The sequence below is a fragment of the Vipera ursinii genome (genome assembly GCF_947247035.1).
Source record: "Vipera ursinii genome assembly, chromosome: 7".
NCBI lineage: Eukaryota > Metazoa > Chordata > Lepidosauria > Squamata > Viperidae > Vipera > Vipera ursinii.
Genome location: NC_139521.1, coordinates 47,239,824 through 47,292,473, shown reverse-complemented (window position 1 = coordinate 47,292,473; position 52,650 = coordinate 47,239,824). Strand labels below are relative to the sequence as shown.

The following is a 52,650-nucleotide window of genomic DNA, read 5'->3' as shown; positions in this document are numbered from 1 at the left end:
GCTCCCGTAAGTAACCCGGACCCATGCCATTTAGGGCTTTATAGGTCATAACCAGCACCTTGAATCTTACCCGGAGGACAACCGGAAGCCATGCAGCTCACGGAGTAGAGGTGTTACATGGGAGTATCGGGAAGCCCCCATCACCACTCGCGCGGCTGCATTCTGCACGAGCTGGAGCCTCCGAGTAGTCCTCAAGGGCAGCCCCATGTAGAGAGCATTGTAGTAGTCCAAACGGGAGGTCACGAGTGCATGAGTGACTGTGCGCAAGGCATCCCGGTCTAGATAGGGCCGCAACTGACGCACCAGGCGAACCTGAGCGAAGGCCCCCCTAGTACTGTTCAATATCTTCATAAATGACTTAGATGAGGGAATTGAAGGGGAACTCATCAAATCTGCAAATGACATTAATTAGCTAATTTTTTATGGCCTAGGCCCAGAAAGGACTTCTGGAAGCGGCATCCACACAGAGAACTGGTTGTTCACATATTTGAATCTCACCACTGGCCAACACCCCAGAAGACAAGCTCAGGATCCAAAAAGATCTTGACAGACTTGAACAATGGGCCCTATTCAACAAAATGAACTTTAATGTGGAGAAAAGCAAAGTTTTACATTTAGGCAGGAAAAACCAAAGGTATAAGTACAGATTAGGTGAGATCTGGCTCAAAAACAGTAACTGAGAGGGACCTTGGAGTTCTAGTGGACGATCACTGGAATATAAGCCAGCAGTGTGCAGCTGCTGCCAAAAAAGCTAATACAATCCTGCATTGTATAAACGGGCATAGAATCAAGATCATGCAAAGTATTAATACCACTTTATAAAACCCTAGTAAGACCACACCTGGTATACTGCAGCCAATTTTGGTCACTATACTCCAAAAAAGATTTTGAGACTTTGGAAAAAATTCAGAGAAGAGCAACTAAGATGATCTAAGACCTGGAGACTAAAACATGAAGAATGGCTGCAGGAACTGGATTTGGCTAGTCTAAAGAAAAGAAGAAATAGTGACATGATAGCAGTATTCCCGTATTGATGGTCTACCACAGGGGTCGGCAACCTAAAAAAGAAAAAGAGCCACTGGGAACCGGTTCCATCACAAATTAAAAAAAGAGGGAGCCGCGTGCGTGTGTCCATGCACGCGCATGCGCAAAAAGGTTTTTTGCGCATGCGCGGACGCACGCGGCTGCCATTTTTTAAAAAATGAGATGGAACCGGTTCCCGGTTGCCCGATGGCGACGGCCCGTCTGCAAAGCTGCCGCTTTCGGCAGCTTTGCAGACGGGCCGTGGCAGCTTCCGCAAAGAGCGGCGCCCCTGCCCATTCCGAGAGGTGCGCGCGCACCTCTCCGAACGACCGGAGGTGCGCGCGTACCTCCGCGCGAATGGGCAGCGGTGCCGCTCTTTCAGGAAGCCCGCCGCGGCCCGTCTGTGAAGCTGCCGAAAGCGGCAGCTTAGCAAACGGGCTGCGGCAGCTTCCGCAAAGAGCGGCGCCCCTGCCCATTCCGAGAGGTGCGCGCGCACCTCTCCGAACGACCGGAGGTGCGCGCGTACCTCCGCGCGAATGGGCAGCGGTGCCGCTCTTTCAGGAAGCCCGCCGCGGCCCGTCTGTGAAGCTGCCGAAAGCGGCAGCTTAGCAAACGGGCTGCGGCAGCTTCCGCAAAGAGCGGCGCCCCTGCCCATTCCGAGAGGTGCGCGCGCACCTCTCCGAACGACCGGAGTTGCGCGCGCACCTCCCCAAACCTTTGGGGAGGTGCGCGCGTACCTCCGTGCGAAGGGGCAGCGGCGCCGCTCTTTCAGGAAGCTGCCGAAAGCGGCAGCTTCCTGAAAGAGCGGCACCGCTGCCCGTTCGCGCGGAGGTACGCGCGCACCTCCCCAAAAGTTTGGGGAGGTGCGCGCGCACCTCCGGTCGTTCGGAGAGGTGCGCGCGCACCTCTCGGAATGGGCAGGGGCGCCGCTCTTTGCGGAAGCTGCCGCGGCCCGTCTGCTAAGCTGCCGCTTTCGGCAGCTTCACAGACGGGCCGCGGCGGGCTTCCTGAAAGAGCGGCACCGCTGCCCATTCGCGCGGAGGTACGCGCGCACCTCCCCAAAGGTTTGGGGAGGTGCGCGTGCACCTCTCCAAACGGGCGGTGCCACTCTCCATTTGGAGAGGTGCGCGCGCACCACTGCCCGTTGGAAGAGGTGCGCGCGCACCGGGCGGCTGGGAGCCGCAAGAGACGGCTCAAAGAGCCGCATGCGGCTCCGGAGCCGCAGGTTGCCGACCTGTGGGCTACTCAGTCACTTTTCTGAGATGGTATAGGTTCTCCTGCTCGAGCAGGGGGCTGGATTAGAAGACCTCCATGGTTCTAATTCTATTCTATTCTATTCTATTCTATTCTATTCTATTCTATTCTATTCTATTCTATTCTATTCTATTCTATTCTATTCTATTCTATTCTGTTCTAAATTTCTTTGTGATTTTGCCTCAGCATTCCCAAACATTTATTAATTGTATTCAGGGCTTTTTTTCTCATAGAACGCTCAGAACGGAGTTCCGGCACCTTTTTTGGATGGAACCTTGTAGAGTAGGCAAGGCGGGTTGTATGACGTGTGAGTTCTGGCAGCTTTTTCTTTTACAAAAAAAGCACTGATTGTATTCATCCCTACACTATATAGCCTATTAGCTATTCTTATCAGATTCCAAAGAGAAAAAAACTTATGAGAGATTGGTTTCCTTTCTCATTCTCTTCTCTGCTACGAAATATTCACAATACTGCTGGTACAGGTTAGTTCTCTCCAGCTCATCTGCAACCCCAGCCAGCATTAACAGTGATCATAGGGAGGAACTGCATTCCAAAACACTAGAGGACACCAAGTTGGAAAAGGCTGTTTTATACAATAGCCTTTGAAGAGAAATGAAATGTCACTTTCTCTAAGTTTTATCACTCAAAAGTTCTGACATGCCTCTTTGACCTCTCAATGAGACCTGTATTCTGTTGCTTGAAGTTACTGCCTTGCGCTGCCTATGATCAGGAATCAGCTCCTGTGAAGGTCATCCGAATAAGTCCTTCCCAGAGTGAAGAGAACATATCTTTGCAGAACTGAGCTTTTCCAGTCTGAAAGCCAGAGGGACAAAGGTGTAAGGCAAACTCATACCTCTCAAATAGCAAGCTGAGATCAATTCTAAATCACATGTCAACAGAAAAGCAAGACAGCATGATTAGCAGAATTGAAAATCCAAAATGCAAAAGTGAGGGGTGACAAAAACCTTTGAGATACATACTTGCTGTATAAAATCTGATATCCATCTTTTGCCTACATGCTTTTTGTTAGTCCTTGCAATATTAGTGTATCTTTTCTTGTTCTTTTATTAAAGGATATAGTTTTGCATCAGGGCACTAAATCAGACTTTGGGGTTGATGGAAACTATCAAATGAAAGTCATATAAGCTAGCATTAGATCTGACATTCAACAATAAGAGATGATAAAATTCATGTTTTATGTATTTTTCACTGGAGAAAAATGACTTGATTTTAAAAGGAACGTATTGCTTTGAGAAAATGTAAAATAATACACACAGAGTTCTTACTATTTTTTAAATACCTCAGTTTTATATATCATTATCCTCTTTACTTTAATCTCCCTTCTAAGAGAGCTCAAGCTATTTTGTTTTATATGTGAGGCTCCTGTTAAAGAGGTAAAATGAAAAATAAATGAATAGATAAATTCTTTATCTAGCATGAGATAAATTTTTTCTATTTGCCTCCACTTTGCTTTGACTTTAGCAGTTACTGTTTTAAAATAGTGTTTTCAGTCTTCTTCTGATACAAGTCTTGTCATAAGATACAAGTACAATCTACAATGCCTCATTCATAGTCTTGATGATGATGTAGCATGGGCAAACATTTGAGTCCCTACTGACTGGTTGAAGCTGCTGTACTGGTTGAAGCTGCTGTAGATAGGTTGCCTCCCCTCAGATCATTGCCCTCTATAGCAAAGGTCCCCAACCTTTTGAGCACCGGTTGGGACTGGTTCCGTGGAGAAAGTTTTTTCCGTGGACCGGAAGGGGCATGGTTTTGTGTGCTGACAGCATACCGTGGATGGGGCTTTGCTTGTTTGCGTGGACTGGTTTCTGGCATGCTGGTCTACGGACTGGGGGTTTGGTACCCCTGCTCTATGGTTATTTTGGCTTAGGTTGCAGGAGAAACTGGACATTTGGTTTCTGAGAAGAATCCATCTAAGGAGAACATAATGCCTATGCTTGCAAAGTGCCATTCAAAGGTTATGGGATTCCTTACGTACACTGGAATATCAATCATCTGGAAGACAATGCTAATCGTATTGACACATGCTCAGCATTCTTTCAAAATACTTACAGACCTGTATTTTAAAGTGTTGGTAGTTCAGTTTAACTAAGAAAGCAATGTGTTGATGGTCCTGTCCGACAGAAAAATTCATTAAAGATTTCCTGCTGTTCCTGTCAAAAGGGGGTTTTCCATGCTATTTTTTCTACTGTAATTACTTGGGTGGGAGGCATTGCCACTTTGCTTGTTATAACAATATTGCACATATTCCACAGGGCGCATCCAAGTGTTGTTGATGGTGGCCACTTACTACCTGTCCTGTCTTGGCTTGCAATCCTTACCTATTTTAAATATTTAAAAGTTGGGGAGCAAATGACAATAGTGCTGTCGATTTCTTATTCTAGCATAAGTGACAGAAAGATGATAAAACTCTGTCCAGCTATCAGATTACTGGGTGAAGGATAGGCTAGGATGAAGTGGGAGAATACTTCCTCAACTCATGGCACAAGATAAAGTTCCTCTTGCTTTATCCTGCTCCATTCCCTGACACTGGAAGTGGGGAAGCAACACATTGCCAAATCTGTCCTTAATTTGTCCAAGAACAAAATCACTTGCAAAGCTCCTACTGAGGCAGATTAAAGAGGTCTATCAAGGCACTGCAAATTATGTCACTAGATTAATTGACAACTGAAAATGTTGAGGAAGGAATATTAATATCCCTGTGGAGAGCAGCCCACAGTGAGTGAGTGCATCATGTGCACATAGCCACTTAACCCAGTACAAGTAGTCCTTGACTTACAACAGTTCATTTAGTGACCATTCAGTTATGGTGACACTGGAAAGTGACAAGACCATTTTTCAGAGTTACCATCTTTGCAGCCTCTCCATGATCATGTGCTCAAAATTCAGATGCTTGGCAACTGATCATACTTATGACCCTTGCTGTGTCCCAAGGTCATGTGATTACCTTTTGCAACCTTTTGACAAGCAAAGTTAATGGGGAAGCCAGATTCACTTAACAACCCAGGTACTAGCTTATCAACTGCAGTGATTCACTTAACAACTGTGGCTAGAGAAGTTCTAAAATGGGGCAAAACTCACTTAATAAATGTCTCACTTACAACATAAATTTTGGGCTCAGTTGTGATTGGAAGTGGAGGACTACCCCTATACCTCACTGAAATGTGAGAATACAGCATACGAAAGATGAACTTAGGCACATCTCTAGGCTAAAATCCCGATGGCCACTAAATGTAGCAAAGATGCGGGGGGAAAAAATCCTTTGCCGCCGCCGTCCAGTGGCCGCTCAGATTTTTGCTGCCGAGATACAACCTTAGAGAAAGAAATGTAAAAGCCTTGCCAAAAGAGCCGAAAAAGTATCGATTCTCTTCCATTAGTAAACTGAACCGACCTCCAGAAATGTTACTATAATACTCTTCCTCCTCCTCGTGTCCTTTCCTCTATAGCAGCGTTTCCCAACCTTAGGAACTTGAAGATGCGTGGACTTCAACTCCCAGAATTCCCCAGCCAGCTATGCTGGCTGGGGAATTCTGGGAGTTGAAGTCCACGCATCTTCAAGTTCCTAAGGTTGGGAAACGCTGCTCTATAGCAACCGGCGAAGAGAAACTGACGGTCCTTTCACGTTCAGTTCTTCAACACGTAGTATACAATAAATCGGGATGTTCGCCGCCCTACTCTAGCAGTGGCCGCGGCGGCGCTTCTTTATGCAACGGAGAGCGCGGCTCTCGGGCTCCCGTGGCCGACTCAGCGAAAGCGCTTCAGGTGCGCGAGCATGTGCAGAAACGGGAAACCGAGGCCCGGAGTCGCGTAATTCTCTCGGCAGCGAGTGGCAGGCCGGCGGGTGAATGAGGCAAGCGAAAAGGCCAGCCCGCCCGCCCGCTCGCTCTGTCGCACGGGCCCAGCTCCCTCCCCAGTGTCTCCTCCCCCGCGTTGGGCGGCTGCTACTCTCGCCGCTGCTCTTCGCGAGGAGCCCTCCCTCGTCTTTCTCATCCCCGCCCGGAGCTGCTTCTCTCCAGGCGGCCGCTACCGGCTGTTCGCCTGCCTGCCTGCCTGCCTGCCTGCCGCCGCCGTTCGGCCTGCTGCGAGAGGGCGACGCTTCCCTTTGACACATCAAACCAGGTAAAGGGGGAGGAGGGGCAGGCGGAGCAGCTCCCTCGCGGCGTCCCGGTCCGCGCCGTCTGAGGCGACAGCCGGAGCCTTTTTGGCCCAGAGAGAAATGGCAGCGGCTCTCCCGGGGCTGAAGCCGGCCTTGGGCAGCAGCAGCAGCGGCGGCAGCAGAGAAAGGCGAGCCCTCGCTTTAGTTGGGTCCCCCTTTCCGCGGGCCCGTGAATTGAGAAGCAGGGGGAAAAGATTCCGTTAGCAGGAATCGCCGCGGGGAAGAAGAGCCGAGCTCGGTCTGATACCGCCCCCCCCCCCATTTCCCTCTCCGTCCGTTGGCGAGTGTGTGATCTGGGTGACCGGAGCGGCCGGACGAGGTCGGTCTCAGGCTAGGGCTAGGCCAGGGGTCGGCAACCTTGGCTCTTTTATGACTCGCGGACTTCAACTCCCAGAATTCCCGAGCCAGCTATGCTGGCTCGGGAATTCTGGGAGTTGAAGTCCGCGAGTCATAAAAGAGCCAAGGTTGCCGACCCCTGGGCTAGGCGGTCCCACGGGGCTCGTGGAGGGAGAAGAGGGTTATCTCAGACAGGGAGGCGGGAGGGGGAAATCCAGCGTCCCTTGTATGAATCGGTTTACACGAGTGCTGGGGCGTGTATGCGTGTACGTGTGTATGTGGGAGCGATTAAGGAGGGAGAGTGACATCCACTGCCTCTGGAAAGTCTCTTCTTCCCCTCACCCCCACCCCCTCCCGTCGGTCGAACTGTAATTTTCCTTCTCAGTTTAAAAAAAAACACAAACAAAACAACACACAACACGATTGTGCAACTTCGTACAGAAGAATGTGTAGTGAAGGAAAGACGGCGACGGGCAGGCCAATCTGATCGAGCCTAGCTGTGGGTTTCACCCGGCGGAAGGTTGTTGTTGTGTTTTTTGTTTTTTGCCTTGACAGGTTTTTTTTTTGTTGGTTTATTTTGGGGGTGGAAAGGAAGCGGAGTCAATTCGCTCCCCGGCCCTAGCCTCTCTCATCGGGATATTTACGACATTTGCGAAGCCTGAAGGAAGAAACGGAAGAGGTTCGAGGAACGGTCCTTTTAAGCCTCAAAGGGGAAAATCTTTGGAAAATTATCTTCTTTTCCCCTCCCCTCCCCCACCGCACCCCACCCCTCCCCACCCGGTGCAGGCTTGGCTTTGTTGATCGTCTCGGAAGGGGGGGGAAGTGCGAGGGGGTTAAGCCAGGCCCTCGTTGCCGGGAAATGAAGCCGCTTCGGCCGGTCTCGTCAATTGGGATGACATGACTCGCCTCCTAGCTCCCCTCCCTCCCTCCCCTCCCCTCCCCTCCCCAAGCCTTTACTTTCGGTTTCTCGTATTATTTCCCGGATGAGCATTGCATACGCGACTACTTGAAAAAGCCTTGCTTAGACCAGCGTTTCCCAACCTTAGGAACTTGAAGATGCGTGGACTTCAACTCCCAGAATTCCCCAGCCAGCTATGCTGGCTGGGGAATTCTGGGAGTTGAAGTCCACGCATCTTCAAGTTCCTAAGGTTGGGAAACGCTGGCTTAGACCGTCTTCTGGGTATTTGTGACAAGGCTTTCCCTCCCCCCTCCCTGTTAAATTGCAAAACAACAGCATCGGAACCTTTGAGTATGCTTGGCCTAGTAACGTTTTGCGACGTCTTGTAAGACAGGCTACTACACAAGAAAGTTGCAACTTGCATCCCGACCAATTTCTCTTTACTGCTTGGCTCCGTATTGTGGTGGTGTTTTTTTTTTAGTCGCGTTTTGGATTGCTTGGAATATGGGAAAACCGAATGAGATGAACCCCCCACCCCCCCCACCCCCTTCTAGCAGCACTGGTTATAAAAAAAAGGTCAACCCCCCCAAAAAAAGGAAGCAGTTGCTGTTTTGTTTCTGGAAAGAGGGTTTGCCTTTTATGTTTATTTTTTGCATTGCTCATTTGATAAACCTACCCTCTTTATAGAAGCTCAAGGCTCTTGCATGAAGACCTTGCTTCATCTTATCTCAACAACAACCTTATGGAGGTGGTTAATTTTTATCTCTCTACTCAACCTACTTGACAGAGTTATTATCATGGGGAAACATTTGAAAAGTGAGTGTTATGTTCCAAGTAAAGCTGGCTTTTGCAGTCGACTGATGGTGATTTTGTCAATGCTGATGGTGTTCAACTGGGGCTCCATATGTTTCGGGATTGTACCTAAGGCACCCATTAGTATTTGGTACCATCTTTGCTTTATTTCACTACAGTCATTCTATTTCTTTTTTGCAGCTCTCTGTATTTTGTTATCTTCTCCAGTTCTTTCTTTTCTATTCTGCTGTCTCTGGGTAACACCATGTCCACTATCCAGACTTTTCTGTCTTTCAGAATATCAACAGTTGTTTAATCTGGGGTGTTATGTGGCAGGTGCTTGTCTGTTTGAATTTTAAAGTTCCAGAGCTTTGTCTATTATTATTATGGTTTGTCCAATAGTCAGTAGCTTTTAAACTAGATTTGGCATTTTTATCTACCTATCAAATCCTTTCCAAAGACCTGGGATAGGCAGATGTTGTTTGATGGTTTAATTATCATCACAAGATAAAATACACTGTGAGTGATGCTCCACATGTTTTGGGAATACAACCAAGATGCTTATTATTAGTACTATATTAGCTGTCTTTTGCCATTGTCCTTCTACTTCTACTTGCATATTTGTATTTTGTAATATTTCTGGCTCTTTCTCTTCTACTGTCTCCAGATTCTACCATGTTTTTCCAATTCTCCATATGTAAGCCATATTTTCCTTTCTTCTCATTTTAGTGTGTTAGTGTCTCATTTTTTAACATTATTTCATTAATTTGAATATAAATTAAGAGGAGTCAGTATAATTTCATATTGAACCATCCTGTCACTTCTCTTGCTTCATATATCCTGTATGTGCAGGATAGCTGTTTTTAGGGAAGGATTTCTTTTTATCTAGTTCATAAGTATAGCTTTATTTTGTTTTGTAACCTAGCATATGGCATCTGTCTAGCAATTTCATTTGTGAATTTTGAATCAGAGAAGAACCTGATTCTTATGAGAAGTCATAAATAACACTAAACTCACAATCTTAAGGAAATAAAATGCAACATAGTTTAATAGTTTTCACATTAAAAATACTGTAATATGTCTTGCTTGATATATAAATCAAGCAAAGTATAAATATGGAAGGGGACAAAGGTTAAATCTTTTTGGTTTAATTAGAGTGGGTTCTGAATGTTCTTTAACTTTGAATGGATTGTACTTTATCTTTTATTTAGTTTGCGTTAGTAGCAAACCACACCTTTAGTGATATGTAATCTATGTATCATTTTGTTAGTAATACTTGTTAATAGACACAGTATAAATGTCCATGTAAGGCAGACATGTCAAACTTGCAATGTCATATGACATTGTGCAAGGTATCGGGACTGTTTTGCCCTTGTGCGGCTTCTGTGTGATGCATCCAGCCCGTGGGCCAGCAGTTTGACACCCCTGATGTAAGGTGTCTAACCATGACTTTTACTTGATGACAAATGGGGCCAAATAAAATTTGAAAATGGGCATACTAATGTTTCTGGTAAATAAAAAATAATAAAAAAGGCTATATTTTAGCTTTGGCCTTAATAGCGTAGACCTTAGCAGTGCTTTGTAGAAGTGGAAGAAAAAGCTTTAAAAAGAAAACACTCAAGTAAAATATCCCCCAAATGTAATCACTATTATAGTATGGGTTACTCTTACCAGCTTTTCTTCATCCTTTTAAGATAATATTCATTGCATATGATAAAATAAGCTCAAATCTACAAATTATGCCACAGACGCGGTGGCTCAGTGGGTTAGGATGCTGAGCTTGTCAATCAGAAGGTCGGCAGTTTGGCGGGTTGAATCCCGAGTGCCACGTGAGCGCCTGTTACTCGTCCCAGTTTCTGCCAACCTAGCAGTTTGAAAGCACGTAAAAATGCAAGTGGAAAAATAGGGACCACTACGGTGGAAAGGTAACAGTGTTCTGTGCTCCTTTGGCGTCTAGTCATGGTGGCCACATGACCACGGAGACGTCCTCGGACAAGCGCTGGCTCTTCAGCTTTGAAACGGAGATGAGCACCGGCCCCTAGAGTCGGAAACGACTAGCACGCATGTGCGGAGGAACCTTTACCTTTTTAAAATTACAGTTTTAATACTAAAAATGCTTCTTCCTGAATTCAAGTGGACCTTAGGATAGGCATGGAGGGATTGTACTGTAAGAGGTCAGAGGACTACCTCCTCCATAATATAGGCTTGCCCTCTGAAAATAATTACACTGTCATTTCATATGATACTATTCTTTTTTCTCTATATGCGGGCCATATTTTCCTTTCTTCTCATTTTTAGTGTCAGCTTGCTAATTCTAAACAAAAGTTAACTTTGAAAACCCTATGCATATATTTAAGTGTCAATATTGCGGTTGGATCATTATTTGATCAGTCTCCATCTTGGATTGTCACAGTGATAAGGTGTCCATTAGGATGGTACAACTAAAGATAATTACCTCACTTTTAATTTAGTGAAAACTGTTGAGAAATAATCAGAGTATTGATCTCCAGCAGCTCTGACTGAATCTGAGTGAACTTATCACAGAGTCCATTTGCAGACCTATAGATAACCATAATGGTAGAAATCAAATCCTCTTTTTTTTACCACAATTGCATAAATCCAGTTTTACTGTTCTGGATGGTAAAGAGTGTTACAGCAATTAAATAATCTTTTTTGGAGGATGATCCATGAGTTAACCCTGCTGCGCTGTTCTTCCTCGATCTATCCACATTACCAACTGTTTCAAGTAAATTCATCACACTTCCTTTTTTGGAGGAGGGAAGGGGAAGATTTTAAGCAAAGATAAATTACCCGTAGAAGAACTATTTAATGTCATTGCAATTCTGTCTGGAAGAAAGCTTCATGTTTAAATTTATTTTTTGTTTTAAAGATACAGAAGTCCTGACATAAAAAAGTGATTACTGAGAGTTTCCTTTTGCTGGCTATCTTCTTACCAGGGTATTGTAATTATTGTGGGCTGCTTTGGGAGAGTTAGTAATTAGGTACCAATTGGAACATTCCTCTATTTGCCTGCATTCATCTTGCCACTGTCTCTCTGTTGTGCTGGCCACTAGTAATTGCTTGACTCAACTCATCCTCAAAAATACTTAAAAACCACCTGAGTCTGTGAATGATGCAAGATGGACTTCTTCATTTTTCTATGGAATGATCATTTTAATCTGATTTGGAGGCAATTATGGGTGCTCCTTATCTTTATATAGACATAATACATCTACTGTGCTTGACTTCCTACGCATATGACTTGATCAAAGAATTGAAAGTAATCTACAGATTGAGTGCAACATTTTTTTTTCAGTTCCTAGTAGAGGAATGGGTTTTAATTTTGGACAATTTGTATTTTCTCTGATGGATCACTACAGATGCTGAATCATGTTTTGTATCTTTTGGAAGAAGTTATCATTACAGTAATGTACTGACAGCTCTGTATTTCTGTGATTAATTTAGAACAGCAGCCAGATTTTAAGTACTGGATGGTTAGGCAAATGAAAGGACTTTCAATATGAGCAGGGCTTTTTTTCTCATAGAATGCTCAGAACGGAGTTCCGGCACCTTTTTTGGATGGAACCTTGTAGGGTAGGCAAGGCAGGTTGTATGACATGTGTGAGTTCCGGCACCTTTTTCTTTTACAAAAAAAGCACTGAGTATGAGTAAGACAGATATGAAACTAGTACCTTCTAGGAGCGGTATATTTTTTGTGATTGATTGGAGTTTAAATTCCTGGTGGCTTACAGTCTCATTTATAGAAAGTTTGAGCCATTTCTCCTGCTTGCTGGGGTTAGTTATTATTAAGCTGAATTTGAATTCTGGTGATTGAATGGGTAAATGCTTACTCTCCTGACTTGTCTTTAATAATAAATGATTGTTTTTAAAGGACATTCTAGCAATCTCTTTGATTCTGTTCATATTATCCATGGTCTCTCCCTCTTTCTACTTTTCTCAGCTTTCAAGCATATATTTTTTCTGCTCTATCATCTACTTATTGTTCACTGCCTTAAGAAAGCAATTACTCTTTATTTGGTCTGGGATTGAATGTTTCTTTTTTTAGTCTGCAGTACTCGCAGCAACCAAATGTGTGCACACCCATAATTTTCAGTGCAGTTTTCACAGGGATATATTATTAATGGAAGCACTATTACTTTTACCATTCTGATCTTTGTTGTACTTGAATTCTCTCTATGATTTTGTATAAGCTTGTACTGCTTCCATCTCTAGAGTATCTATCATCTTTACTTTTTGACTGTTGACTTTAAGTTCATTAAGTGTGCAGGTCAGTTGCTAATACATTACCTTTTTCTTTTTAACATTAATTCAGATTTTTTACATCTAGTTTTACTTGTGTAATGCATTTTTTAAAATCTTCTTTACTTACAGCTAACCCAATAATGCTTGTCTGTCTATCTTATTTGTTACTGTTTTTACTTCTTACATTGATTTCAGCTGTCATCTCTTGCAGTCCGGGAATTCTTATAATGCATTTCTAGTGAAAGTTAAATATATATGGCAAGATACATACCTTTGTTTTACTAGCTTCACCATTCTGAAACATTCTGTTTCTCCAAACTCATTTTTTCTCTGGTTTGTTTATTATAAAGCTTCCTCAAGAATAATCAGGCATTATGGCATAACCAGTGCTCTTAACACTGTATGTTCTACATTCTGGTGTAATTTACACAAAGATCTTCTTATATTCAATGAAGGAAAGGTGAAGCTGCTTCTTTTATTTTCTTGCTTTTTATTTATCTTATGATAGCCATCTGATCTTATGTCCCTCTGTTTTTTTTAATGGAACCTATAACTTTAGTTGGCATTTTTCCATATATGGCTATGTTAATCTTTGCAAAATCTTGAGCAAACTCTTGCTTGTGTGAGAATTAGTACAATGGTTCAATAAGTTCTACATGGTCTTGTATCTCTTTTCTTCAGTGTAGGTATATTCACTGATCTTATTTCTAGGCTATTGAACTTTGGTTCATATTAGCTGACATAGAGCAGTAACTTCTCCTGCACCTTAATAACAATTAGCAGCTGGCATTTCATCTGCTCTAGATGCTTTCCTATATGAAAACTGGTCTGTTGTGTGTCATCTCTTTTTATAATGAGACTGATTCCTGAGTATATTCTCTTTATTAAAGTTTTTGTAATTATGCAGAATACTATTTCATTTTTAATTGAGATTTTCTTTCCCCACACTTTATTCTTTCTTGCTTGACCTTATAAATATTCATTCATTCATTCATTCATTCATTCATTCATTCATTCATTCATTGTACAACCTGTTTCTTCCCTAGGGGTCTCCTCCTTTGACTTTCTGTATCTAGGGATTTCACATCTCTACCAGAATGTGTCCTAGTTGACTATATTTGACAATTCTATCATTTTATTTTCTATTGGTATTTTCATTTTTATTCTGAAATAATCCATCTGGTAACATCCAGATGCCTTTTTTTTTGAGGATGAGGGTGGCACTGTCTGTCTCGAAGGAGGAAATGGTATGACCCCTTCTATTGTTTGTTTTCTGTTGGTCCGTAGTAGAAAGGTACAGTGATGATTGCAAGAGTAATTTTTTGAGTATGTCTAACCTACTTAAAGCTAATTATCTTTCCCTTTATATTTTAGTTCAACTTATATACTGTATAGTTGCTAGCCACTAAAGAGGTGTAAAATGTTCTGTGCACAGGCTATTCCATGCACAGAACACTGTTTCGAGTAGTCCATACGTATGGATCAGATCAAAGTATATGTTTGGTCCATTCTGAATAGAAGACAATGGTGAAAAGGCAAGACTGTTGGGCATAGCTAAGGGGAAGGAAGAAAGATAGGGGTAGGAGCAATGAGCAAATGCAAGCAGTTAAAAGGAAAGAAGAGGGGGAAAGGATCAGAGGAACTTAGTGGGAATGCCACACTTGAATTCAAGCACAGGGAAGTAAGGGAAATAAGGGTGATTGGAAGACAGATAAGTTGGCATACATGCTGGTATACAGGCTAGAAGGAGAAGAAAGCACTGTGGTACTACTCTTGCCCTGTTTGTCTGAGAGGACTATCAGAACCACAGAAGGGATCCAGTTTCAATTTGTCCAGGTCTTAATATACCTATAATAGCAATAGCACTTAGACTTATATACCACTTCACAGTGCTTTACAGCCCATCTCTAAGTGGTTTACAGAGTCAGCATATTGCCTCCAACAATCTGGGTCCTCATTTTACCAACCTTGGAAGAATGGAAGGCTGAGTCAAACTTGAGCTGGTGAAATGGTCTAGGCCAGGGGTAGGCAACCTTGGCTCTTTTATGACTCGTGGACTTCAACTCCCAGAATTCCTGAGCCAACATAGCTCAGGAATTCTGGGAGTTGAAGTCCACGAGTCATAAAAGAGCCAAGGTTGCCTACCCCTAGTCTAGGCAGACTTCCACACTACAGTGTACTACTCACTGTTTGGATGGAGCTATTCATCCACATTTCTGTAATTGAATTAAACACAAGAGGGAATAGTAGACATCCCTATTTAGACCTTCCTCAGATAAGAGAAAATGAAGAATTGTAATGATTTGTGCTTTCATAGTTTTATATAAAAAATATTTTATGAAAATTATTGCCACATGTAGAGACTTTTCCCCCCAGAAATAGTCTGTTTGCATGAAGACGTTTGGTAAATGCAGAGAGTTTATAGACAGGAAAATCGCATTAGCCCTTTTCTGATTCTTTTTTTTCCTGATTATTGAAGCAATTGTTTTATAAAAGGTATATCTTGAAATACTTTGATTTTCTGTATTATGCAGGAGATTGGGTTCAGTGGCCAAAATGGTCCCTTCCAGCGCTGTGATTATATAATGTGATTGTTTTATTGCCTATTATTATTCTGGTTTGTTGCACAAACAAATGTTCAGAATGGATTTGGCATTTTTATTCACCATCGAGTTCATCCCAAGTTTATTATTATCAAAATGATTTTGCTAATATCACTATATTTTCTTAGTTTTTCCATCATCATCCAGAGACCTTAAATATAGAAGTATAGTTTTCACACACTATAGGAATTATTCTGAATGGTTGTAGCATTCTGTCAGAATGGCTGCTAACATCCTCAGGATCCTGTTGACCAATAGCATTTTATTGGTCATGGACACACAGCAAAAGGAAGACAGGAAAGCTATATTTTTACTGGCATTAACAATAGGAAACAAACATCCTTATAACTGTTTGAACAGTGCATACTTTTAGTATTATTATACATATTTATTTATTTATTTTAATTCTATTTATATCCCGCCCTTCTCCGAAGACTCAGGGCGGCTTACAAGCTTAGCAGTAGCCTTCATTCTATGTATATGCCTGCTTATTAGGGCTTTCACACACACCCCAAGCGGCATTATTACAAAGTCAGCTTAATTGCCCCCAACAATCTGGGTCCTCATTTTACCTACCTCGGAAGGATGGAAGGCTGAGTCAACCTTGAGCCTGGTGGGATGCGAACCTGCACTAATTGCAGGCAGCTGGTGTTACTTAAGGAGGCATTAGCCCACTGCTCCACCAAGGCTCTACATATGCATGTATATGTCTTCTGTATCTGTGTTTCTCTGTATGTGGTTTGAAGTCTTGACTCCTTGCGACTTCTTGGGCAAGTCCATTTATTTTCTTGGCAATATTTTCAGAAATAGTTTGCCATTGTTTTCTTCCTAAGGCAGAGACAGTATGACTGGCCAAAGGTACCCCACTGGCTTTGTGATGGGTTGGATAGGAATTCACTATCTCTTTGTTTCTAGTCTGGGCCTTTTAACCACTATAACAAAGTGGTTCTGTATCCTGTTTCCCACCCTATATATGGATATATGTGTGAAAAGTTAGATTCCCCCCCCCAAATTAGAGTTGCTACTGATGCACTCAGAATATGATGGGATTAATCATAGAGCGCTTTGTTATTTCCTGTATTTCTTGTACATTAATAAAATTGTTTAATATTACAGTTGGCATTAGAGAATTATTGTGACAGAAACTGAATTGAGCCACTTTAGCATTGTATATAAATATATAGCTACAGCAAATGGTTGTTCATAAGCAATGAATATTAATATTTTTAAATTAATTTAAATATTTCTAGGTTATTTTTTGAATTCATCTAGTGCAGGGGTCGGCAACCTCGGCTCTTTTATGACTCATGGACTTCAACTCCCAGAATTCCTGAGCCAGCTATGCTGGCTCAGGAATTCTGGGAGTTGAAGTCCACGAGTCATAAAAGAGCCGAGGTTGCCGACCCCTGATCTAGTGGTTTATAGTTTATTACTTTTGAATAGTAATATAACTTCTGAAGCAATATTAAAAATATTTTAAAGTAGCTGAAAATTTAAATAGATACATATGCTTGTGGATGACATGCAAACTTTAACAAAAGGGTGAGATGGCAAATCAATAATTTTTCAAATGTAGTTACTCCTTATTTAGCTATTGCCTTGGTAGCTCAGTGGTGACAATGCAGTATTGCAGGCTAATTCTGCTTACTGCCAGCAGTTTGATCCTCACTGGCCCAAGGTTGGTTCAGCTTTTCATCCTTCTAAGCGGTGGTGGGATTCAGCCGGTTCGCACTACTTCGGCAGAACCAGTAGCTAATTTTTTGTTGCCCAGGCCCAGAATGGACTTTCGGAAGCGGCATCCACACAGAGAACCAGTTGTTCACATATTTGAATCCCACTACTGCTTCCAAGGTTGGTAAAATGGCCCAGATTGTTGGAGGCAATATGCTGACTCTGTAAACCTCTTACAGAGGGCTGTAAAGCACTATGAAGCAGAATATAAGTCTAACTGCTATTGCTATTTCCTTGTTTAATGATCCTTCGCAGTTAAAGTGGTGATGAAAATGTAACTTTACTTCACTATAACTTTCATAGATGTGTAAAGTGAAGGAAAGTTGAAGTAGGATCATAAGCACAATTGTGGTTTCACTTAACACTCACTTTTCTTAACCAAGTTGCCCATTTCAGTTGTGGCCACGTAACAAGGACTACTTGTAATGCAAATTACACCATTTAGGTATACTCAACATTGTACACCTTTTAGAAGCGTTAGCATATAAAACACTGAATAATCAATGCTTATGTTTTCTCTCAGGATCTCTTATTCCAGTACTGAGAATTTGAGTTTTGGAAATATTCCCCCTGGTTTGTGGACCTCTTATACTTCACAGTGAGCATTGCGGTTCTTGAAAACTTAGCTGTTAGCCTTGCAGTACATCCAAGGAATGTACAATGACATCAGCAGTGGTTCACAATGGAAGTTCAAGCCTGGAATTTGACAGCAATGGAGTACAGATTCAGGTCAGAAAATAGGAGAAATTGTATGGTCTTCATGTAAATTCAAAATGTATTTTGGAAAGAAGATAAATCAAATGATAGTAGTAGTTAAGATATTGGGCTAGGACTGTGAGGGTGTCTTCCCTCACTCATGGGACAATTACTATCACTTAGTCCAGCTAATTTCACAGGCTTCATTCTGCAGAGAAAAAATAGAAGATAGGGTACTCTGTACGCTGCCTTGAATTTCCTGGGGAGAGGTAGAATATAAATCTAAAATACAATTTAATGAAAAACAAAAAATCTTGAATAAATTTAATTATCTCACTGAAATTAAAGAATTCTCTCTTGACCCAACCAACCTTACAGGGTTATTGTGGGGAAAACAGGAGTCAGGAGTGTGTTCACCAATATGAGTTGACCAAAATGTAATATAATGTAAAAATGTTAACAGTATAAATTTGAACCATATTATTTTTTTCTATTCTGATTATTCTTTCACTAATGTACCTGGTCACTTCCAAGTTTATGAAAATAAAATGCTAGTACATGTAAAAATTATATGTTTTTCCAAGACTTGTTACACATCTAATGAGAAATTAATAATGCTTGCATGTTTTGTACACTGATGTATTTTCTCAAATTTATATCCAGATTGATTTGTAAAACTATATTAAAGACATAGATTTGCAAACAGAAAATGTTGCTTGGATTAAGATGGTGAAATTATAACTTATCTTTCTCACTGTTTTCCACAGGAGAATGAACCAGTTTCTGAATATCCAGCAGTGATTGTAGAGCCAGTACCGTGTGCCAAAGTAGAACAAGGATATGCTGCACAGATTTTTGTTTATGATGATGAAACTTACCTGCTACAAGATGTTGCAGAAGAACAAGAAATCGAGACTGAAACTGTGAAAACAGGTAGACCTTTAAATACTTTGCCACAAGTGAGAAACTTATTTGGTCTGTTTAACATTTTAATCACAGATTAAAATTTGCCCTGATCCATTTAATAGGAGCAATAAATAAAAACAAAGAAAACCCTTATGAAATTTAAAACTTAATAATTTCACTGTTATATATGACACACCACATTCCAGCTCAATTATTTCTTGTGTAAGTTTTCAGTTTGTATTCCAAAATATAGATAGCTTTTGCTGAGATAGTTGCTGTTTTTGTTTCACTAATGGCATTTTGCAAAACTAAATATATGGTGAATCCTAATTTATTTGGATGTAAAATTATTTTGGTGTTTTAATATAATGGTTAGTTACTTTGCATTCTTAGGTGGCATGATAGGAAAATATGAAATATTACCTTTTTTTAAACAATACTGGTAGTCCTCAACTTATGACCACATTTGGGACCAGAATTTCTGTTGCTTAGCAAGGCGATTGTAAAGTGAGTCACACCCAGTTTTGCAAACTTTTTTGCCACTGCAGTTGTTAAGTGAATTAAGTGGTTGTTAGGCGAATCCAGTTTCCCCATTTGCTTGTCAGAAGCCAGCTAAGAAGGTTGCAAATGGTGATCATATGACTTCGGGATGCTACAACCTTCAGAAATGCATGCTGGCTGCTGGGTGCCGAAATTTTGAACATGTGGCTGTGGAAGCTGTGACAGTTATAAGTGCAAGGACCAGTCATAAGTCACTTTTTTCAGTGCTGTTGTAACTTGGAACAGTTGCTTAACGAATAGTTCAGGACTACCTGTAAAATGGTAGTCTGCAATTTGATAAAGTAAAGCTGTAATTTCAAGATTTGTTACATCTCTTTTTTTAGTTTTTGCTCTGTGTAAGCAAGCCTTAAAAGAAGGTATTAGTCCATTAAATGTATTGCTTTAAAAATATTGCTACTTATGGTTCAAATAGGCTATGATTAACTGAGTGTTAATCATTCTGCAGGAAGTAATAAATTATAGTTTATAGATGAATAGTAACTAGATTCAGATTGCACACTAAATTGTACAACACACTACAGTAGTCAAAATCAAACATACATGATAATAAAACTTCAATTTAAAATGGCAAAAGGTATCCTTTATATCTGAAAAGATTTCAGTTTGCATCATTTGCACAATTATATCACTGACGTATATGACATCCATTTCTATATAATCCTGATATAATGGACAAACCCTCAATTTAATGGACAATAGTCTCATAAAAGGAGAAGTCTGAACAAAAAAGTTTTCCTTTGCTGAGATCCAATTAAATGGAGGTTCAATAAGCTGAGGTTTTACAGTACACTCACTGAGATTTGTATATGCATCTGTGAATTGGTTAATATTTTATCTTTGATAGCCTCAATAATTTTAGCATGAATAGCTGGTGAGAGCATAAAACATTAAATTAACTATGAACAGTTAAATAAACATTAAATATACTGTGTAATATGACCACACTTGAGCCCCAAATTTCTATTGCTAAGCAAGACAGTTGTTAAGTGAGTTTTACCCCATTTTATGACCTTTCTTGCCACAGATGTTAAGTGAATCATTGCAGTTGTTAAGTTACTAACATGATTGTTATGTGAATCTGGCTTCCCCATTGATTTTGTTAGTCAGAAGGTTGCAAAAGGTGGTCACATGATCCTGGCTCACTGCAACTGTCATAAATACATGCCAGTTGCCAACATCCAAATTTTGATCACGTGACCATGGGAATGCTGCCACGGTTGTTAAGTGTTAAGTGAAAAACTGTTGTCACTTTTTTCAGTACAATTATAACTTTGAGCAGTCACTAAACAGATGGTTGTAAGTCAAGGATTATCTGTAACTACCTCTCCATGGCATATTAAATTGAGGCTATATTGAATTTTTTGCAGAAGAAAGCTCTAATACAATTTATGGAAATTTATTTTTTGTGTTTTTAGTTAAGATATACCAAGAGATTGCTTTATTTATAAAATATTTGTCTGGCTTGTAAAGCAAATACTGCGACTTAATGTGCTGAGATTATATATTGACATTCATGGGATTTGGATCTGTGCTAATACAATATATATATGTAAACGCTTCCGTTAAGTCCTGTCTTTTAGGAACAGACTATGCTTTCAGATTTCAATTAAGTGGGTGATATGCAATTTTTTTTGAAAGATCAAACAAGTGCAGTATTCCTTTTTATAGGTAAAGGTTCCCCTGCACATGCGTGCTAGTTGTTTCCAACTCTAGGGGCCGGTGCTCATCTCCGTTTCAAAGCCGAAGAGCCAGCGCTTGTCCGAGGACGTCTCCGTGGTCATGTGGCCGGCATGACTAGACACCAAAGACGCATGGAACGCTATTACCTTCCCACCATAGTGGTCCCTATTTTTCTACTTGCATTTTTATGTGCTTTCGAACTGCTAGGTTGGCAGAAGCTGGGACGAGTAACAGGCGCTCACTCTGTTAAACGGCACTCGGGATTCGACCCACCAAACTGCCAACCTTCTGATTGACAAACTCAGCATCCTAACCCACTAAGCCACCATGTCCCTGCTTTTTATACATACAATATATTTATATTCCAAAGCCCCAAAAGTGTACTCATTTTAAGGAACTTAATTATGTAATTAAAGCTTAAAGTTCACAAAAAGACAGTTTTGGATTTTAATACACTGAGTTAAAATAAGTGATGGCTCAGCAGTTAAACGTTGAGTTTGTCAGCTAGAAAGCTGACAGCCTGGGTTTAAGATCTGAGTAATGTGTGATAGGGTGAGCTTCTGTTACGTGCCCCAGATCCTGCCCACCTAGCAGTTTGAAAGCATGCAAATGCAAGTAGATAAATAGGTACCACTTTGGTGGGAAGGTAAGAGTTTTCTGTGCGCCTCATTATATAGTCAGGCTTGCCACATGACCATGGAAGTGTCTTCAGATAATGCTTTCTCTTTTGGCTAAGAAATGGAGATGAGCACTGACCCTAGAGACGATCACAACTGGACAGGGGAAACTTTTAAAAAAATTCCTTAGTGTAAGATTTTGTACGCGTAATCTTATTAGATATTCAAGATAGCTTTGGGGCTTCTCAAATATCACTGCTCTGTGTCAAATTGCAGAGTACTTAGGAAATACAGCAAACTGTTTATATGCAAAAAATATTTGAAGGAAGTATCAACAATCCTATGGGATATGAACAGATTTGAGGGCGGCAGTGATGCTGGGCAGTTGGCCTATTTATTATTAAAATGTTAAAAAAGATATCTCACTAAATTTCTAATCTGCATTCATATAAATTTAGTGTTGAGGTAAGTATGGAAGCATCTTTTTCTAAAATAGGCTTTTTAAAAACAATACTTCAGTGTGAAACTGCAGTAATTAGTGTTGTGAGTTATGGGTAGTACTCATTTAGCAACACAATTTGGATTGGCAACTCAATTTCTAGATGGTGTAATCATTAAGCGGAAAATCATATGACCACAACTGTGTTTATGATTTTACTTCAGCTTTCCTTTTTCCTCATCCCAACCTCTAGAATACTCAATCCTACATTGGGGATAATTAATAAGAAAGAAATTAATGTTTGTATTTACATTCATTGGCAAGGAAGGGATTGCAAGAGTAAGCAGGCACACAAAAGCACACACCAAAAGGAATGCTTCCAGAAGCCATTTAGGAGGCAAACGAAAGCAGAAAGTATGAAAGTCATTAAAGTCTTCTCAGTTATAGGAAGCAGTTGCCAGCCAGCAAATTAAACTCACAGATCTGTGCTTGTTAACTTGGTTAGCATCTTTTGGGGAAGAGCTCTCCCCCCCCTGAGAAAAGCAGTTCAGGAAGAGATGGTTTAAGCAACGTTGGTGTTCTGAGTGTGAGTAAAATAAGAAAAAATGTGTCAGACACAGGACAATATATACTTACTGATTGTAATGATGATCGTGTGACTGTGATAGAGATGCTGCAAAGGTCGTGAACACTCGTTGATTGCAATTTTATTTTTTCAGCACCTTTGTACCTTCAAATGATCACTGCACAAAGCATTTAGTAAGCAATGTTTATTTAGCAGTACATCCCCAAAGATTTGTTGCTATTAGAACTTTAATAATAAATAATGTTGACTTTTAAGATTAAGTTTGGGTTTTAGATAGAAGCAACAATTTATATTAATTACAGTATCTTTTAGTTAGTGAAAATCAAGCTTGTATAAAAGATGAGCTAATATTTCAATTAGGAACTTAGAATTTCATCTTGAGATTTTTTGAACAAAATTCTTGTTAATATAAACACTATAAACATTCTTCTCTTCTTTAGTACAGGAATTCTCAAAGTTTGTTTTACATGATCCCTTAGATTTTATTGTGAATACTTTATCATGAATAAAACTAAATAAGTAAATTATATAAAGGTACTGTAATTAAACTACATATCTGACAGATGTGTGATTCCTATTTTAATACTTTGTGCTTTGAGTGAAAATAAATTTTATAGAAGTATTTTTTAGTGAGTTGGATCCAGAGTTCCTTCATAAGATAATTTTTATTGATTTCTCCTTCCTCTTATTTTGTAGAAAAGAGAGATCTCCTAAAATTATAGAGGCAGTAGTACAGGGAAGGTGGTTCAAGATGAGTGACCAAAAATTGTTTCCTACTTTTCTCCAATGAGCTATTTCCATTGTTCCTTTATCAAAGCAAGAAGCCATCTGTTCAAAATAGGGACAAGATGGATCCAACCTACTATACTGCACCATGAACAATGTGTTCAAAGAAATATACATTTGAAATATTTCTCTTAATATCCATGTAAACGATTTATTCAGGTCTGAAACTGAGATAATATATAATGTTATTTTTTAAAAACACAGTTTAAATAAAACATATGGTTTGATGTTTGAAGAACTTCAGATAAAATGCAATTGTTAAAGTTTCCACTAATTCTTCCAGAATTTGTTATTTTCAGGATACCAGAGAAAGGTGTTTTTTATCTGACGATAGCATTAAATATTTGTTTCCTTTTCTGTGTTCTTTATATTGCATCAGAAATCCTCCCTGTGGCACAAATAAAGTTTTCTTTTAACTTTAAAATATTGTTGCCACAGGGAGGTAGAAGACCTTGATGAAACATGGATATTTAAACAATCCTCCTTGATTTACCTTATGGGAGGGGAAAAAACTGCTCTGGAACAACATTGGTATGTATATGTTTTCCTAGTTGTCTATAACCATACATATTTAGTAAAACTATTCTCATTAATAAGAAATTATCAGGTATATTCTAAAACAAGTTTCTTTTTTTTCCAGACTGCTTATACTACTTAAAACTGTTACAAACTGAAAACAAATCCTACTCCAAACTTGCATTTCCTTATGAATGATCTAAATATAAATTTAGCATTCTTCCTCTGGATTTTTCAATTTGTTAAAATTAATTATAATTGTACTTTATGTAAATTATTTTTCTGAATATTAAATTTGATTCCAAATCACAAGTTTTGTAAAATAGCAATATTGTAAGATTACTGTTTTATCATTGATGTTTAATGACAATATTTAAAATGTTTTCCTAGTCTATATACAACTGTGCTTTAAAAATGTGTTAATAAGGAAATGAGGAATCTCTAAATGTATAATTTAATCTGAGTTTTAATTTTTGACAGATCTGACAGGTAGCTTTAACAAGTAATTCTTATTCAGTGGCAATGAAAAAATGATAGTGTTTTAGCAACCTTGCTTTCCTTGTCAGAGCTCAGAAGCTAAGCAGGTCTTGTCTGATTAGCCTTGGATGGTGAACTTTTGGTGAATATTAAGGCTGTAACTTAGACTGGGAAATGAAAAAAAGTATTCTGTTAGAAACCAGTGACAAACCGCTTCTGTATTTTTGCTAAGAAATCCCTGTGGACTTGCCCATGGAGTCACTAAGCTTGATTTGAGAGGAGACACATACAGAAGAGATGTTGCAAAGCACTGAGCTTGAATATGCCTCTCTTTTTCCTATGCTTTAGCAGGGGAAAAAAAGTCAAAAGCTGAACTTGTTGTATCTTGCTTTGTCGTTATGAATGAATAGGAAGCTTGTTTAAAGTAAAACTAGCCAGTAAAATAAGTCAATATGAGTTCTGTAATTGGTTGTTATTTAACACATTGGAATGTTAAACCATGCTTACTGATTTATATTAATGAAAAAGAAATGGCTGAACACCCCCTTCCAACCATCCCAAATTCTAGTTTCTTTCAGCAGTATCTGCAGCAAGTGAGGCCATCACACCAATGCTGCAATTAAGAACCATGTCCAACATCTAACACAAGTAGGTAAATTGTGGCATCACACCAGTGGTGGGATTCAGATTCAGCTGGTTTGCAGAACCTGTAGCTAATTTTTTGTTGCCCAGGCCCAGAATGGACTTCCGGAAGTGGCATCCACACAGAGAACCGGTTGTTCACATATTTGAATCCCACCACTGCATCACACAAATGTGATGTCTTTTGCTACCCTTGTCTGTTTGCAGGCACCCATTGTTCCTTTTGCACAAAAGAGAGTGCAATGGAGAAAATACTCAAGCTCATTGCTTTACACAGGCCTAGGTACTCTGTTTTAAAAGTTATATGCAAAGTTATGGAGTAGTCAAGGCAAGTCCAGGAAATCAGTGTTTTGATTTAAGCAATTAGTGGGTGTTTGTACTTTGTCCGGAAGTGAAATTATTGAAATAAATTAGCTTTAAAAACTATCAAAATTATCTTTATAAATTAAAGCTGCAATTCAATACATGTGTAATTGAGTGCAAGTCCCATTTGAGCATATTTGCATAGAACTTAAAAGCATTATTGTGAACATCTGAATTTTTTTCTAGGTCACTTGGGTGGAATAACATGCATGTTCACAAGGTATATAGGGTACCTTTGAAAATATAAAAAATGTGGACACATTTTGGTGAGTCACTGGCTTCAGAGGATTCAGACAAAGCAGCTGTTTTCCCTTCTCTGCTAATGCTCCTTTTTCTGACAGTAGCCTTTTAATGTATATAATTGAATAGTAAAAAAGGAAAATTCTATAGAGCAAAGTATTTGATGCAAGATCTTTGATAATTCTTGTAAGTCTTGTGGCATTAGTAATATTAGGTAAAAAAAAACCATTAAACCAAATATAACTTGGTTAAACCAGAAATTGGAAGAATCAGCAGTAGAAAACATGTGACTGATACTTTTGCAACCTGTGTATACTATATTGTTTACAATAACATATTATGGGCTGTACTAGTGGTTGAATTTTAGAAACAGGTCCACAGTCATTCTTGAATATAATTCCGTAATATTTCACTTCATCTATTAGTTTTGTGTCATAGGTAAAAACTACATGCAAGAAAATGTGCAAATTACGACATCCAGATTGTCTGCTGATGTAGATAAAAACTGGGCAGCAATGAGGTACAAACTGTTGTCAATAGTGGAGGGAATAAACACTTAAGTGGGTGAAGTGTGCTTGAAAATAAGTGGAATAACACAACCTTTGAAAATTGTTTGTTGTATTGACAGTTTATAATACTTTATTGTAATTCTATTCTTCCTTCTCACGGATACACAACAATTGCTCACATGGGTCAAAGAAACTTATCTGGAAAAAAAATATTTCTGCCTTGTCGTAAGCGTGCAGAACCGTGGGACTCCTTAACACAAAATAGGGCACCGCACTCATGGTAATGCACCTCTTAATTCACAGCCTGCAGCGCTTTTAACAGAACTCGACTGTTTCAGGATTCCAGAACTCCGGACAATGTAGGGTGCAAGCTTGAACAACCGCCGACGATGCGAGCCGAGTGCCGCCTTGCAAAGAGACGGGAAGGAGCAGAAGGCAACCGTGCCAAAGAAGCTGCGACCCCGCCGAAGGAAGAACGAAAAGTTGGCTCTTCACCTATGGCCACGTCTTCCCTTTCTCCATTCGTGAAGATGCGAACAGTAAAGGAGAAGCGAGCAGCTACGAGCGTCGCGCTCCGCCGGGACCTCCCGAAATGGAAAGCTCAGCCGGGCAGTCTCGGGAGCAGGTGGATCCCTTCCCGCGGCGGTGAGCGGAGGACGCCGAAAGGCTGGCGGGACCGTTTCTTCTCCTCTTTCGCCAGCCTGACCCGCCGCGCTCGTTCCCTGCTTCTGGCTCCGGAGGGGAGGGCGCGAGCTGAGCGCCCGCCCGACACTTCCTGTCTGCGAGGCTGGCGGCGGAAGGATCGCGTGCGGCCTGCCTGAGAGGAAGCGCTTTTCCGCGGGCCCCCGCTTGCCTCTCCACGCGGGAGGGCGAGAAGCGAGCCGAGCGCTGGCTTCTGCGTGGCTGGCCGGGAGCGAGCGTGCAGAGGAAGCGTCCAGCCGAGCGAGGCCCCCGGTGACTGGTGTGGCGGCGAAGCGCCCGCCCGCGCCCGCGCGCGCGCCGTTTTAAGCGGGGCTGCGCGCGCGCGCGCGCCCGAGCGCCAGGAAGCCCCTGCGGGTCAATGCGAAGCCGCCGCCGCCGCCGCCGCTCGCTCCAGCGGCATAAACATGGCGACTTCCCTGCATGAGGGGCCCACGAATCAGCTCGATCTGCTCATCCGCGCCGGTAAGCCGGCGACGTGATCCGGCGGGGCTCTCCGGCGGGGGGGGGGGGCGGGTGGCCTCAAAGAAAGCAGCAGCGAAGGGTGGGCCAGGCGAGAGGGAGGTTGCTTGCGCACGCTGCTCGCGGGCTCTTCTCGGGGGCGGCACTAGCGCTGGAGTAATGGAGGGAGGACGAATCCAGGAAGTGATCACCTTGGCGTGCTCTCCGCGTTAGCAACCTGACCGCGCGGCGCCCGCGAATGTGGGGCTTTGGCGTCCGTGCGCGTTTGGGGACGGCGCCGCTGTCGGGGCAAAGGAAGGGAGCGTGTAGCGTTGCCGCCGCCGCCGCCGCCGCTGCTTTGGAGCCTGAACCAGGAAGAGCGGCGCTTGCAGTTCCGCGCCCGCCATCCGTGCCAGGCTGCTCAGGAATGGAAAAGCGCCTTCCTTGCAGCGTCTCTTGGGCGGAAGCCTCCTCTCTCCCCCTCCTCCCGTGGTATGATTAAGGCAGCGTTTTCCAACCTTAGGAACTTGAAGATGCGTGGACTTCAACTCCCAGAATTCCCCAGCCAGCTATGCTGGCTGGGGAATTCTGGGAGTTGAAGTCCACGCATCTTCAAGTTCCTAAGGTTGGAAAACGCTGGATTAAGAGCCGCTGCGAGCGGGCTCGGAGACTTCGAAGTCTTCCCTCTCCTAGGTCCTGCCCGCCTGCTAAACTTTTCTTTCTTTCGGGGGAGGATGTGGGAACCCGCCTGAGGCCACGGGATGGCAGGGGCACAGGCGGCGGTGCCGGGAGTCCGGCTTTCGGGGGTGCGAAGGGTGTGCGATTATCTTTATTGAGGAGACCAAATCCATTTCCCCCTTTCTTTCTCTCCCCCCCCCCTCCAATAGCGGAAGCGCGGAGCTCCCTCAGGAGCCCCGGGACACTGGATAAGGGGAGGGAGAGACGGGCTCGTCGACCTATCGTCTGTCAAGGATGTTCGAAATCTGAACGCTGAAGTGTTTCTTGGGCGGGGCTGTGGTCTGTCAGGCCAATAGGCACGGAGAAAGAATTGAGTGGCGGCTCTCTGTGCGCTGACAATGCAAGCACGGAATTGGAGGGAAGAGGAAGGATTGTAAATACGGAAGCGAGGGCGGGGCTCGTGTGACTGAAGAAGCGGGATAGAGGCGGATAATTGGAGTGGTTTTCTAGCTAATCGTAATTCTGTATACAGATTAAAATGTAGCTCCGTAACGTGTTGTTGGTCCATCCATCCTTGTTAAGTTTTTTTTTATATTTTGATTTCGTTCGGTAGAGAATAAACTTCAGTGATTGTTACTCCATTACTTTCTGACTCCTTTTAAATTTTCGAAGTGTTTATAAGTCTTGTAACAAGTTTTTCGGTTGTATCATCCTGCATATGAATTAACTATTGACATTAAGCATTCTTTTCTTGCCTATTTTTTTGTTTATTTGTTGTGGGCTGCTTATTTATGAGCTTCTACAGGGCAAAATACTTCTGATGAGTCCTGTTTTTAAAAGACCAGTGCAAAGGGAATATTGTAATTAGGCGTTTCTTGCCTAGGGCTTGTACATGACTGCCTCCTGCCTGATGCCCTAAAACAAAACGGAGTGCATGGCTGTTTTAGGAATGGTGTAATGCCAATCCCCTCCTCATAAAAAAAAATCTGCACAGCAAAACCACTTATTGCAATAGAGAATGGTATTAAATACCTGTTATTTCACTTTGACTGAGTTGCTAAGGATGATTTAATTCATTGGCTGATTTACTGTGATATTATTAAAACTTTATAAATACTCGAATTACTAGAGAAAAAGTATATATTGAAAAATACAGTTAAGAGTTAGAGGGCAAGGAGACCCAGTGTAGTACAGTAGTTAAAGTGTTAAATTAAGCTCAAGTTCATCCTAAGCCATGGAAATTTTTTTTATTGAAAAGGTTTTCAATACATTTTATCTTTAACAAAACAACCCCTCCCCACCCACCCACCCCCTTCCCAACCCAACCCTCCCCCCCTCCCCTTCCCCCCTCCCCGACTTCCCAGAGCTAAATACAAGGTATAAAAGTAGAAACAATCATAAACTACCATATGCTAACAACAATGAACTATTAAGTCTACCGCACTTTAGCTCTTATAAAATGACTACAAGCAATATCCATGGAAATTCACTAGCTGACTTTGGCCTACTCATTCTCTCCCAGTTTAGAGTTGTTTTGAGCGAATAAAGCGAAGGGAGATTCCCACTTTGGCTATCTTAAGTTCTGTATAAAAGGCAGCATATAAATCTTAGAAGAGAAGCTTTGCAGAAATGGTTGCCCATAATATAAGTGTCCATGTGCTGTTAAAAGAGAAAATGATAGAAACTTATCTAAAACAAAGTAGTAAAAAGACAGTGGTTTTTCATAGAAAGGATATAAGAAGTAGGTGGAGAAAGAAACAAAAAAGAGTAATAACGAAAGGAGGAGGAAGACAGCCTAGATGAAATATAACATTAAAAAGCCAAGAAAACTGAATGATTTGGGAAAGGTATAGACTGGCTACAAAATGATAATGTCAGAAACAAGTAGTAAAACTGAATTTTAACACCGATTTCAAATGTTAGTTATTCATTTGAATGTTTAGAATTATTTTAGCTTATGTACTCCATTTTAATGTCTTTAATTTATTAATCATGAGCAAGAGACAGATTAAAATGCTAGTTTAATTGAATTCACATTTTCTTGCTCATTAGGATTTTAAGCCTGTGATTATAATTATTTTAGAAGAGTTATTTCCCATTTAAAATGGGTATGTGCACTGAAATGAATTTCTGTGCCTCCATAGAATCATAGAAGTAATGATATTAATCTCTGTTTTTATTTTTGTTTAACTTTCATAATTGCCTTTCCTGTACATTGCAAATGGAGCAGTGAATGCAAACATTCAGTTCCAACTATGCAAAACAGCTAGTGAATTAGACACAATTGCATGCACGCTACTGGTCTTTAGAAAACTCATGGTGAGGAAGATACAGTCAGGTTGCTTGGGAGACGGTCTTCTCTTACTCTGATGTTTAATATATTTTAGGACTGGAGTTTAAATTTCTGTTGTCTTTTCAGTACAAATCCTAGTTCTTAGTATGATTAGTACCTACTAATCCTAGAATTCCTGATCCTAGTACTTCAGGATTTTTGTATTGATACATTTAATGATTTTAGCCTTACCCAATTCACAAACCTGGAGTGATATCCAAAAGAGTAAAAATAAATAATAAAAACAGAAAGACAATATAATTAATAGAAATCCTTGAAATGTGTCTAGAAACATTGGTTAAAAACACAGGGGAATTGTGTTATTTTAACAGCTTTATAGAATTCATGAAGTAAGGGAATGCTTAAACTTCCAGAGGAAAGAATTTGCAAAATGCAGGTGTTTGTGTCAGAGAGCCTGCCCCCTAGTCCGTGTTCCCCTCACCTTAAGAATGGATTTCTATTTTATTTTTTTACTGTTTGTTTTCAGGAACTATTGTTCCTTTGTCTTCTTTCCCCTGTAAAACCCCTCTCTTATGAGCCTTGTAAACATAGCGTTTAGGACACACATAAGTTACAAATGTTGCCTTAATTAAAAGCTTATAAGCCTCCCCAACCCCTGGACACTGGTCCATGGCCGATTGGCAACTGATCTGTGCAAGCAGTTGGCAAGCATGTAAAGTTTTATTTGCACATGTGCAGGATTAGGTTGTGCATGCAAAAGCATCTCGTCAACTGCGGAGCCAAACTGTGGAGCCAAAAAGGTTGGCGACCACTGCTGCAAGGTGTTTCATATCCATTTCTTGCAAAACATGTATCTATTTAACTTTAAAGATAGCTTGGTAACATAATTGAGTCATTAAAAGAGGGAAAAAGTGAGAGACTGTGGGTGAAAATAATACATTAAGACAGTACAGGCACTCCTCAGTGACTGCCTCATTTAGCAAGTTTGCAGCAAAGTTTACAACTTTCCTAGGTCTGTAAAGTAAACAACAATTAAAGTAAAATCATGTTTCATTAACTTGTTTAATGACCAAGTTGCCAGTCACTATTTTGGTCATTAAACAAGGACTGTGTTTAATGTGAATTGTACATAGATTATATGTCAAAATAGAACTAAGCCCTAATTTTGGATATACAGTTCCATGTATTGTAGTCTAGACAGGATTTCCAGATAGATTTGAATTCTACATCAGATTTACTTTATCTAGATGTTGAAGCAAATTCCCACAATTTAATTAGCATATAAATCCTGAAGCTGTATACTAACGCCAATTCAACATATTATGAATGTATTACAGAACTGGTGAAATTTAATATAAATTATTCAGGATTAAAGCTTTCAAAAATTGTTCCATTCTGAGATGTATAATTTACAATATTGTTGAACTTTATAATGATGTCATATATGGAGGAAGAATCCAATCTATATTTCTGCCATTTTTCAGAAAAAGTATTTGTTTTAGCAATCAAGACTGAAGTGATATATCAGTGATAAAACATACCAGTTCTCTCTGAATATAATATTTGAGGTAAATTTAATATTCAGTTGTGCTAACAAACACGAAGTATTATGTGGTATAAGATTTTCAATTTTGGTTAGACTTTTTGTTTGTTATTGAATGTTTCCACAAAGATGACAGCATTAAGAAATTGTTCAAAAAGGCTCAGAGCAACTTGCTTAGATTCCAAGATTGTATTGTTAATATGACAAAGTTTAGTTCTTTCAATCCACAATACTCATTTACTCTTAATTGGTTCCTCTAGTTTCAAATAAACATTACAACAACAAAAGAATTATGGAAACAAAGAGGGATATTGGGGAAAAAATTAAATTGGTTATTTCTAGATTCATGTTTAGTTGTAGGAGTGTTGTTTTATATCAGCAATAGCAATGGAGATAACAGTATCAAAGTTTTAAAAACATTTTGGTGGCTTGTCAGTAATTAATCAAGCAGATTATATTTGTACTTTCTTGTTCCCCTTATTCAAGTATACAGATAGATCTCAAGGTAGTATGCAGTGATTAAAACATGCAATATGGTATAATTCATAGGATGCATATGGGCATCAATTTAAATATATGATTTAAAGTTTTTTAAAAATTGTCCTGTATCTTTGAATTCAATTATTGTGGTAATAGAATAATATCTTCTGAAAAATGCATGTATTATACATTTTTTTATTGAAAAGTTTTACAATACATTTTATCTTTAACAAAGCAAAACAAAACCCCTCCCAACCCCCTCCCGTCCCACCCCCTTCCAGAGCCTCAGAAACTATTTTCTTCAAATTTTCTTTGGGATCTTTTAAGCCTCTAATCCTAACAGCAAACTCCATCTGATAATACTGTACCGAGGTCAAATCACAATCAATTTTCTCTACCACATTTTCAGTTTCTGTCATTTTTAATTCCAGTCTAGTATCATTTTGACTGAGATCTTCCACTCTTTCATCCAAATGAAATGTCGGCTGGTGACCCCCAGGGGGAGAGCATTCTCGGTGGGTGCACCAATCCTTTGGAACCGCTTACCAGCTGAACTCCGGATGGCCCCCGACCTTCGCTCCTTCCAGCGTGATCTAAAAACTTATCTATTCGAACAAGCCGGCCTGGCCTGATGGATTTGGGTTTTAAAATTATTTATCTAATGTATTCTTATTTTATTGCCCTGTACACCGCCCTGAGTCCTCCAGGAGAAGGGCGGTATATAAATCAAATAAATAAATAAATAAATAAATAAATAAATAAATAAATAAATAAATAAATTCTCAATACATATAGCCATGTCTTGAAATGCAGATAAAATGTCTGCTCTTATTTCTGTTAGTTTCTCTGTAATCTTTTCATCCATAACCTCAGCTAGTTTTTCTGTTAACTTCTCCTCCAGCTTTTTATCCATTATCTGAGCAAATTGTTGCACATTGCTTTTCCATAATCTCTTGCATCACATTCTGCAAATCTTTAACTGTAAGGGCTGGCGCAAATACGGGTGCAGGGGGCAATAAGGCTTGCAACAAAGACTGCTGCACCAGAGCAGGAACTTTAGAAGATATAGCCGCCATTTTCACCCACTATTGTCTGCTACGCACTTCCACTTTCAAGCTCAACAAAGTCCATTGAGTTAAAGATCAAAAGACCATTTTCACCTAAATCTCTTGTATCGCTCTGCCTGCGTCCTCGTTCTCCAAAGTTCCTTCTTGCTAGCAGGGATGGTTGCAGATGCCCTGTTCTGCTCCAAAAAGCCCGGAGCAGAAGCGCCTCGCAGTCCGGAGCATGCCCAGGCTTCGGGGGGCTCAATCCTTCAGCCGCCAAAACTTTAAGTTCTGGTGGCCCCGGAGAGCTCTACCCCTACCTGGGCGCTTGCCCCCTCCTCTTCTCCCGAGGAGGGGGCATCCGAGCCGCCGAAACAGCTGATTGGCGCTGTTTTCGGCGGCTCTACGGAGCTGCGGGGCTGACAGCCTAAGAATGGCTGCCTCCGGCGACGCCTTGCCACCCGGAAGTCCCATGTATTATACAAATTATATTGCTAAGAATTTTAGATATTTATATTGGAATGTATTCTTTGAACTTTTTCTTGTTTGTAAACTGCAGCTACAATACTCTAGTTACTATTTATACTGCAGTTAGTAGGCTATTATAATTAACATATTGCTGGCAAAGTATCAATATTAATTTGAGATTAAAGTCTAAAATAGTAGTTAAAAGCTGGTCTACACTTTACTAATTTATTTTTCAGATACCATCTGTCTTAAATTTATAGCCTAAAACAGGCTATCTATCAGCCTTGGTCCCTTGTGGTAAATTGAGGGATAACATTAATTGACTCTTCAAGTATAAATTGTTGAAATATATATATAATGCTGAGCCGTACTATTGTGTATTTAATATATATATCATTATTAGAGTTATTTGATATTTCACTTAATATTAATATGCCTTGTAGTGGATGAGAATACAGTATCAATAGATAAGGAGGTTGAAAATACCTGCTGTTTAGAGACAATTAGATTGCTTACATTGTTCAAGCATACATTAGAAGAGAACACACCACGCACTGGTTCCAAATCAGATAATTTATTTCAAATTGAAAGTAGTGACTCTTGCATAAGTCTAAGTCAGGGGTAGGCAACTTTGGCTCTTTTATGACTCGTGGACTTCAACTCCTAGAATTCCTGAGCCAGCTGGCTCAGGAATTCTGGGAGTTGAAGTCCACGAGTCATAAAAGAGCCAAGGTTGCCTACCCCTGGTCTAAGTGTTCACCTTAACTTTTTTGTGGAGGGACACAATTTAATATGGATTAATCCATTCCAAAGGGTGGGTACCCTGACAGTACAGACTCTCCTCTTGAGTAAGTGCCAGTTTTCAGCAAACATGTTGTAAAATGCAATCATTTGACTGTGGGATGCTGCCAACAGATGTAAATGTGGATCAGTTGCCGAATGCCTAACATGTAATCATGGGGAATCCTGGCCATTGGCATTTCAAAACTGGGTCGTACTGTGGGATGCTGCCAACAGATGTAAATGTGGATCAGTTGCCGAATGCCTAACATGCAATCATGGGGAGTCCTGGCCATTGGCATTTCAAAACTGGGTCGTAAGTACCTCTGAGACGGTCCCTCAGAACTTTGAATGGTCTCTGTTAGTGACCATTGTAAGTTCAGGACCATCTGTAAAAATGGGAAAATTCAGTTAATTATAGTTTCTCATTACATCCAAATCAGAAGCTACCAAATAGCTTCCAAATAAATCAAATATGGATTGTGCTAAATGCTATTTAGTTTATTTTATTGTGGCTTAGAATGCATTATAAATACAGTCAACTATGGCTTTATTTAATAAGCATGGTTAAAATGAACCTGACAGATCAATGATTCAACCCATTCTCCATCTTTTGTAATTCTGGTTCTCTGTGGTGAGTGAACAAGAAAGATTTGAACATGTGTGATTAATTCATGGCAATCATTTAGCTCTACATTTTTCTGCTAGTTAGGCATTACCGTAAATGTTTCTGGTAAAATGATAATATATTTGTGCTTTGGGGTTTTTTTGATTGACTTCCTAATTCTTATCAGTTCCTTTTCATAATTTTTGCCATTCAATTATGTGAGATTTGGCCAACAAGTTTGTACAGATTTCTTTATGTAGAATTTAGTTGCATTGGTACATTATTGGAATTTGGAATAAGCAGAGTAATCTTGGCTAGTGTAACATTTTCAAAAAGTTATTTATAAATATTGGTAATACTGTCTAGAATAATAAACACCTTCCCAAATGCTAAATGGTAGGCTTTGGAAGAGTATATTGAGAACTTTTTCTTGAAAATATTATGCTTTTTTCCTAGTAACTAATTCTAGAATTGATTGATTCTCCTTTTCGATAAGGATGGTAGGCTATTCATTTTCCTATAAGCTCTTTTATATTTGGTGAATAATATTATTTATAGTTAGCTAACAGCAAATTCCACTGAATATTATAAAGCTCAATTTGCAGTTTGTATGATTATTGAGTTATTTCTAGCTGCTACTTAGAGATAAATCTCTTGAAACAGTATCTGAGGTAATAATCATAATGCCTGCTGAAAGCCATCTCATCCTAAATATTTGAAAAGAATGGCAGTTTTGCATGCATTAGGTCTGTCCTTTTCCATTTTTCATAATGGTTATTTGCCTTCATCTTCACTGTTGTGGCTGGGTAGCTTTTTTTAATGACTGATATCATAAGCTGTTTTAGAAAAACGGGCTGTTTATTGAAATATTCTTCCATAATTCCTTCTGAGGCAGCTTTCTTACATGATTTATATCTGAAAAGACAATGAGTAAAAGATTTTTCCTTGTCTAATATTCCTTTTAGAATTTTGAAGTTAACAGAATAGATCTTTTGAAGTTCCAGCAATGAAGCACCAGTTGAATCCTCATTAGTTTCTCCAGCACTGTTGATAAGTGATCCAGCTTATTCTAAAGATATCTTTAGATGCTGACAGCTCAGCTGGAAGGATTTAGCTTTGAATAGATTTCCATAAATGGAAAGAGCAAGTGGAGAGAGAAGGAGATTGTGAATGTGTTTGTGTACACTTTCCTGTGTATAGATAATATGCAGCAGGTGGTATTATCTGCTGCTGATTTTAACAGTTTCCACTGATATAAGACCAAAACTGTCTATGTGTTTTTTATGTATTGGTTGTTCAATATCACCATATTTAATAAAGTAAGGTGTTTTTAGTAAAACAGGACCTTAAACATTAGCCATCAACTATTTCCCCTTTTTAAGTAAGCAAACAAAATATTATAGTATAAACAAAATACTGAGGCAAATGTTATTTTTTTTTAAAAAAGGTCTGACTTTAGTGAAAAATCAGTTTTAAAATAATAATTGAAGGTACATGTTACAATTTTTTCTTGAAATAATTGTAAGGATTTAAAGATATAAGGCTAATATAAACTAAGAAAATATAGAAAGTAAAGAAAAAGAAATACAAAAAGATTGAAAAAATAAAATAAAATGTAAGCAATAAAGATTTATAAAAGATAACTTCCCCTCCTCTCCAGATAAGTATAAATGATTCCAGTAACTTAACACCTCCTCTAATATTTCAATAGGTATCTTACCGTATCTTATCCTTTACTAATAATATACAGGTAATCCTTGACTTACAACAGTTCATTTAGTGACTGTTCAAAGTTACACTAACACTGAAAAAAGTGACCTGTGGCAATTTTTCACACTTACGATCACTGCAGTATCCCCATGGTCACATGATCAAAATTCAGACACTTGGAAACTGGTTCATATTTATGACAATTGCCATGTCCTGGGGTCACGTGATCAGCTTTTGCAAACTTCTGACAAGCAAAGTCAGTGGAGAAGCTAGATTCATTTAATAACCGTGGTACTAACAACTGCAATGTTTAACTTAACTGTGGAAAGAAAAGTTGTAAAATGGGGCAAAATTCACTTAACAAATGTCTCACTTAGCAACATAAATTTTGGGCTCAATTGTGGTTGTAAGTCGAGGACTGCCTGTAATAGTCATCATTCAACTATAAACAAGAGTCTAATAAGATCTACTAGATATTGTAACATACTACATTTTAACCTTAATCTAATAAGTCTTATTTTGTACTCTAATTTATCATTTCCTACTTATAAACAGATTTTTAAAATCTTGTCATTCAGTGCTTATTAAAAAGAAATTCCATTAATAACTATCAGAAATCACAATATATTAACCCTGATCAAATAGGGTCCACTTCAAATTCCTTTTGTTTATTTTTTCTTAATCTTTAAACCTATCAGATAATATTCCACAAGTTGATTTCTTACTTTGTCTCCTTTCAGGACAACTTCATTAGTTTAATACTTTTTTTTTTGTAAATCCAACATAAGCCTTTCCTATCACTCTTCTGATTTATTATTTGTAGGTGCTTTTATTTGTAAATCCATTGTAGCATCTTTTTCCATATCGCTCTTCTGATATTTTTAAATCCATTTTCAGGTCTACAACTTCTTTTTTTCCATATCCCCTTTATAATCTGGTTTTTTAAAAATAAATAAATAAATAAATCCACATTCAAATTGGCATCGGTTTCTGTTTTATCCAATAAGATACATTGTTCTATATCCTCTGTTATAGTATCAGACAATCTTGTAAGTAATTTTGAGTTCATTGTTCGTAAACAGCCGTAGATTCTTCTAGTCAAATAGATCTATTGTATTAATGGTCTGCTTCTTCTTTAATTGTAATTGTTAGCTTTCTCTGGTTCCCTGTAGTCAACTTTCAAGTTATCTCTTACCAGTTGTTTATTTTCCAGTCAACAAAACCTTTCCACGTAAGGATTTTTGACAATTTCAAAATCTTCATATATTCTTTTATAACATTTTGAAACACCTCACAGGAAATATCCTTTCAAGTGAATCTATCCCTTTAACTTTTCAAAATCAACATTCTGGTCTCCCTTTTGCTGTTTTTCAAAAATTAAAGGTTTTTTTTTCTCTTTTTAATCCCTAAATTTACATAGAACTTCTTTCTTCCAAGGAAGGAGAGTCTCCTGTTCTAATGTAACGTGTCCTTCACCTGCCTTCCAGAAGGTTCTTCATAAGGAAATAAAGTAATTGAGAGAGAACATCCTGTGTTCCTTTGAAGGAAGGTACTGAATCGTACCTCAGGCAAGATGGCTAACTCCCAGAGCTCTGAAACCTGCTGGAAATATTTCTCTCTGCAGGGAAATTCTGTGTGGAGCAAACTGGTGGTTGATCCTTATTCTCTCCTTGATCTGGAGAAAAGTTCCAAGGAGCCAATCCATTCACTGACTCCTCTTTTCACTGCATTTGTCAGCTCCGCATTGGTTTCCCCAGAAGTTGCTGTGTTACAGGTTTCTGAATGAAAGTTAGGGTACAACTTTACATTTCTTGTGTGTGTGTCTCTTAGGGCATTGATTGAACTGTATTATTTTTTTATTATTTGACATCACTATTATGATTTTGTACTCCACATCATATGTTATATACTACTGGCACATCTTCTTGGACTACATCTATAAATATACTTGTATATTCTTGTGGATTGAATGTTGGACATAACAGTTGACTGCAAAAGTCTAGACATCCCAGTCAAGGTATATGTTTGTAACATGCATAAGTTATGGCAGCTTCTGCTCTTTTAGGGTTTCATTAAAGCATACAATTTGATCAGGAATGGTTCAACCTTTTCATACAGTTGCACAGTATGCTAACTAAATTTTTTGGTTGTTCATTTATTCTGGAGGAGACTGAATGAAGTAGGCTGTTCTTGAATAATGAACTTTATGCAGAATTTTATGTACATTTTATGTACATTTTTGTCTAATTTTCTGGAACTAAGTAAACTAGTTTTCTACTTCTCTAAGCCATAATGTGTTTGACTTGGTTTTGGCTTAGTATGATAACTACTAGGTTTTAGATTTTGAGGTTTGTAAAAGAAAGTAATACACTCCCATCTTAAAAAATGAGAATATATATCTAATGTATATTTTTGTCTAATACCTTGTGTATAAATAACATATGGCATATGAAACTTGTGGCTCACAATATCTGTCAAACAAATGTCTTATTTTTTACAGTGGAAGCATCTGTTCATGGCAGCAATGTGCACTGTTCAGATAAGACAATTGAAGCAGCAGAAGCCTTGCTTCATATGGAATCTCCAACCTGCTTAAGAGATGCTAGAAGTCCAGGTATGTGAATCATACCAGTTAAATGTCTTATCCTTTTTACAATATAGCTAACCCCTAGGTAATGTTCAGTATAAACAGTTTCCAGACCTTCAGGTTACCTTAATTCAGATGAGAAGGGTGGAATATTAATTGGTTATATTTAATTATGCTTTTCTGCTCATAGGGCATAAGTAATTTTGTTCCTAAAACTCGTCTACAAATTATATACTGCATGTGATATGTAATGTTACCTAGTGCAATATTGCATTACTGTATGAAAACAATTTGCTGTAATTCATAATTGCTGTATGAATTATAGATGTTTGGAACATATACTGCACATTTTCTGTTTCCAGAAAATTCCATATAATAAGAATCTTTTTAGATTGATCTATACATCAATTAATAAATCTATCTCAAGTTTTCTTAACTGAAGCCAGTAGAAAAAATGTTTTATTATATCTTGGTTTTAATTTTCTTTGTTTGTATCATCAAATTAAAATTATCCATATTCATTGTAGGTTTCATTATTATCTTAACAAGCAATTTGTGGTTTGTATTTAGTGATAATATCACAGTTTATAAAATGTAAGGAAATGATATCTAATGAGGAACAAACCAGACTATAACATCCAAGAATTAGCTGAGATGAAATATTTAACCAACAATTGTGGTTCATTTCAATAGAAAATCCTAATTCTCTCAATTTATAAAATGAATGTCACATAAAGCAGAGGTCCCCAACCGTTTGGGCACCAGGGACTGGTTTTGTGGAGAGAGGTTTTTTCGCGGACCAGACGAGGCGTGATTTTACGTGTTGCCTGCATCCTGCTGATGGGGCTTCACTTGTTTGTATGGACCGGTTTCTGGCATGCCAAGGACCAGTCCGTGGATTGGGGACCTCTGACATAGAGCATAGTTATTTTCAGACTGTTATGTATACAAACATTCCAGTACTGAAAACAATTACTTTTTGATTTATGATACATGGGCAGATCAGGCCCATGTATCATATAACAAAGTCAGAATACCCAGTATTGGGTATTCTAGCAACTGAATGCAGATGAATGATGAAAAAAATTTATTTTGTATTTGGCACCTTTGGGGAATGCTTCCAAAATTTGTAATAGATTTAGCTCATTTGTAACTTGAAAAATCTGGATTTGTTTAAAATTTTTTTCTTATTTATTTATTTATTTGCTTTCTTTAGTGGAAGTTTTTGTTCCACCTTGTGTGTCAACTCCAGAGTTCATCCATGCTGCAATGAGACCAGATGTAATTACAGAAACTGTTGTGGAAGTATCTACTGAGGAATCTGAACCAATGGATACATCTCCTTCACGAACTTCTCCAGAAATCCATGAGCCCATGAAAAAAAAGAAAGGTATTTTGTGTATGTTTGTATGACAATTAAAATAACAAGAAAAAAGCAGCAGAACAGTTCAATGGCCCATAGCATATTTTCTATACGATCATTTGCCTAGATAGAAAGTCTATTCATATTGATATTTTATATCAATATGAATATATTTTATTGAAGTAGTAAGCTTTCCACTGATTAGTATTTTGTTGGGAAAGGTTAAAGATTTGAGTTGCCAGTAAACAATTGTAAATGCTTACTTAAAAAGAAATATTTTCACGTTGAGGCTTAATTGTCTTTGATTGACTGAATATGTCAATTAATTTTACTTTGAAATGACAAGTGTGATTACCATTATGGTTGCACTTGCGTTCTACTGTTTTCCTGCTCTGCTGGAATAGTGCTCTAGATTGCAAGTAGGACATATTAACCTTTCTGCTTCAGAATTGGTAAAGCTGCATAAGATAAGCCTTGATGATTTATTTTTGTTAAACTGAGAAAGAATCAAACTATTTTTTATGATTGTTTCATTCTATAATAAACTGTTCTCTGCAGCTGGCCGTAAGCCAAAATCTCAAGCACCATCAACCATTTCCAGTTCATCTCCGGACTTGGGTATAAAAAAGAAGCCAAGAGAGGGCAAAGGTAATATGCTAATTATGTTTTATTTTAAATATTGTGAAATATTTAGCAAAACATATTTCCCATAACATTAATGGCTAACAATAAAGGTTTATTGCAGCCAGTCTTTTAGAGTTTTGAAGCTCTTCCCCCCCATCAACTAAGTTACTGCTAGAGTTTTGATTTCTGGTTTATCTTTATATTTATACATAGATTGGGCAATGTGATTTTTTTTCAGTTGAAATTTTGATCCTTCTGCTGAAGATTTACAGTAGCATTTAGCATATTTACAGAGTATTTATTACTATTGATCAGTGTCTCCTTTTCTTCAGAAGCACAGTATAATGTACATAGCAACTCCTTCCTCAGTTTTATTCTACAACAACAGAGTAAGTTCAGGTGAGAGAAAATGACTTGCTCAAAGTCACTTAGGGGCCCTCAGTGCTTGAGGATGGATTTGAACCAGTGTCTTTTCAGTTCTAGTAAAAAAAAAATAACCACCACATCCCACTAATTCTCCGCAAAGTTTTCTTGCGGTCTCCTTTTCATTCCAGTAGAATGAGGTTGTTTCATGATCTCTAAAATGGAGAGGCTAAACTTAGATTGAGATTGCAAATTAGGGGTATTAAAGCTCTTTTCCCTTCCCTATCCTGATCATCATATGCTTAATAAAATTATTTCCTTATTGCTATTAATTCTGTCAAAGATGAGCATAAGGGGTACAATCAAATAAAAAACCTAGAAAATATATCGGAGTCTACATAATTATTATTATAAAAAGCTAAAAAAATATAAAATAGAATTTATTTAAAAATCAAAAGTCTAAAAGAAATCTAAATGCAAGGGTAGGAGCATTAGATGGGTGTAGCAGAGCCTAAAGGCGTGGCAGACTAAATCTACCACAAAACAGAGCACTCTGGTATGATGTACTAGGTATTCATTAAGACTATTTTATGGTACAAGTCTGATGGATTTTAAGCACTGCTGTGCAGAACCTGATGGCATTATAGGTTATCGCAGGGGAGGTGTAAAGCAGTAGGGAGGTGTAAAATTGTCATGTGGGCCTTGGATATGTAAGCAATAGTGGTGAGATGAAGCTAGTATGAATGTCTCTGTAATACAGGCACTGGAGAAGCACATGTTTCTGTGTATCCAGAGTCACAAGGGCATTATGTCTCCAGGTAAGAAATCTTCCTGTATTGGCCTTCAAGGACATTTGAGGGGAAGGTACTGCTGTTAGTTGTATTCCTGGAGAGTGACAGCGTCTTGTTTAATCTTGAAAAGCTAAGTAGAACTGGATTTATTTAGTGTTTGAAGGGAGATTCCCAAGAAATATGAGGACTGTAAGACCAGAATGAGAAGTTAAAAAAATACAGCTGAAAGCAGACCTGTTCTGCACTTTGCCCAAAAGTGATAGGCATCTGTCCATGGATTCACCAGTCTGTCCGTAATAAGACCTCCCTTTTGCTTAGTAGTTAGAGAGAGATTACTGGTTAGTTCATTTTAAGCACCTATGGGAGTCTACGTATTGGCTTTTTGTTGTTGCATACCGGTTGCATATCTGTGCATTAGCTTTATTCGGTTGCTCATTGTATTTACTTTGTCTCATCATCTATCTGTCTGTAATAAAGTTGTTTAAGATTGTAATATTTGTTTTAATGTTTTTTGATGGTTGAACAAGTTATGGGCGATACATTCCATTAGGTAGATGAGAGGAAGACACATTACTGGCCACAAAGTTTATTCTAATTTCCCTGGTTAGCATTTTCAAATTTTGATATATTAAAATAATATTTTGCTAATGGGTCTTTATATAGTGTATTTATTAAAAATAAGTGGTTCATATATGTAGATATGTGTTGACTTGTTGTATATTACATATTACATTACATATATTACATTACATACTTAGACCTTTATCTTGTCTAATAAACATTAGTTATTTAGAGAATAGCCTGTATCCTCCCTGCCCCTGCCCTCAAATTCATAGTAGCATTAAGACACATACGTGTTTGGCTGTTTCGTAATATAGCCATATATATTCTGAATAGGAGCTTAAAAAAAAAAGATCTGAGAATGACTTTCATTTTGGCTTGCTGCTTAGAAATCTTGCTAAAAATGAGTTGGATTTCTTTCTTTCTTTCTTTCTTTCTTCTTTTTTTCTTTCGCTGATATAAGAATAGATTATATAGCTTTGAAGAAAATTTGATAACTTAATCTTGAAGTTATTAGTATTAGATATTCTTGGGAAATACATAAGCTTTTTAAATAATGTATACTTTTGAAACATATTTCTGATAAAGGTTTTAATAAATTTGATGCTAATTAGTTTGCTATTTTGGCCAGGAGAGAACATCTTTTAAATAACATCAAATTTCAACATTTATTCTTTATTATAATTTGATTATTTATGTATAAAAGTATTTTAAATGAAATTAATAATTAATAATGCTTTCATTCCAAATGTAAAAATATGGGATGTTTATTTAGGAAATTACAAATGCATTTGTAAGATGATTGGAAAAATACTAAAAATTACATAGCGAATTCTTACTCTAGAAAGCTTTCAGTGGATATTTCTGCCTTATCATTTTAAATAAGTAAAACAAAACTAGTTTTAAGTATGTTCTTCAAAAAAATTGGTTTCTGCCCACTTTAAATAATATATTTAATATATGCCTAGCTTTCATAAAAAATACTATGTAACATAGCAATTAAATGCTATTCCAATAATTGGCTCTATTATTTGCATGATTTTGTTTGTTTAGAGGTAATTAGCTCTTTGATTTGCTGAAATATATGTTTTGCAAATAGGAAATACAACCTATTTGTGGGAATTCCTTCTGGATTTACTTCAAGATAAAAATACGTGCCCTCGATATATCAAATGGACTCAGCGAGAAAAAGGCATTTTTAAACTTGTGGACTCAAAAGCAGTTTCCAAGTTGTGGGGAAAACACAAGAACAAGCCTGATATGAACTATGAGACAATGGGAAGAGCCCTGAGGTAAAGAAAAAAAAGTGATATTGAAATAGTTTTTTTTTAACTAATGTGTATCATGCTTTCTCTACAACCTTTTTAATGTTCTTAAACTAATATTCCTTTTTTTCATTCCTAAGAAAAATATTATTTCATTTGTCTTCTAAAATTAAGTACTGATACGCAATTTTAGGTAGAAAAAATTGAGGTACCACTTTTATGAACAAAGGAGCTAAAAAAACCTAATGGAAGTACTTTATTTAGATTAATGTTTTATGCTTTTGTACTTCTTTCAGATACTATTATCAAAGAGGAATTCTAGCAAAAGTTGAAGGACAAAGGCTAGTATATCAATTCAAGGAAATGCCCAAAAATATTGTTGTTATTGATGACAAAAGTGAGTGCGGCGGTGAAGATTTAGCCATGTCCACTGATGAGAAATCATTGGAACGTGTATCACTGTCTGCAGAAAACCTCTTAAAAACAGCGAGTTCTGCTCGCACTGGAAAAAGCACTTCTCAGTTGACCTGCACAAGATCAGAGAAATCTGTTGCCAGAGTGAGTATCTCCTCACCTGGACATGATATGTCATCTTGTTCTCCCACCACAACTACAGTTTCAGCAACAACTGCTCCCAGGTTAGTGCTATATGATTTACATACTGAGTAGTCTAGGTCAGTGTTTCTCAACCTCAGCAATTTTAAAATATGTAGATTTCAACTTTCAGAATTCCCCAGCTAGTTGAAGTCCATGCATCAAAAGTTATTGTTGAGAAACACTGGTCTAGATCAAGATCCATACGTTATGCTAAATTGGGGCAAAAATTAATTTTAAGATTTGATTATTTTTAAAAAATCAAATATGATACATAATTGTTTCCAGGGATATTTTTATTTTTTTTGCTTTTTTGATATTGTTCAAAGTTCTTACACAGGTAGTCATTAACTTAAACAACCACAATTAGGACCAGAATCTTGGTTGTTGAGCAAAGCAGTCATTAAGACATCAGGTGACCCTTTCACCCAACAACTGCAATTCCAGCATTCCTGGTTATGGTTGTTAAGCAATCTCACAGGCTGTTAAATGGAGCCTCAGGCAAGATGTGCTTGGTGCTTTGGGTTGGTGGAGATCATGGGAGGCCTGATGCAGGCCATGTTTGAGTCTCTTATCTGTTCAGGGGCTGAAAATCTTCCCTAACATACACCACACTTGCTTGCTTCCTGTGCTGAGCCTCCTCTTAACCTTAACTGCTGTCTCTCTGCTCCGGTGCTGAAAATCCTCCCTTCTGAAACGCAAGCATGCTAAACCTCCACACTTGCTTAGGAATGACAGGAATTTGCTAGAATGAGTTTGGAAAGGAACCCCATTTCCCAGCAGAGAAACAGTTGAGACAGTTGCTTTTTCCAAGAGTCCAGCTGCCACTGTTGGAAGGTACCAACTCCCCCCCCCCCAAAAAAAAAGAATAGCATGTAGGCCTTTGGCCCAGATGGCAGGAAAGGGATGGCAGAGCTGGAGGAAGCCCAAGAGTGACAAAGGGTGACACTCCCTTCCCCTTCCCCTTCCCCTCCCCCTTCCTTTTCCTGCCCTATTTCTCTTTGCCGTCCAGTTAGTCTTCCTCCTCCCCGCCTTCTTCCCCCTCTGTATTCAGCTATTGTTGCTCACTCCCAATTCATCCCTTCTCTTTCACACACACACGTGCGTGTACTCTCTTCCCACTTTCTGCCTTTTCTTTCCCCTACGCGTGTGCGTGCTTTTACACCCATTCGCCTTCCTGAGCTGAGCCTTTCTCTCTGTTCTGCAGGGAGGATTTTCAGTGTTATAGTGGAGAGACAGCAATAAGGTAAGAACTCTGGGTGGAGCCCTGGGAGGCCCAACGCAGGCCACACACGAGTATCTCTCTATTCGTGGGCTGAAAGTTTTCTCCCTGCTGAAATTGAAATGGAAAGCATTGAGTTTCTGGGAAAGATCAAATGATTGTTGGGCACTTGGCAATCGGTCATTAAGTGCAAACGGGTTGCCAAGTGCCCGGTTCACAATCCTGTGACTGTGTGGCAGAAGAGTCACAATTTTTTTTTGACAGTTGGAAGTGCTTTACAAGTCATGAAGCACTTTTCCCATGTTCTGAACCAGCCCTCTTCTCTCAACCCCTATTTCAAAAGAAGAGACTGGAAAGCGTCCAAGGCTAAAAGGCTTCTGCCAAGATTTAATAGTAAACACACAAGAGCTTATCTTCTCAAGCAAAAGAGTTGCTTTCAGCAACCAGCCCCTCCCCAAACACTCCTTTTATAGAGAGCTCAGGGCGTGGTCTCCCTGTGCCTCCTCCCGAGGAGTCCCATAGCCTTTCTTTGTTTGTCCCTGCTCGACTGCCTCCTGCGTCGGGCGTCCTTGAACAGGGCCAGCTGTGGGTCATCATCCTCCGCACTCTCGGGCTCACACAGCTGAGCAGAGGTTCCCGGCTGAGGACTCTGCAAAGTCTCCAAATCATCATCAGCCGGTTCGTTTCCCTCCTCCCCCACATCTGAGTCCTCCGATACATCGGAGCCGGCTGTCGGACCCACAGGCTGGCCCTGAGTCACAACATCCCAAGACTATTGTAACTTTAAACAATTGTTACATGGACTGGTCATAAGTCAAGGATTCCCTGGAGCAATTTTGGGAGGGCTTTAGGCCCCTATCTATAATTTTGAAGAGCTATGTGTGGTTCTGGGCCTCAGGCAAAGCTGTTTTGGCAAATGGTTTTTAACTGTAGCCTTTGTCTGTCTGTCTGTATCTATAACAAATTTATAATACTAGGGGTTTGTCAGCTTAAAATAAAAACTGCTGGGGGTAATCTAAAATGACAGTGTTTTGTTCTGCTTTGTTCTGTTATTTATTAGATTTACATCCTATCTTTATTTTAGTAGCAATAAGGAGTGATAAAGTAAGTTCTGAAACTTCAAAGAATTCAGTTTGGAATTGGAGTAGGGAAAGAAACCTTTGTCTTTACTTCACATTTATAGAATATGATAATTATTTTTTTATTTAAAAAGATCTTTTGTTTAGTTACAGCATGTATCTAGGTCACAGATTTCTGGTTTTAATGTAGTGTTTATCTTCATCTATTTAACAGAACTGTTCGGGTGGCTATGCAAGTGCCTGTTGTAATGACATCTCTGGGACAGAAAATATCAACTGTTGCAGTGCAGTCAGTAAATGCAGGGTCACCATTGATTACCAGCACAAGCCCAACAGCAACAACCCCAAAGGTAGTTATCCAAACAATCCCTACAATGATGCCATCATCTGCTGAAAATGGAGAGAAAATCACAATGCAGCCTACAAAAATAATCACCATCCCTGCTACACAACTTGCGCAGTGCCAGTTGCAAACAAAAACTGGTTTGCCAGGGACAGGAAGTATTAACATAGTTGGAACACCTCTGGCTGTGAGAGCACTTACTCCAGTATCTTTAGCCCACGGGACACCAGTGATGAGATTATCAATGCCTGCCCAGCAGGCAAGTAGCCATACTCCACCCAGGGTAATTAGTGCTGTTATAAAAAGTCCAGAGGTCAAATCTGAAGCAGTGGCTTTAAAGCAGGAACGGGAGATTAAGACCCTGCAACTAGTACAAGAAGAGAAACCAGCAGATGGAACCAAAACAGTCACTCATGTTGTCGTCGTTAGTACACCCTCAGCTATTGCCCTACCTGTACAAGTGAAAACAGAAGGAATAGTAACATGCGAAAAATGAAAAAAAGCAGCTGTGAACATTAATGACGTAGACCATTGTGGAATTAAGCAAACTGACATACATAGGAAGCCAGGGAATTGGACACAAACAAGAAGTGAAAGAACTGATTTTTTAAAAAATTGTTAATAGTTATGCAGATATTAGAAATTTACTGGAAGCAAAATAATGTCCCATGTTTCAGTGGGAATTGAACTAGATCTACACACTGACACAATTGCCTCTTGTAAATTGGGGTTAAGCTGATGAAGAAAGAAAATTCCTGGAGCCGGAGGGAATAGCGGGTGTGCACTCAGGAGGCTCACTGCATTACCAGTTACACTAAGACATGGAACACTAAACTAGTTCTGTGCGAGATTCTTGGCTTATGTAGATGGAGGGGGCATCTAGAAGAGGCTCACTGTTACACAAGACACATTTGATGCATTTGAATATGCATACCAGCAATTACTACTGTGTACTCACAGTGTTCAACTGGTGCTATGTGAAAAACTCTGCTACTAGGTATTCTTGAATGTGAATAAGGAAAGAATTAGAGCTTCTTACAAGAAGTTGAAGACTTAGAGAATTTTTTTGTCCCATGCAGCTTAAGCAGATTTTAAAACAAAAGCCTTAGACTGATTTTCAGTTACCTTTGTTGAAATAAGCTAACGGCTTGTTTGTGTAAAGCGTTTTTTATTAAAACAATTTTTTTAAAAAAAATCTTATACCTAGCACAGTATTGTTATAGAATTACCTGTAACATATTTTGTATGGTAATCAAGTCTGTTGGTTTTTTAATTGTGGTCAGAGTGGCCAGAGGTTTAGCCTCTTGTTGCTTGGATCATCCACTTCGCCTGGACATCTCTGCATACATTTCAATTTCAGCTTTTACTCTGTCACTTGAAAGGTCACGCTTGGCATGAACTCTTGTCAGATAGATTAAAAGCCTGTATATTTTTTAGTTGAAGTTAGAGGAAAGTACCAGTGTTCAGAATGAACTATAATAGTTTGTATATTCAACATTTAAAGTATATTCTATTTTGTTGTACTCTTGTTTCAAAGTGTATTCAAGTAGGTTTTACTGAAATACAGATATGAAATTTAAAATTGGTGTCTCTTTTTTCCAAGCCTTAATGTGCCTCTGGTGTTTATCCAGATCAATGGTGCTACGTAGTTTTCTACTTCAGGTCTCAAAATGTAGTTTCAGAAATAGCATAGAATTGGAAATATACCAAAGAATTAAGTTAATTATGTCATTTATTCTACTGAATATAAGAGAAATATAACACAGTATAAAGGACATGTATGATAATTTAATTTAAACCATTAACAGTTGTAATTGGGTGACTGGAATTGTCTTTACACTTGTGTTATACTGTCTTCCAGAATGAATTAGAGTAGCAATAGCCAGCTTCATAGGAGTGAATGGGATTCCTTGAAAAGGAGGAGGAAGAGACATACAGCTATCAAGCTCAAGAAATCAGGAGTTCAGGCAGTTCAAAAGAATATAAAGGTTTATTGCAAGCTTAAGCTTTCTACAAAAATCTGAACCACTGACAGTCAAAAGCAAATTGGCAGTAGATAAGAATCAAGGGAATTCAAGGTGGGCTGGATTTAGATCTCTTGTCCCAGGAGTGGACATCTCAGCAAATCCACCACATGGTCAGGCTGTGCAATGCTCAGAGAATTGCAAAAAATCCAGGAGTTAGATATCAGACTCTATAGGCTTCAGTTAGCATGTTAAATATTAAAGTTAATGACAGTACAATTAGAAAAAGACTGAACAGGTATGTTTTATTTGGAAGGGTTGCCAGGTGAAGCCTCTTCTCTAAAAAGAACATGGCAGCACAGCTTAGGTTTGCAGAATTACATCTGAACTAATCACAAGAAACACTTCTGAAACACTGTCCTTTGGACAGATGAGACCAAAGTGGAGATATTTGGCTATAAGGCACAATGCCACATTTGATAAAAATCAAACACAGCATATCAGCACAAACATCCCATATCAACCATCAAGCAGAGTAGTGGAGGGTTGATGATTTGGGCTTATTTTGCAGTGACAGGATCTGGGTACCTTGTAGTTATTGAGTCAACCATGAACTCCTCTGCATACCAAAGTACTCTAGAGCCAAATGTGAGGCCACGTGTCTGACAGCTAAAGCTTGGCTGATATTGGGCCCTGTAACAGGGCAATAAACTTGAGCATACCAGCCAATCTACAACAGAATGGCTGAAAAAAACCCCAAAACGGTGTTGCAGTGGCCAAAAGTCCAGGCCTCAACCTGACTGAAATGCTCTGGTGGAACTTCCAAGAGAGCTATGCATAAAAAAAAATACCAACAAGCCTCAATGAACTGAAGCAAAGTTGTAAAGAAGAATGGGTCACAATTCCTTCACAATGATGTAAGAGACTGATAAATACAGAAAACAATTACTTAAAAGTTATTGCTACCAAAAGTGGTTCTACGAGCTATTGAATCATACAGTTTTTCACATATGGCTTCTCCATTTTGGCTTGCTTTTGTGAGAGAACTTTTGTGGAAATTTGTTTTCCCAAAGTTCTGTATTTTAAAGGGCAGGTCATCAATAGCTTTCTCTCCTTGAACTATGTAGGGGAAATATCTCCAAATTTTATAGAGTTAGATATGGTTGAAATTTAGGTAATGCTTAATGGGGAAAGTGAACAAAGCTAGAACATACAGCATGATCTGAGATCATATATGATGATGCTGGAATTATTTGGAGTGTAAGTAAGTTCTTTAACATTTATATTAAGTATTTCAAAGAATATTGGAAAATATTTTATCTCTGTTGCATTCTGGCCATTTGTAGTTCTTTACATGTAGAATTCTAAAAATAAGATGTCTTCACTTCTGGTTTTCATTTTATCTTTTATAGCAAATAATTGTCATATTGCAAGGTATTTTTCTGGGATTCAATTATCATTTATGGTAATATAGTCCTTGGAAGAACTTGCTGTTGTAATTGGAATTATGTCTTAGAAAAATACTCCTTGAAAGGAAAATGTGTGTCAACCCCTTTTCATTCTTGACAATATGGTCTGAATCCAAATAAGGATGACATCACTTAAATTGTGCTAGTGTTATGCATAAGAGTTCCAAGTCTTCTTTCATGTTGTACTACAAAATACTGAGTAAAATCTAAGCACTCTTATAGATCAGGGGTGTCAAACTGCTGGCCCGCGAGCCGGTTTCGTCATACCAAAGTTGTGCCTACCCCATTGCCGGCAATGCAAAGAGTCGCGATATGTCGTGTCACATGACGTGGCGAGCTTGACACCCTTGCTGTAGATGGAGTCATCCACAGAGAGTTGGTTCCATCTTTTCAGGCAGCAAGGCAATGATTAAATCTCCCTATCCCATGGAGGAAAGCCTTTGTTCCAGTCTTTATGCTCTATCTTGGAGACAAAGCACCTACTTTCCATCAGCTCCATTTTGCAAGATAAAGATCAGTGGTATCCTGGCAATGTGAAAAAACATTCCAACCCAGCAAACCAGTAGGAAGCTGCAAGCAAGAGACCTACTTGGTCTGGAAAAACAGCTTGGGAGATGGGTTTATCAGAACTCCAGAGTTGATGGAACATGGAAATAAGGCAGCGGTCTTCAAACTTGGCCCTTTTATGACTTGTGAACTTTAACTTTCAGAATTCCTCAGCCAGGCACGCTGGCTGAGGAATTCTGGGAGTTGAAGTCCACAAGTCATAAAAGGGCCAAGTTTGAAGACCCCTGAAATAAGGAGTGGTACCAGCTTTGAGCCCTCCTGCAATATGGAAAGGTTGAAAGCCAGTCAGAACCCTTCTATCTCCATCTTGATAGGCTATACGTTGTATGACAGTTTCTGACAATTTGACAAAAAATTCTTTTCCACCTCACGGTAAGAAGGAATGCTTAGAACACTTAATCTTCCAGCCAGAAGGCTGCAGCCTGTTACAGTGAGGTCATTGCCCTGAGATGCGGAGTCCCATTTTCAATGATTCTTTGCTGAAATAGTTAAAAGGGAAATGGGTGGAATCAAGCCTAAAGAAATCCAATATTATCGGGGCTCCTTATCCTTACCAAAACTTGACTGTGTAAACAAATAATCTCTGTAGAAATCAGGTACCTAAGAACAAATTCATAAACTAACTGCAGCAGCAAACCTAGGTCAGAAATCTGTATGGACAGCCAATTGTCTGCAGATACATTACCTGTGGTTCACACATTGGAAGATGGACCATCAGTCAAAAGGCAACATCACAATTTTTCAGGGAAGTAACTAGAATGGCATTAGAGAAATCTTTGTGTACAAAGATTTGTCTACAAATCCTTCTTGGCATAATACTACAGGTAGTCCTTAACTTACAACAGTTTGTTTAGTGATGGTTCAAAGCTACAACAGCACTGAAAAAGTGACTTACGAATATTTTTCACATTTATGACTGATGTAGCATCTGCATGGTCATGTGATCAAAATTCAGATACTTGGCAACTGACTCACGTTTAGGATGTTTGCAATGTCCTGGGGGTGGGTGGGTCATGTG

General features: G+C 39.1%; 1 protein-coding gene across 10 annotated transcripts; it reads left to right on the top strand.

Moving 5' to 3' along the window:
* The first annotated feature begins 6,272 nt into the window (after positions 1 to 6,272).
* ELF2 (E74 like ETS transcription factor 2) lies at positions 6,273 to 49,214 on the top strand. 10 transcript variants are annotated; one of them, XM_083367376.1, is made up of 10 exons: positions 6,273 to 6,417; positions 17,601 to 17,806; positions 18,541 to 18,706; positions 39,341 to 39,454; positions 40,644 to 40,817; positions 41,349 to 41,438; positions 44,229 to 44,421; positions 44,691 to 45,032; positions 46,196 to 46,234; positions 47,504 to 49,214. In XM_083367376.1, the coding sequence occupies exons 2-10, from the start codon at positions 17,738 to 17,740 to the stop codon at positions 48,126 to 48,128; spliced, it is 1,812 nt and encodes a 603-aa protein (XP_083223502.1). In that variant the 5' UTR covers positions 6,273 to 6,417; positions 17,601 to 17,737; the 3' UTR covers positions 48,129 to 49,214. The 10 variants fall into 10 exon arrangements, with proteins under 10 accessions (XP_083223502.1, XP_083223507.1, XP_083223505.1 ...); XM_083367379.1 differs by having other exon boundaries at positions 6,285 to 6,417; positions 17,677 to 17,806; XM_083367378.1 differs by lacking the exon at positions 6,273 to 6,417 and adding an exon at positions 17,041 to 17,197.
* The last annotated feature ends 3,436 nt before the right edge of the window (positions 49,215 to 52,650 follow it).

Bases quoted from the DNA above. Each gene is read 5' to 3' on its own strand.
- ELF2 (XM_083367374.1), top strand. From the start codon at position 26,485: ATGCGAGCCGAGTGCCGCCTTGCAAAGAGACGGGAAGGAGCAGAAGGC. The intron at 41,439-44,228 runs GTAATATGCTAA...TTTTGCAAATAG, and splicing joins GAAGCCAAGAGAGGGCAAAG to GAAATACAACCTATTTGTGG. The intron at 45,033-46,195 runs GTTAGTGCTATA...TCTGTTCTGCAG, and splicing joins TCAGCAACAACTGCTCCCAG to GGAGGATTTTCAGTGTTATA.